General features: G+C 36.3%; 7 protein-coding genes and 1 pseudogene across 7 annotated transcripts in view; all 8 read left to right on the top strand.

The window, feature by feature from the left end:
- The first annotated feature begins 870 nt into the window (after positions 1-870).
- On the top strand, positions 871-2158 carry LOC132803585 (serpin-ZXA-like). The gene is made up of 2 exons (XM_060816822.1): positions 871-1275; positions 1370-2158. The coding sequence occupies exons 1-2, from the start codon at positions 871-873 to the stop codon at positions 2156-2158; spliced, it is 1194 nt and encodes a 397-aa protein (XP_060672805.1).
- Positions 2159-2852: 694 nt separating this feature from the next.
- Positions 2853-4324, top strand: LOC132803475 (serpin-ZX-like). Its single transcript, XM_060816618.1, has 2 exons — positions 2853-3264; positions 3378-4324. The coding sequence occupies exons 1-2, from the start codon at positions 2857-2859 to the stop codon at positions 4164-4166; spliced, it is 1197 nt and encodes a 398-aa protein (XP_060672601.1). The 5' UTR covers positions 2853-2856; the 3' UTR covers positions 4167-4324.
- A 1304-nt stretch (positions 4325-5628) lies between these two features.
- On the top strand, positions 5629-7274 carry LOC125421873 (serpin-Z2B). The gene is made up of 2 exons (XM_060816821.1): positions 5629-6033; positions 6489-7274. The coding sequence occupies exons 1-2, from the start codon at positions 5629-5631 to the stop codon at positions 7272-7274; spliced, it is 1191 nt and encodes a 396-aa protein (XP_060672804.1).
- An 18489-nt stretch (positions 7275-25763) lies between these two features.
- LOC107416674 (serpin-Z10-like) lies at positions 25764-27059 on the top strand. The gene is made up of 2 exons (XM_048472707.2): positions 25764-26168; positions 26271-27059. The coding sequence occupies exons 1-2, from the start codon at positions 25764-25766 to the stop codon at positions 27057-27059; spliced, it is 1194 nt and encodes a 397-aa protein (XP_048328664.2).
- Positions 27060-28966: 1907 nt separating this feature from the next.
- Positions 28967-30672, top strand: LOC125421874 (serpin-Z2B-like; annotated as a pseudogene).
- Positions 30673-47933: 17261 nt separating this feature from the next.
- On the top strand, positions 47934-49293 carry LOC125421871 (serpin-Z10-like). Its single transcript, XM_060816820.1, has 2 exons — positions 47934-48338; positions 48439-49293. The coding sequence occupies exons 1-2, from the start codon at positions 47934-47936 to the stop codon at positions 49225-49227; spliced, it is 1194 nt and encodes a 397-aa protein (XP_060672803.1). The 3' UTR covers positions 49228-49293.
- A 643-nt stretch (positions 49294-49936) lies between these two features.
- On the top strand, positions 49937-51302 carry LOC125421872 (serpin-ZX). The gene is made up of 2 exons (XM_048471713.2): positions 49937-50355; positions 50467-51302. Exons 1-2 carry the CDS (start codon positions 49948-49950, stop codon positions 51250-51252), a joined length of 1194 nt encoding a protein of 397 aa, XP_048327670.2. The 5' UTR covers positions 49937-49947; the 3' UTR covers positions 51253-51302.
- Positions 51303-52701: 1399 nt separating this feature from the next.
- The window catches only part of LOC107416678 (serpin-ZXA), a 7168-nt gene continuing 1231 nt past the window's right edge, over positions 52702-58638 (top strand). The window contains 2 exon segments of the mRNA XM_060816095.1: positions 52702-53106; positions 53543-53849. Of these exon segments, the coding sequence (XP_060672078.1) occupies positions 52702-53106; positions 53543-53849 (712 nt within the window).

Below are 58638 nucleotides of genomic sequence, written 5' to 3'. Positions count from 1 at the left end.
ACAAAATATTTAATTGCCTTGAGGTCATATTTATAGCTAATAAAAATAAAATAAAAAGTTTTTGACGGCATAAGATTTTTCCAGTATTTCTTTGTAGTCTGTGTTAATGTTATATGAAGTTAGAACAAACATAGCCCCTCATGTTGCCTCAACTAGAAAAAATAAGGGTGTATCGCATATTTTAGTAGTCGTAAAAATTATAATAATAACAATATATAGTAGGTGCAAAGATAAAAAGTTATGAATAAAACATCCTTCTCTCTTTTTGGATCAAAAGCAAAATTCCAATGGCAATGGAAAACAAAATATTTAATTGCCTTGAGGTCATATTTGTAGCTAATAAAAATAAAATAAAAAGTTTTTGAGGGCATAAGATTTTTCCAGTACTTCTTTGTAGTCTGTGTTAATGTTATACGAAGTTAGAAACAAACATAGCCCCTATATAGTAGGTAAAAAGATAAAAAGTTTTTGGTGATCAAATGGAGCCGTTTAGACAAATATCAAATACCACCCTTTTTCACGGGGACTTGTGCTTGCTTTTGGCAGGAATAATCTTGCATCACTATTTGTTGGAAGTGAGAGAATGTTTCTTTTGAAATGAAAACGACATGTTTTTATAAAATAAGTGATAGGTTAATAGAAGTTATTTTTATGAATTTAAAATTTGTAAAATACAAAACTTCATTTGTTGTGGCTAGACAACAGGCGGAGTTATCTTGTTGATGAAATAAATGCTATTCACCATTTGACAACCAAAAAAAAAAAAAAAACAACAACAAATTTCTCTCATCAACTCTCCTGGAATTTTTCATTCTTCTACTCATAAATATTATTACAAGACAAAGGTCAAAAAGCTTTTTGATCATCAAAATGGAGAACTCAACTCAATCAAACACTACCACCCTCTTCAACACAGACTTCTGTTTGCAGTTGACAAACCAGATTTTAGAAAATGAAGCTTCAAATGGCTCCAATTTTGTGGCTTCTCCTTTATCATTACATGTTATGTTAAGCTTAATCGCTGCAGGTACAAAAGGCCAAACTCTGCAGCAGCTTCTTCACATTTTGGGATCAACAAGTATTCATGATCTAAATCTGTTAGCTTCAAAGATTATCAATCTTGCATCCCCGGCTGAGAGCCTTGCAGGTGGTCCACTTCTGTCCTTTGTTAATGGAGCTTGGATCGATAGAAGGTTTACTTTGAAGTCATCCTTCCAAGAGATTGCCAAAGCATCTTACAAAGCTGAGCTCAAAAGCGTAGACTTTGTAACCAAGGTATATAGCATAGCATATATATATATATATTACGTACACACATACATATATCTAGCTAGCTTAACTTATAATGATTGTCATTTGATTTGATCAGGCTGAAAAAGTGGTAGAAGAGGTGAATTTGTGGGTTGAAGTAGCAACAAAAAGACTAATCAAACAACTACTCCCCGCTAGATGGCCGGACAGAGAGACTGTCTTTGTTCTTGCAAATGCACTCTACTTTAAAGGAGCGTGGGATTTAAAATTTGACCCATCAATGACTCAACAAAGGGACTTTCACCTTCTCAATGGACAAATTGTTCAAGTTTCTTTCATGTCCACTCAGATACGTAGACGCCGTCTATACAGATCCTTCGATGGATATAAGCTAGTTCAAATTCCATACCAAAGTGGTCAAGATGCCCGGAAGTTTTCCATGTACTTTTTCCTTCCAAATGAGAAAGACGGTCTGCCAAATCTAATCCAAATGGTTAAACTCAATTCCGGTTTCTTGAATCAACAATTCAAGATAGGGTTAGAAAATATGTCTGATTTCTGGATTCCAAAATTTAAATTCTGTTTTCAGTTCGAAGCTTCAGAAACCATGAAGGAAATGGGGCTTAAACTACCATTTGAGCCAGGGGAGATGACAGAAATGGTTGAGAGAGGTAATAGTGATCATGGGCTTTATGTTTCAGATATATTGCATAAGTCTTATATTGAAGTAAATGAGGAAGGAACAGAAGCTGCAGCAAGCACTGCTGTTCGAGGTCTACGTTCCCGTGCTAGCATTCCATCTCAAAGCTTTGTTGCAGACCATCCTTTTTTGTTTATGATAAGAGAAGAAACTCTTGGCATCATTTTCTTTGTTGGAGCCGTGCTCAATCCTCTTCTGGATGCTTAAGACAAATTGTAGATGTTTATGGATAAAACTACTATTGAAAAAATATACTACATGAAGGGAATATACACATTTTGGACCCTCCTTATTATCAATATATGTTAACTTTAATGTTTACTTTTGTTTTGTTCTTTTGTAATGTTATTTTTTGTTCTTTATTCATTTTCAATGGGTGGAGAACTTTTTGTTCTTGTCACTTGTCAGCTTGTATCGCTGGTGATTCTACAAAGAAAACAGAGCCCCCCAATATTGTCCCTTTCGAAAATAGGAAAAGTGAGGTGATCAAATTTCCATCCTTACATATCTTAATAGGAATTTTTTGCAAAGATTCTTCTTTTTGTCTGCAGGGACTTTTGCTAGCAATGGAATGAAAAGCAACGTGTTTTTATAAAATAAGTAACCGGTTAAAACAATTTTCATTTTTATTTAAAATTTGTGAAATACGAAACTTCATTTGTTATGCCTTGGAGAGGAAATATATATATATATATATATATATATTGGGACAAGGTGAGCTATCTTGTTGACGAAGTAAACTTGGCAATGCAATTATGCAACGTGTACGGGCTCACACCTCCCAATAAGACAAAATAAAACGTCCCTAATCAATCAGCTTACCTAGAATTTTTCATTTTTCTGCCCCTATATATAACGATTTAACAATCACAAGACAAAATATCAAAAGCCTTTTGGAAATCAAAATGGAGAACTCACCACAATCAAACACCAGTGCCCTCTTCAACACAGACTTCTGTTTGCGGTTGACAAGCCAAATACTTGAAAACGAAGCTCCAAAGGGCTCCAATTTCGTGGCCTCTCCATCATCCTTACATGTCATGCTAAGCTTGATTGCTGCAGGCTCAAAAGGCCAAACTCTGCAACAGCTTCTTCATTTTTTAGGATCAACTAGTGTTGGTGATCTAAATCTGTTGTCTTCGAAGATTATTAGTACTGTTGCATCCCCGACCGAGAACCTCGAAGGTGGTCCACTTCTGTCCTTTGTCAACGGTGCTTGGCTCGATCAAAGGTTCATTTTGAAGCCATCTTTCCAAGAGATTGCCAAAGACTTTTACGAAGCTGAGATTAAAAACGTGGACTTTGAAGCCAAGGTGCATTACATATTAAAATTTCCTGTAGTAACACACTGATTTATATAATATATATATATATATATATGTAGCTAGCTAAACTTAGAATTATTTTCATGTAATTTGCTCATCAGGCTAAAGAAGTGGTAGAAGAGGTGAACTTGTGGGCTCGAATGGCAACCAATGGACTAATCAAACAACTCTTCCGAGACAAATCGTTGGATAGTGAGACCACACTTGTGCTTGCAAATGCACTCTATTTCAAAGGAGCATGGGATCAACAATTTGACCCCTCAATGACTCAACAAAGAGACTTTCACCTTCTCAATGGGCAAATTGTTCAAGCTCCTTTCATGACCACCAAGATATTTATGCGCCACCTATATGGATCTTTTGATGGTTATAAAGTACTTCAAATTCCCTACCAGAGTGGTCAAGATGCCCGGAAATTTTCCATGTACTTTTTCCTTCCATCTGAGCAAGATGGGCTGCCTAATCTAATCCAAATGGTCAAACTCAATTCTGGTTTCTTGAATCGGCAATTCAAGACAAACTTAGAAAGCCTCCCTCATTTATGGATTCCAAAATTCAAATTCTCTTGTGAGTTTGAAGCTTCAGAGACCATGAAGGATATGGGGCTTAAACTGCCTTTCAAGCCAGGGGAGATGACAGAAATGGTTGATACTGGTAATGGTGATGATGGCATTTATGTTTCAGATATATTCCATAAGTCTTATATTGAAATAAATGAGGAAGGGACAGAAGCTGCAGCAAGCACTGCTGTTCGATTTAAAACTCTCCGTGCCATAATTCCAACTCCAAGCTTTGTAGCGGACCATCCTTTTCTGTTTATGATAAGAGAGGAAACTCATGGCATGGTTTTATTTCTTGGAGCTGTATTCAATCCTCTCCTAGATACTTGAGATCAGCGAATATGCTTTGCAAGAATATTATTGGTCAAATATAATATGTATCAAGACAAATTACCTTTCTTGTTTATTTAAGTGCAATAGCTTCTTTTTTTTCTTTTTTTCTTTTTTTTTCTCTTTTAATTAAATAAAACATCTTACTTCCTATACAATAAAACAACATATTTAATTACGTTGAGGTCATATTTATTAACAAAAGAAAAAAATATATACATATACATCTTGAGGTCATACGAATATTTGTTAATTTCAATGTTTAATTGTAGTGTCGTAGGTGGGCTCTTCTTCAATATTCCTACTTCTTGACCCAAGAAACAAAACAGAACCTTTTATATTACCTCTTGAAATATATAAAAAGTGAGGAGATCCGGAAATTTTATGCAATTATTTTGTTCTTAATTTATTTATTTTTTTTATTATTTTGTATATTGTTGTAGTTATTTAATTGTTAGTAGTTCTTGTGGTTCATTTTTGTTGGTGGAAAATTTCCAAATTTCCCATATGCTCTGGTTCATTTGAATAGAAATGAAAGAATGAATATACAAAGAGATATTTACTTATTTGAACCTCCGGGCTCTAGCTTATCATTAGCTAGGTAGGCAATATTCTGTGGCCTCTCCTTTACGCACATCTTACACATATAATATGCTAAGCTTGATTTCTGCATGTTTAAAAAAGTCACTTTTTTTTGGGGGAAATTTGAATAAAAATCATTGTTGTTACTCCTTTTTAAGGAAAAAAAAAGTCAATAAATATGAATTAGTAACAGCTATGCGTGTGGATTTGCTTGGCACTAAAATTTCCTTTCTCAATTTATTAAAAAAAGGCATTTTAAAAAAATGCTAGATTTCATTTGATAGCTTGTTAGTTTGAGATACTATAAAAATTTTAAACGAATATTAACTAATAAACATTTAAAGTAAGCAATGATAAAAACAAATAAATAAAAAAACTTTTAAAGTAAGTAAATTGCATAAAATTAAATAAAAATAAATAAAAAATAGCGAAAAAGAATAACCAAAGCCTCTTACCAAACAGCACACTTAAGACAGCAGGCATATACTTTTATGAACTTAATTAAGATTATCTTTTAATAGAAAATTTTATTGTCTATGGGATAGGGGAAACATACAACAGAGAAAGCCACCTAAAAATAAAATAAAGCAGCTGGCAGATGAGGCTATCTTGTTGATGAAGTAAATGCCAATTAAATTAATTAATATTTAGTCAAACTCATACGCATATATATGCTACAAAATTATCATCCAAACTCCAATTTAAACAACAATTGATAGTGTTCCACGTCTCCAATACGACAAAATGAAACAGAAAATAATACCTTTCAACTTTCTTCGAAATCTTCATCCGTCTACCCCTATATATGGCCAGTTGATAATCACAAACGATATTATAGGACAAACATCAAAAGGTAGCTGGATTTTCGATCATCACATTAATGGAGCACTCACCAGAATCAAACACAAATACCCTCTTCAACACTGACTTCTGTTTGCTTTTCACAAACCAAATTTTGGAAAATGAAGCTGCAAAGGGCAACAATTTTGTGGCCTCTCCTTTATCCTTACATGTTATGCTAAGCTTGATTGCTGCAGGATCAAAAGGCCAAACTCTGCAACAACTTCTTTACTTTTTGGGATCAACCAGTGTTGGTGATCTTAATCTATTGTCTTCGAAGGTTATCAATCTCGCATCCCTGGCTGAGAACGTTGCAGGTGGTCCGCTTCTATCCTTTGTCAATGGTGCTTGGCTCGATCAAAGGTTCACTTTGAAGTCATCTTTTGAAGAGATTGTCAAAGGTTCTTACAACGCTGAGCTCAAAAGCGTGGACTTTGTAACCAAGGTAATATATGTTGTTACAAAAAATAGAACAAAACAATAGCAATAGAAGAATAAAATCAGAACACACATATTTACATGGAAAATCCTTAACGGAAAAAAATTACAAACAAAGAGAGTCAAACTTTTATCGAAAGATTAGTACAAAAAATGAGCAATAAAGCGGCAAATATTCTATATATCCGAAAACCTTCAAAAAATATATATATATTGTACGGATGGGATAAACTTTAAAATTGTAAAGGTCTGTACCACCACAGAGCCCCAAATTTTTCATGAAAATAATTTTCACCAAACTGGTCTCACCTGCGAGCTTTTCAGATAGAGTCAACAAAAATTCGGATCATCAACTCTAACATATGTATATATATTATCTGTTTCTATGAGACATATCTCTAACCTTTTCATTGGTGCAGCATTTGAATTTATGACTTAGTTTTAATTTTATCATCATTGAAGGCTGAAGAGGTAGTGAAACAAGTGAATTCCTGGGCTGAAGCAGCAACCAAGAGGCTAATCAAAGATCTTCTCCCAACTGGATCCCTCAAAAGTGATACAGCACTTGTGCTTGCAAATGCACTCTATTTTAAAGGCGCATGGGATCAGCAATTCGACCCCTCATCGACTCAACTTCGAAATTTTCACCTTCTAAATGGGCAAACTCTTCAAGTTCCATTCATGACCGCTCATAGATATATGCGCCATCTTTATGGATTATTTGATGGTTATAAAGTGCTTCAAATTCCTTACCAAAGGGGTCAAGATGCCCGTAAATTTTCCATATACTTTTTCCTTCCAGATGAAAGAGATGGCCTGCACAATCTAATCCAAAAGATTAAATTCAATCCCGGTTTCTTAAATCAACAATTTAAGCTGTGGTTAGAGGATCTCCCTGATTTTTGGATTCCAAAATTCAAATTCTCATTTGAGTTGGAAGCTTCGAAAAGCATGAAGGAAATGGGGCTCAAACTACCATTTGAGGCAGGGGAGCTGACAGAAATGGTAGACAGTCCCAACAGTGATAGACTTTATGTTTCAGATATATTCCATAAGTCCCATATTGAAGTGAATGAGGAAGGGACCGAAGCCGCAGCCAGCACTGCTGCCGCTTTTCGTTTCCTCTGTGCCACATTTCCAACCCCAAGCTTTGTAGCTGATCATCCTTTCATGTTTATGATAAGAGAAGAAACTCATGGAATGGTGTTTTTTGTTGGAGCCGTGCTCAACCCTCTACTGGATGCTTAAGGTTGATCAGGAAATGTTATAAAACTGTGTCTTATATATGTTGAATTAGGGTGTTGGGAAGAAATTGTTTTCTTGTTTTGGTATAAATATTTGTATTTTAATAATGTTAAGGTTGAGTCAACTTAGAGAATTTCACCTTCTTAATGGACAAACTGTTAAAGTTCCCTTCATGACCTCTCCAAGATTCTTAAACCATCTCTATGGATCATTTGATGGTTATAAAGTGCTTCAAATTCCCTGCCAAACTGGTCAAGATGCTAAAAAATTTTCCATGTACATTTTTACTTCCAAACAGTTAAACTCAATCCTGGTTTCTTGAATCAACGATTCAAGCTGAGGTTAGCGGACACCCCCGATTTTATATCCCAAAATTTAAGGTCTGTTTCGAGTTTGAACCTTCAAAAACCATGGAGGAAATGGGGCTTAAACTAATTTTAAACTAATTTTCAGCCCAGGTGAGCTCACTGAAATGGTAGTTAAGAGTTAGGAGAGTAAAAAACTGTATGTTTCAGATATATTCCATAAGTCTTTTATTGAAAATAATGAGGAAGGGACGGAAGCAGCAAGTGCTAGTGCTTTATGCTTGGGATGCTGTCATAGTATTGTAACACTAAGCTTTGGGGCAGGCCATCCTTTCCATATATATGATCAGAGAAGACACTCATGGCATGGTTTTCTTTGTTTGAGCTGTGCTCAACCGCTCCTCACCTTCTAAATGGTCAAGATGCCGGGAAGTTTTGCATGTACTTTTTCCTTCCAAATGAGAAAGACGGTGTGCCAAATCTAATCCAAATGGTTAAACTCAATCCCAGCTTTCTAATCAACAATAATTCAAGATAGGGTTAGAAGGTATGTCTTATTTTTGGATTCCAAAATTTAAGTTCCATTTTGAGCTTGAAGCTTCCGAAACCATGAAGGAAATTGGGGGCTTAAATCACCATACGAGCCTGTGGAGATGACAGAAATGGTTGAGAGAGATAATAGTGGTCACGAGCTTTATGATTCAGATATACTGCATAAGTCTTTATATTAAAGTAAATGAGGAAGGGACAGAAGCTGCAGCAAGCACTTCTGTTCGAGGTTTACATTGTCGTTCTACATTTCCAATACGAAGCTTTGTTGCAGACCATCATTTTTTTTGTTTATGATAAGAGAAGAAACTCATGGCATGATTTTCTTTGTTGGAGCCATGCTCAATTCTCTCCTGGATGCTTAAGACATGTTGTAGATATTTATAAATAAGCTACAACTTATATAAAAATTTACTTTTGGATCAACTTTTTATTAGCCTAAGTTTTTGAAATAGATGTTAATTAATTTGGCATTGGTATCAAAACTTTGGTGATTGTGAGGTCTTGAGTTCGAATCTATGGTATGATTTCTTTCTACTCTATTAAGAAGCTTACATGGAAAGGGGATGTCCACTTACTCGAATGAATATTTGTTAATTTCAATGTCTACTTTTTGTTTTGTCCATTTGTAATTTATGTTTTTTGTTCTTTTATCGGATTGTCCAGCTGGTGATTCTACAAGCAAAACATAGCCCCTCAATATTGTCCCTTTCGAAAATAGGAAAAGTGAGGAGATCAAATTTATGAACTTAAAAATTTGCGAAATACAAAACTTAATTTGTTATGCCTTTATTTACTTATCTACTTATTTTTCGGGACAAGGTGAGCTTTCTGTAGATAAAGTAAAATGCTATGTACAAAGGTGTTCAGAGGTCACAGTAGGACAAAACAAAACAAAGCAAAATAAAAAATAAAAAAAGGTCTCTAATCAATAACTTTCCTAGAAGTTTTCATTCTTCTCCCCCTATATATAACAAGTTGATCATCACAAGACAAAGATCAAAAGCTTTTTGGTAATCAAAATGGAGAACTCACCACCATCAACACCAGTGCCCTCTTCAATATAGACTTCTGTTTGATGTTGACAAACCGGATACTAGAAAAGGTAGCTCCAAAGGGCTCCAATTTTGCGGCCTCTCCTTTATCCCTATATGTTATGCTAAGCTTGATTGCTGCAGGCTCAAAAGGCCAAACTCTGCAACAGCTTCTTCACTTTTTAGGATCAAGCAATGTTAGTGATTTAAATCTGTTGTCTTCGAAGATTCTCAGCACTGTTGCATCCCCAGATGAGAACCTCGAAGGTGGTCCACTTCTGTCCTTTGTCAATGGTGCTTGGCTAGATCAAAAAGACTAATCAAACCATCTCCTCCCAATTGGATACTTCAAAACTGTGCTTGTTCTTGCCTATGCACTCTATTTTAAAGGAGCATGGGATCAGAAATTCGATCCCTCATAGCGTCTCAACTTCGAGAATTTCCTCTTCTAAATGGGAAAACTGTAAGATATATATATCCTCCACGGATCATTTGATGGTTACAAAGTTGTTCAAGTTCCTTACCAAAGTGGTCAATATGGCCAAAAAAATTTCCATGTACTTTTTTCCTTCCGGATGAGAATGATGATCTCCTCAATCTAGTCCAAACATTTAGCTCATAGATCCTGATTTCCTATATCAAATATTTACGATGTATCAAAAGAATCTCTCTGATTTTTGGATTCCAAAGTTCAAATTCTCATTCGTGTTCGAAGCTTTGAAAAGCATGCATAAGGAAATGGGGCTAAATACTACCATTTGAGGCAGGGGAGCTGATAGAAATGGTAGACAGTCCCAACAGTGATAGACTTCATGTTTCAGATATATTCCACAAGGTCCCATATTGAAGTGAATGAGGAAGGGACTGAAGCCGTTTCTAGCACTGTTGCTGTTGAACGTCGTGAAAGAAGAGCCAGAATTCCTACTCCAAGCTTTGTGGTTGATCACGCTTTCTTGTTTATGACAAGAAAAGAGAGTCATTGGATGGCGTTTTTTGTTGGAGCCCAGCTTGACCCTCTCCTGGATGCTTAAGCTCTCTTGTACGCACTTTTGTTTCTTGTTTTGATGTCAAATAAATATATTTATGTATATATATACATATATTTTGTTTTTTTTGGAGATATCTCCCAAATTATCTATGTCGACATATGGGCTCTCCATGGATTGATAGAATACCCCAGTAATCTTAAGTGAAAATAAAACATGATATGTGTTTATAATGAACAATAATATGTGTAGATATTGAACTAGTAAATAATAATGGAACTACTTTGTGTTAGATATACATATTCCACAAAAAAATATTTTGTGTTATCAATAATAATAAATGAATTTTTAAATACTCTTTCCCTTCCAAAATAAATTCTTAAACCACCATTGAGCACCATTAACAAAATACAATTAAAAACAAACGAAACCATTCACTTAAAAAAAATTAGGGATTTATACTCTCTCAAAAATAAATAAATAAAAATCAGGATTCACTTGGCGGGTACATTTCATTAATGAGTAAAACCACAGGGACTTTTTTCCCTGGACATACCACTTCTTGCTTCGTGGCCATCTGCATACCCACAGCTAGGAGCTCTTTGATTAGTCCAGGTATTATTGCAAATTAATAAAATATTTTTATCCATTATCAATATAGATATTGAAACAAAGCAAAATGGTAGTGCACACGGCCCATTACAATAGATGCCTAGATTTGAAATGATGTGGAGCAGAGCATGTTTAGAACATGCACATAGTAGGACCTAAATGGAATTGTTGACTAATTTGGATGCTGCTGCTAGCTCTGCCCTGTTGGACATCATATTCTTCTGGTTTGATTTTGGTGATTATTGCTTTACAAAGGACTATAACTTTTACTGGAATAAATGTGTCCCAGATGGATTTGATATATTTTGGTACAAAAAGAAATTTAAGAAAAAAAGTTCTCTTTTCTTGCATTAACAAGTTATTAGTGAGAACTGAAAATGCTGACAAAGATCATAAGGTCACCTGTAGATTATGCAAGAGGATGGTTGTCTAGTTGAGGAGATGTCATAAGTTACGTTATGGTTCCCTAGAAGTTTTAGTAGTTTTACGGTGTGGTTTTGGCTAATAGATTAATAGAAAGCATTATAAGTCGGGAAAAAAGACACAATCAAGCATTTCAAAGCTCAAGGTCAGATAGATACCATGGGAAGAGTAGGAGTATATATATAAATATATATAAGTGCCTGTTCAAACAGTCTTATCCGTTATAGCTGATAATGGTGATACAGAACAGACATCGAGTCAACTTTTAAGACAGCAGAGCTAGCAAGAAGGAAAATAGAAAAGCTACGACAAATAACACACTCTAACGGTAACTGAAAGATAGAAAAACACTGTACCAGTTTTCATCCATAAACTACCATCAAAGCCCGTACCGTATAGGTTCTTCCCGTAATATGTTACGAGTTTAGAGACCGATTATTTATTATATATAGGACGACAGCTTTTTGCATAAGTAATTGGCTGGTCCCTTCAACTGCCTATGCAGAGAATGAATCAGCCGTCTGTCATCCATATGCCTGGCCAATTTTGATGTCCCGCTGGTTGATTTTCCTCATCTGTGCCATTCCGAAGATACTCGCGGTTGTGATTTCGGTACTTCTGAAACCAAATATCAATTTTCTATCAGCTTCATGATTCAATAAACTATCATTTTTAAATGCTTACTTTGAATATCACGAAGAGCATTGGAAATCCACAAGTTCATATTTGACGAGAAAACCAATTGGTTCCATGGTGGTCAATAGGATGATGAAATATGGGTGTCAAAAATTTATTAGGAAGCAAAAAGCATTGTGTTTGCTTTTTGTGGATGTTGGTTAATGTGGGAATGCAAAAATAGAAAGCAATCAGACAATACAAAAGAGAAACAGGCCACACAATATATTGAAATCGAGAAAGCACCAATGGCAAGAGTGCATATTTTGTACAATTAATCAGAAAATTTCTATATGTATTACCTTTCTCTCTATCAAAATCACAATCAGAAGCTTACCTTATCACAGTTGCTTATAAAAACAACATGGATCAGTCAGAAACTTAGTCAAACTTGTCACAACGTTAAGCAAGAGTCAACACAGATCATCAGATGAAATTATGCAATAACCATGCGTTATATCAATTAATCAAATAAAGGAGAACAAATAAAAGTTGGCCATTGAACTAAAAGAGGGGGGGTGGGTGAGAGTCTTCCATTGAATTAATGGAAGGTAAACAAACCTAGTGCGAGGAAAAAGATCAGTTGGGCTAAGTTGTTCATATGAGCAAGTTAACCTTCATAAATAAACTTATTAGTGAAAAAACCTAAGATTAAAAAAAAAAAAAAAATACACTGCTTCCCTTAAGGCCTGAGAAGTACTATTTGGTTTATGCCATAGGAATCTCCCATCCAATCAGTCTATCAAATCGTCCTTTACGTTTTCTCGAGATTAGTCTGCATATCAGTTAATTACCAACATAAGCCTCACCGCAAGTTTATGCTTCAATTATCCGTTCCTAAAATGTATTGCCTGCTCCACTTGCTTATGTAACTAAAGTTTTTATTAGTACAGCTTTCTATAATATTTTAAAAAACATATATATATATATATATATTTAAAAATTAATGAATATTTGATTGTAAATTATAAAAAAAAATTTGCGTTAAATGGTTTTTGGATTACCTGCATAACCTAAAAAGGAACTTTTACAAAGAAGTTTAAAATTTAATTTTTTTTTTTGTTAACTATTTTCAAACGTTTTAATTTTTTTAAAAAGAAGAGCTTTTGGGTTAAAAAAAAAATAATAAAGAAAAAAAGCCAATCAAACATACGCTAATTTACTTTTCCACGATGAGCAATTCAACTAGCAGATAAACTACCAACCAGATATAAACTTTGATAAAAGATTTTGACAACTTTCAAATAGGAACACCATTTTTTTTTAACTAGAAAATTTATTTTTTTCACAAAAAAAAGAAAAAGTAAAAAAAAATAAAAAATACTTGCTATAGGGAAGAGAAATTCAAATTAATCAACCTGGAGATGGCTCTTCCCTTGATCAGTAGTCAAGCCCTCAATTTGCATTGTCTCTTTAATTTGTTTTGGTGTAGCCACTGCCCAAAAACAAAACATAGATATAAATTAAAAAAAAAAAAAAAAAGAAAGGAAAAAAACAAGATAATAATTTAAAATTAAAATAAAACATTATAACGGAATTGATTATAAGGAGAGAGAGAGAGAGAGAGAGAGAGAGAGAGAGAGAGAGAGAGAGAGAGAGAGAGAGAACAAAAAAATAAAAAAATAAAAAAAAAACCAAAAAAACACACATATATGTGATACATTGGAACGTGGCTTCTAATTACACCATCAGAAACATGCAAATTACCAATTTCTTCATGCATCATATACATATACTCCAAGTTGTCAACCCACAAGCTAATTCATGATTAGCACCAAAAAAAAAAAAAATAAAATAAAAAAACTAATTCATGATAAAATTAGGTTTTCAAATTCTAATTTTACCATATGATCACCAAAAAGAAAAAAAAAAATAATAATAATTTTACCTTCAGGACCCCCAAGAATATTCAGAGCGTCCAGGAACCTTGCATGAAGTTCTGGTGTCCAGTATCTCCTAGTAATATTCCTCCAGAGATCAGTAGGCTCTGGCAACATTGGCTCTGCTTGTTGTCTTGGCTCTTGCTGATAATGTGATTCTTCTGCAGATTCATTTCCCACCAAACTTATACCCTCATGATTATCAGAGGATCCGATTCTCGGATACTTGGTTTTCGTAACCACTGCCACCTCTCTCTCTACCTCCTTTCCCTTTCCATTTTCACCGTAGTTGTACTGCTAAAAAGATTTTAAAAAAAGGAAAAAAAAAAAAAGTGATTGTTTTGATGATGTTAGAAAAACCTGATCGGTTCTGTTGAGGTCGGGACGATAAGAGTCCCAAGAATTGGCTGCAGACAAAGGATTGACAAGGTATTATCCATGTCCTTGTTCAACATTAGTTTTAATCATTTGTTCATTCTGATTATAATTCTCATAACTCCTTTTGTTCCTTGCCAAAAGCTCAGAAATACGTTTCTGTTCTTCAGCATGTTCTTTTTCCTTCTCAGCCTTCCGGATTTCCACCTTTAACACTTCAATGGCTATGCATATATATAGGTGAGAATTTCATAGATAGAGTGTGATCTGCCTGGCATTGATTGTACCCATTTGTGACTATTGTTTTGGCAAACCTATCAAACCATGCACGAGGTGATTGCTTTAGGCCATACAATAAATTCTTCTGCTTGCACACTTTATGGCTATTTGAAGAGTTTTATAGGCCTGGAGGTATTCCCATATAAACATCTTCTACAAGATCCCCATTCAAAAAGGCATTTTTGACGTCTAGCTGGTGCAAAGGCCAGTCTTTATTTACTGCTAGTGACAACAGTACTCGAACCGTATTCAACTTGGCAACGGGTGCGAAGCTTTCCTGATAATTGATTCCATATGACTGAGTGAAGCCCTTCACCACCAACCTGGCTTTGAATCTCTTAATACTTCCATCTGCTTCATCCTTCACTGTAAATATCCACTTGCAACCCACGGGCTTCTTCCCTTGAGGTAACTCTATAAGAGTCTAGGTTCCATTGCTTTCTAGAGCCCTGATTTCTTCCTCAATAGCCTGCTTCCATGTTGGATTTTTCAACGCTTCCTGAATGGAATTAGGAATCTGCACACTATCAAGAGCTGAGATAAATGTATTATATGATGGCAGCAATTTCCCATATGCCACATATCTCTCAATAGGGTGGTTTGTACATGTTTGGACACTTTTCTTTCTGTAATAGGCAAAGCAGAATCATCAACAAAAGGAACAAGAGGCTTACGTGTTGAAGAATCCATACGAGTGTGAAATTCTGAAGCAGGAGGGTCCAGTTCAAGTTCTTGACAATCTCTGACTTGAGTGATGTTCTCTACGTTCTCAGTAGGTCATCTCCTCCTAGAATAGACATGAAGTTCCTAATGATTTTTTGCACCAAGTTGAGGTTGGGTGGACTCGGGTAGATCATTTTGAGTGGTGTGATTTGGCAAATTCGGTGACTCATGGAATTGAGACTCGAATGGTGCCTCATTTTGACCTGATGTAGAACTGAGACTCGGATTTGAGGACTCGGAAGAGGGTAAAGAGGCTGGACTAATAGATTGGGTCTTGAAGAATGTCCTAAAGCTAAAATTCCCTCGAACTCTCCCCTTGAATTGCAAGTTTGGAAAAATAAGATTGGTATTCAAAGAATGTGATTTCCATAGAATTGTACATCTTCCTAGTAACAGGTGAGTAACACTTGCACACTTTTTTATGAGAGGAATATCCTAAGAAAATGCATTTCACTTATTTAGGATCAAGTTTGGTCTGATGTTATTGGTGTATGTGAACAAATGATGAACAACCAAAGATTTTAAGTGGGAGATCGGAAGAAAAAGATTTGGCATGAGGAAAGGCTTGTAGGAGAACTTGGCAGGGTCTCTAAAATTGTAGCACTCGGCTCGGCATTCCATTTATGAGATAGGTGGTAGTAAGAATGGCTTCACCAAAGAAATGTTTAGGCACATGATTGGTAAACATAAGTGATCTAGCTACCTCAAGTAAGTGTCTGTTTTTTCTCTCGGCTATCCCATTTTGTTCAGGGGTGTCAACACAAGAGCTCACATGAATAATTCCTTGTTCCAAGAGATAGGAACCCAAAACTGATGTAAAGTACTCCCTACCACTGTCGGTTTTAAGAACCTAAATTTTGCTGGTGAATTGGGTGTGAATCATGGAATAAAAGGATTTGAAGATTTCCGCTGTTTCAGATTTTCCTTTCATAAGAAATGTCCAGGTGGTTCTAGTATGATCATCTATGAAAGATATGAACCAACAAGTTCCATTAATATTTTTCACTCGTGAGGGTCCCCAAATGTCATTGTGAATGATGGAGAATGGATGTGAAGGCTTATATTGAATGCTAGGATAAACACGCCGAGTATGCTTTGCAAGTTGACACATTTCATAATGAAAAAACTTTGAATTTTTATTGATGAATAAATGAGGGAACAATTTTTCAAGGTACACAAAATTTTGATGACCAAGGCGAAAATGCCATAACATGATTTGACTCTCATTTGAAATAGAAACAGAATTGGAAATAGACTCAGAAACACAACTTGAATGAACTTGTCCATGTGGAGGAGGAATCCCTTTAAGCAAGTAGAGACCACCACACATTTCAGCACTGCATAAAATTCACAAATATTTGGATAGAATTTAGTCACACAATTCAAATCATGGGTGAGTTTATTAATAGAAATTAAATTGCAATCTAGTTTTGGAACATAAAGGACAGATGAGAGAAGGAGGTCCTTTGTCAATTTTATGAATCCGATTCCTGCCACTTTTGAGTGTGATCCATCAGCTATTCGTATGGTAGAGAAACTTGAATATGGACTGAACTTCTGAAAGACATTAATATCCCCGGTCATACGATCCGAAGCTCCAGAATTAACTATCCATGGTCTTAATTTCTTGGGTTCAGCAATATGAGTAAAGGAAAATGTACCATGATGTACTAGCATGCTAGTATGCTGTTCAGTAGTGGGCGATGCAGATTGTGAGGGGAATGATATTTGTCCGAGTAGTTTCTGCAGTACCTCAATTTGCTCCCTAGTGAACGGACTGGTTTCAGTAGTGCTGGTGTTGTCTGAAGTGGTGACAGCGTTTGCACAGCTATCCCGATCCTGACATGCTCGATTCGGCTTCCAATCAGCAAGCTCCCCATGTATTTCCTAGCAAGTTTCTCTGGTATGACTAGGTTTCTTGCAATGGTCGCACCATGGCCTTCATTTTCTCTGCTTGTTATCCTGTGACGAGTTGTGTGTATACAATGCTGAGCCTTCAGCAATCGGGGAGCTCATATTTTCTGTCATCATTAAGTTCTTTCTACTTTCTTCTCTTTTGACGTAGCAAACGCCTCTCGGATGGGAGGCCAGGGCCTGCTTCCCATGATTCTCCCCTTTACTTTGTCTAAATCCTTGTTGAGACCGAGGAGAAATTTGATATTCTCTTTTGATCAACGATCTTTTTGTATAAAGCTGCATCATCAGGGCATTTCCAAGAATATATTTCAAACACATCAAGGTGCTGCCATTACCGGGTTATTGTGTTTAAATATTGAGTGATAGTCATCTCCCCTTGTCGCAGATCATGAAGCTGAGTTTCAATCTCAAAAAGTTCAGAGGTATTCTCGGAACTGGAGTAGGTTTCATGAGCCGTATCCCAAATTTCTTTGGCTGTTTTGTAAAGAAAGAAATTCTCTCGAACTTCCGTGGTCATGGAGTTTATTAGCCATGACATGACCATGTGATTTTTAGTCTTCCACGAACAATATTTGGGATCTGTTGCCTCCGGAACAGGAACCTCTCCGGTGAGATATTCATCTTTTCCTCTGCTATATACATACATGAGAATGGATTGCGACCACTGAAGGAAGTTGTGACCATTGAGTTTGTGACCGGTAACAAGAAAAGGTGAGTTGTCAATGATATTGCTGAGGGATTATCGATTTGGGTATTCATGCCGTGTTTGTTCATGATAAGAATGACAATTAAGGCTAGAAAGTGAAAATTTTGCCCAGGAAAGTGAAAGAAAAACTGTTCACACAGAGAGTACTGTTCATGCAGTACTGTTCATGTCTGCTACTGTTCACGCAGGGGTTCTGTTCACGTTGGCTCTGATACCATGAGAATGTTGGTGAAGAAAATTCTCATTAACATAAAGAAATACAACCCTAATATTTATGTTAGTGTAGCCAGTCCACTATTCTAGGAAATAAAAGGAGAATCCTACAAAGATAGGAATCTCAACAAACTAGGAAAGTTACTAATTAATGGTCAGTCAATAACTGATCCTATTTATTAGGACACTAAATAATAAATTCTAATATACCGTATTACAAAATAAATACTTTCCCAATGTATACAAATTATTCAACCCCTTTCTGCATTTCTGAACATAACTTTTCTAATTCAAGAAAAAATGATTCTTCAATCTGTCCCTTTCAATATTCATGCCTAAAATTTTCTTTGTTGGTCCAAGCTCCTTCATGTCAAATTTAGCCTTCAACTCATCCTTAATGACCTTGATATTCACCATACTTTGACCAGTTAATTAATGGTCAGTCAATAACTGATCCTATTTATTAGGACACTAAATAATAAATTCTAATATACCGTATTACAAAATAAATACTTTCCCAATGTATAAAAATTATTCAGCCCCTTTCTGCATTTCTGAACATAACTTTTCTAATTCAAGAAAAAATGATTCTTCAATATGTCCCTTTCAATATTCATGCCTAAAATTTCTTTGTTGGTCCAAGCTCCTTCATGTCAAATTTAGCCTTCAACTCATCCTTAATGACCTTGATATTCACCATACTTTGACCAGTTAATTAATGGTCAGTCAATAACTGATCGTATTTATTAGGACACTAAATAATAAATTCTAATATACCGTATTACAAAATAAATACTTTCCCAATGTATACAAATTATTCAGCCCCTTTCTGCATTTCTGAACATAACTTTTCTAATTCAAGAAAAAATGATTCTTCAATCTGTCCCTTTCAATATTCATGCCTAAAATTTTCTTTGTTGGTCCAAGCTCCTTCATGTCAAATTTAGCCTTCAACTCATCCTTAATGACCTTGATATTCACCATACTTTGACCAGTTAATTAATGGTCAGTCAATAACTGATCCTATTTATTAGGACACTAAGTAATAAATTCTAATATACCGTATTACAAAATAAATACTTTCCCAATGTATAAAAATTATTCAGCCCCTTTCTGCATTTCTGAACATAACTTTTCTAATTCAAGAAAAAATGATTCTTCAATATGTCCCTTTCAATATTCATGCCTAAAATTTCTTTGTTGGTCCAAGCTCCTTCATGTCAAATTTAGCCTTCAACTCATCCTTAATGACCTTGATATTCACCATACTTTGACCAGTTAATTAATGGTCAGTCAATAACTGATCCTATTTATTAGGACACTAAATAATAAATTCTAATATACCGTATTACAAAATAAATACTTTCCCAATGTATACAAATTATTCAGCCCCTTTCTGCATTTCTGAACATAACTTTTCTAATTCAAGAAAAAATGATTCTTCAATCTGTCCCTTTCAATATTCATGCCTAAAATTTTCTTTGTTGGTCCAAGCTCCTTCATGTCAAATTTAGCCTTCAACTCATCCTTAATGACCTTGATATTCACCATACTTTGAATCTCAACAAACTAGGAAAGTTACTAATTAATGGTCAGTCAATAACTGATCCTATTTATTAGGACACTAAATAATAAATTCTAATATACCGTATTACAAAATAAATACTTTCCCAATGTATACAAATTATTCAGCCCCTTTCTGCATTTCTGAACATAACTTTTCTAATTCAAGAAAAAATGATTCTTCAATCTGTCCCTTTCAATATTCATGCCTAAAATTTTCTTTGTTGGTCCAAGCTCCTTCATGTCAAATTTAGCCTTCAACTCATCCTTAATGACCTTGATATTCACCATACTTTGAATCTCAACAAACTAGGAAAGTTACTAATTAATGGTCAGTCAATAACTGATCCTATTTATTAGGACACTAAATAATAAATTCTAATATACCGTATTACAAAATAAATACTTTCCCAATGTATACAAATTATTCAGCCCCTTTCTGCATTTCTGAACATAACTTTTCTAATTCAAGAAAAAATGATTCTTCAATCTGTCCCTTTCAATATTCATGCCTAAAATTTTCTTTGTTGGTCCAAGCTCCTTCATGTCAAATTTAGCCTTCAACTCATCCTTAATGACCTTGATATTCACCATACTTTGACCAGTCAATAACATTTCATCGGCATATAATAGTAAATAGACTGACTCATGATAGTTTTCACCTTTGTAATATAGACAACTATCATAGCTGCTGCTTTTAAACCCAACTTTTAAAGCATAAGTATCAAATCTCCTATACCACTGCCGAGGTGATTGCTTCAAACCATATAATGACCTCTTCAGCAAGCAAACCATCTCCTTACTTGAGTTTGAGACCTCAAAGCCTTCAGGTTTCTTCATATATATAACCTCATCAAGCTCACCATGTAAAAACGCTGTTTTCACACCAAGTTGTTCCAGCTCTCAGTTGAAATGAGCAACTAATGATAAAATCATCCTTATAGTTGTGTACTTCACCACACGTGAGAAAATTTCAGTATAATCTATCCCTTGTACCTGTGTGAATCCCTTGGCAACTAATCTTGCCTTAAATCTGACTGGATTAGCACTTGATATCCCCTTTTTCACTCTAAAAATCCATTTGCAGTCAACTACCTTCTGAGTTGCAGGTTTTGGAACCAACACCCATGTCTTATTCTTGTGTAATGACTCCGATTCTTCTAACATAGCCTTATACCACAATCTGGAATGCTTACTCTTCATAGCTTTAGAATAAGACTTAGGTTCCTCATCAGCAAGTTTCCGAAAACATGCTAGAGCAAACATAGTGGAGTTAGAAGAAATAAAATTGACAGGAGGTTTCACCCTCTCCTTTGCCTATCTCTGGCCAGTTGGTAATGTTGGAGAGGATTAGTGCCTTCAGCAATTCATTCTTTTTCAGTTTCTTGATCTGGTTGCTCATTTGCCAATTCTGGAAGTTGTATTTTAGCTTTAGTTTCCATTTGGGTTATTTGGTCCTCCTTTACCTTCATATATAGCTCCACCTCAAACCGAACTGACTTATCCTTGGTAGAAAATTTTGCCCCTTACACAAGGCATAATATTTTCATTAAAAATAACATCCCTACTTATTATGGTCTTAAAACCTTTCAAGTCTCTCACCCACAGTCTATATCCTTCAATTCCCTCAAGATAACCTTGAAATACACACTTTAATGATCTAGGTTCAAGTTTTCCTTCACTTTGATGAGCATATGCTGCACATCCAAAGATTTTTTAGCCTAGTATAATCTGCTGGTTTGCCTGTCCACATTTCTGCAGGAGTTTTAAACTCTATAACGGTTGATGGACATCTATTAACCAAATAAGTTGCTGTTATGACAGTTTCACCCCAAAATGGTTTTGGTAGACCAGAATTTAGCAACATACATCTAACCTTGTATAGTAAGGTCCTGTTCATCCTCTCAGCAACTCCATTTTGTTGAAGCATATAACTAACTGTCCTATGCCTAAGAATTCCAACATCTTTACAGAAATTGTCAAATTCAAGGTTACAAAATTCCAGCCTATTATCAGTTCTTAACACTTTCAATTTTTTACCTGTTTGGTTTTAAACTAAAGAATGCCTATGTTTAAATTTAACAAAAGCCTCACTTTTATGTTTCAACAGAAAAACCCAAACTCTTTTGGAAAAATCATCAACAATTGAAAGAAAATACTTGTTACCTCCATGTGTAGGTGTGCTGGCTGGTCCCCATAAATCTGCAAGTGCATAGTCCAGTATTGAGGTAGCTTTATGTGTTCCTAGCTTGAAACTCAACCGATATTGCTTCCCCAATATGCAGTGTTCACAAAATTCCATCTTGCTGATCTTGTTCTTGCTAAACAGCCCTTGCTTGTTGAGAATTTGAAGACCTTTCACACTGATATGTCCTAATCTCTTGTGCCAAAGTTGAGTCTCATCCTAATTTGAAGCCATAGCTGCTGCATTAATTCCAGTTACTGTTTTTCGTTGTAAAACATACAACCCATTTCTCTTTATTCCTCTCATGACAGTAAGAGCACCTTTACTGATCTTCATTAATCCATTTTCAGATTTATAGCTAAAACTTGATTCATCCAAGACTCCAAGTGAAATGAGGTTTCTTTGCAGCTTAGGAACAAACCTTACATTGCTCAAGGTTCTTATCACTCCATCACTAATTCGTATAGGAATATCTCCAATTCCAATCACATTGCAAGCTTGATTATTGCCTAACAGCACTTGACCACTATTTAAGTTTTGAAAATTAACAAACCAATCTTGTCTTGGACACCTATGGAAGGTACAACCAGAATCTAGAATCCATTCTTGACTGGTTTGATCCATTGAGACAGCCAAGACATCTCCAATGTCATCCTCATTGCTTACTACAGCAGCATCTCCATTCTCAGAACGTTTCTCTCTATTTTCTTTATTTATCCTCTTGTAGAAATCTTTAATGAGATGACCTTCTTTCTGGCAATAATGACATTTCCTTTCTCTATTTCTTGACTTAGATCTAGACTTATCTCTAGGAATGTCAACGGGACGGGGCAGAGCCGGTTTTTAAAATCTCATCCTCATCCCCGCAAGGAATTTTCTATCTCGTCCCCTTGGTTTTCCCCGTTTCTTTATAGGCGGGGCGGGGATGGGGATTCCCTAATCGAGGACGGGGTGCGACGGTTTTCTCCGCTTTTTTTTTTTTTTTTTAATCATTCATATAATTTTTTTTGAAAATTTTGTATACTCTTTTTTATAAAGAAAATGTAAATAAAGTGACTAAAATGCAATAAAAATACAATAAAATACATCGATATCGATGGCCAAAGTTGAGGGCTTAGTGTTGGAGCTTGTAAGAAAAGAAGAAAATAATGTTTTACATAAATGAAACTAGAAAAAAAAAATTAAAAATATATATATATATACTGGGCTGGGTTCGGGGCGGGGTGGTTATTCCCCGTCCTCGGCTCATCCCCAGTTCGGGTTTTTAACCTTTGCCCCGAGCCCGCTCCGTAATCCCGATTTTTCGAGGAAAAATAGCCCCGTTAGGGTCGGTGCACCGCGGGGATCGAGTCATGCGGGGCAAATTGCCATTCCTACTTATCTCTAGATTTTCCTCTAAAATTGTTATTAAAAGTCTTTCGAGTTTCTAATAGGATTTCTTCCTCTAGTAACCAGACCTTCCCTACTAGTGTCAGGCCTCTCAATTTTCATTTCCAGCTCTTTTGCTCTCAAAGAATTTATAACAATATCTGTAGTTAAGATCTCTTTACTATATTTAATTGCATTCTTAATATCCTTATAACTATTCAGAAGAGAATTCAGTAAAATCATAGCATGGTGTTCACCAATGAACTTTTCATTACAGTTGGCCAGATCCAAACCCAATTTATTAAACTCATCAAGATTCTCCTCTAAGTCCTTTGTTGGATTCAACTTGAAACCAAAGAACTTTTCCAGCAAATATATTTTATTTGGCAATGATTTAACCAAATATAATTACTCAAATCTACTCCAAATTTCAGAGGTAGTCTTAAAATCATTTCCCACTTCGACTCACCAAGGAGAAGGTAAGTACTTTTATATAGTCTCTTCTGAAGTGATATAGATCAATGCCTGGACTGGGGGGGGGGGGGGGGGCGGGGGCGTCGGCCCACGGGAAAACGTTTGCAGATGCGACCATGAATCGAACCAGATCGAAACATTCAGCTGTCGACGGACAAACTTTGCCGAAACGTCGACCGCAAACGAAGGATGGCCAGGCCCCGGTTCCCAGGGTTAGAGTATTCCCTATTATAAGCCTACTCAGATAAGAACTAAACTAGTTGATTCTCTTTCGCCTATCGGCCGGCCGGCTTTAAGCAACCTTCGCATTTCCTGCTGAGATCCCAAGTCTCCACTACCTTCCTTAATACGCTGTCAGAGAGATGTAAAATTATAGTGCTGTAGGCAATTTCATCCATGTCTTTCCTCTGCTCTTCCGTGAGACTCTCTGGAAAAGACCCATCTATGGCTTTGGCAACTTTTTGTTGCACCAGGACTGCTTTCATCTTCTGCCTCCATAAAAGTAAGTCTCCTTTTCCATTGAAGATCTCTAACTCTACCTTTGACCCCATTAAGCCTTCTGGTTCGTCACTCAGGAATTTCTTCAAACAGATGGTAGGCCACGTTTCTTTTTTGTGAATGAGTAGTAGAAACAGCTCTGATACCACTATTGAATATTAACTCAATACAGAAAAACCATTCACAGCATCAAGAAAGACAGAAACACACAGAAAACACACAAGGTTTTTACGAGGTTCGATCTAGAAAAGATCTACATCCTTGGTGAACTCCATCCAAGAAGTTCTTGCACTATGAACAACGAACAATGATCAATACAGCAACTTCTCTTTCTCTGTGATGGTTATCTATACCCAGTAAACCACCCCTGAAACCCCTTTTTACAACCTCTCACTTTCTCACAAAACCACTCACCCAGAATGGCCTAATCAGTCTAGAGAAAGAGATGATAAACTCAGAGAACAAAGAAGTTTACAACCAGAAAAGAAAGAAGAACAAGAAGCTGAAAGTTGCTTTTGATCGAGAGCTTCATCGAATGAATAAATTGGTTCTGTTTCTGCAGCTTTATATCCAAAACAGAAAACTAACTTTTTGACTCATCTTAACCACCTTCTTAAGTGCAACGGCACCGTTTCACAACAAAAGCCACAAGAAACGTTGACGTTTGACCTCCTCTCAATTGAATCACAACTAACACTGTTTTCCTTCCAAATGAGAAAGATGGTCTCGTTAATGTAATCCAAAAAATCGAACTTAATGCTGGTTTGTTCCATCAACGGTATCTCTTGGGGTATGAGGATCTCCCTCTTTTTCAGATTCCAAAACTTAAACTCTGTTTCGAGTTCAGTAAAATCGAACTTAATGCTGGTCATATTTATAGCTAATAAAAATAAAATAAAAAGTTTTTGACGGCATAAGATTTTTCCAGTATTTCTTTGTAGTCTGTGTTAATGTTTTATGAAGTTAGAACAAACATAGCCCCTCATGTTGCCTCAACTAGAAAAAATAAGGGTGTATAGCATATATTAGTAGTCGTAAAAATTATAGTAATAACAATATATAGTAGGTGCAAAGATAAAAAGTTATGAATAAAACATCCTTCTCTCTTTTTGGATCAAAAGCAAAATTCCAATGGCAATGGAAAACAAAATATTTAATTGCCTTGAGGTCATATCTATAGCTAATAAAAATAAAATAAAAAGTTTTTGAGGGCATAAGATTTTTCCAGTATTTCTTTGTAGTCTGTGTTAATGTTATATGAAGTTAGAAACAAACATAGCCCCTATATAGTAGGTGCAAAGATAAAAAGCTTTTGGTGATCAAATGGAGCCGTTTAGACAAATATCAAATACCACCCTTTTTAACAGGGACTTGGGCTTGCTTTTGGCAGTAATAATCTTGCATCACCATTTGTTGGAAGTGAGAGAATGTTTCTTTTGAAATGAAAACGACATGTTTTTATAAAATAAGTGATAGGTTAATAAAAGTTATTTTTATGAATTTAAAATTTGTAAAATACAAAACTTCATTTGTTGTGGCTCGACAACAGGCGGAGTTATCTTGTTGATGAAATAAATGCTATTCACCATTTGACAACCCAAAAAAAAAAAAAAAACAACAACAACAACAACAACAAATTTCTCTCATCAACTTTCCTGGAATTTTTCATTCTTCTACTCATAAATATTATTACAAGACAAAGGTCAAAAAGCTTTTTGATCATCAAAATGGAGAACTCAACTCAATCAAACACTACCACCCTCTTCAACACAGACTTCTGTTTGCAGTTGACAAACCAGATTTTAGAAAATGAAGCTTCAAATGGCTCCAATTTTGTGGCTTCTCCTTTATCATTACATGTTATGTTAAGCTTAATCGCTGCAGGTACAAAAGGCCAAACTCTGCAGCAGCTTCTTCACTTTTTGGGATCAACAAGTATTCATGATCTAAATCTGTTAGCTTCAAAGATTATCAATCTTGCATCCCCGGCTGAGAGCCTTGCAGGTGGTCCACTTCTGTCCTTTGTCAATGGAGCTTGGATCGATAGAAGGTTTACTTTGAAGTCATCCTTCCAAGAGATTGCCAAAACATCTTACAAAGCTGAGCTCAAAAGCGTAGACTTTGTAGCCAAGGTATATAGCATAGCATATATACATATATATATATATATTACGTACACACATACATATATCTAGCTAGCTTAACTTATAATGATTTTCATTTGATTTGATCAGGCTGAAAAAGTGGTAGAAGAGGTGAATTTGTGGGTTGAAGTAGCAACAAAAGGACTAATCAAACAACTACTCCCCGCTAGATGGCCGGACAGAGAGACTGTCTTTGTTCTTGCAAATGCACTCTACTTTAAAGGAGCGTGGGATTTAAAATTTGACCCATCAATGACTCAACAAAGGGACTTTCACCTTCTCAATGGACAAATTGTTCAAGTTTCTTTCATGTCCACTCAGACACATAGACGCCGTCTATACAGATCCTTCGATGGATATAAGCTAGTTCAAATTCCATACCAAAGTGGTCAAGATGCCCGGAAGTTTTCCATGTACTTTTTCCTTCCAAATGAGAAAGACGGTCTGCCAAATCTAATCCAAATGGTTAAACTCAATTCCGGTTTCTTGAATCAACAATTCAAGATAGGGTTAGAAAATATGTCTGATTTCTGGATTCCAAAATTTAAATTCTGTTTTCAGTTCGAAGCTTCAGAAACCATGAAGGAAATGGGGCTTAAACTATCATTTGAGCCGGGGGAGATGACAGAAATGGTTGAGAGAGGTAATAGTGATCATGGGCTTTATGTTTCAGATATATTGCATAAGTCTTATATTGAAGTAAATGAGGAAGGAACAGAAGCTGCAGCAAGCACTGCTGTTCGAGGTCTACGTTCCCGTGCTAGCATTCCATCTCAAAGCTTTGTTGCAGACCATCCTTTTTTGTTTATGATAAGAGAAGAAACTCTTGGCATCATTTTCTTTGTTGGAGCCGTGCTCAATCCTCTTCTGGATGCTTAAGACAAATTGTAGATGTTTATGGATAAAACTACTATTGAAAAAATATACTACATGAAGGGAATATACACATTTTGGACCCTCCTTATTATCAATATATGTTAACTTTAATGTTTACTTTTGTTTTGTTCTTTTGTAATGCTATTTTTTGTTCTTTATTCATTTTCAATGGGTGGAGACCTTTGTGTTCTTGTCACTTGTCAGCTTGTATCGCTGGTGATTCTACAAAGAAAACAGAGCCCCCCAATATTGTCCCTTTCGAAAATAGGAAAAGTGAGGTGATCAAATTTCCATCCTTACATATCTTAATAGGAATTTTTTGCAAAGATTCTTCTTTTTGTCTGCAGGGACTTTTGCTAGCAATGGAATGAAAAGCAACGTGTTTTTATAAAATAAGTAACCGGTTAAAACAATTTTCATTTTTATGGATTTAAAATTTGTGAAATACGAAACTTCATTTGTTATGCCTTGGAGAGGAAATATATATATATATATTGGGACAAGGCGAGCTATCTTGTTGATGAAGTATATATTGGGACAAGGTGAGCTATCTTGTTGACGAAGTAAACTTTCCAATGCAATTATGCAACGTGTACGGGCTCACACCTCCCAATAAGACAAAATAAAACGTCCCTAATCAATCAGCTTACCTAGAATTTTTCATTTTTCTGCCCCTATATATAACGAGTTAACAATCACAAGACAAAATATCAAAAGCCTTTTGGTAATCAAAATGGAGAACTCACCACAATCAAACACCAGTGCCCTCTTCAACACAGACTTCTGTTTGCGGTTGACAAGCCAAATACTTGAAAACGAAGCTCCAAAGGGCTCAAATTTCGTGGCCTCTCCATTATCCTTACATGTCATGCTAAGCTTGATTGCTGCAGGCTCAAAAGGCCAAACTCTGCAACAGCTTCTTCATTTTTTAGGATCAACTAGTGTTGGTGATCTAAATCTGTTGTCTTCGAATATACAAGGAGACATTTACCTATTTGAATATACAAGGAGACATTTACCTATTTGAACCTCCGGGCTCTAGCCTATCATTAGCTAGGTAGGCAATATTCTGTGGCCTCTCCTTTACGCACATCTTACACATATAATATGCTAAGCTTGATTTCTGCATGTTTAAAAAAGTCACTTTTTTTTGGGGGAAATTTGAATAAAAATCATTGTTTTTACTCCTTTTTAAGGAAAAGAAAAAAAGTCAATAAATATGAATTAGTAACAGCTATGCGTGTGGATTTGCTTGGCACTAAAATTTCCTTTCTCAATTTATTAAAAAAAGGCATTTAAAAAAAATGCTAGATTTCATTTGATAGCTTGTTAGTTTGAGATACTTTAAAAATTTTAAACGAATATTAACTAATAAACATTTAAAGTAAGCAATGATAAAAACAAATAAATAAAAAACTTTTAAAGTAAGTAAATTGCATAAAATTAAATAAAAAATAGCGAAAAAGAATAACCAAAGCCTCTTACCAAACAGCACACTTAAGACAGCAGGCATACACTTTTATGAACTTAATTAAGATTATCTTTTAATAGAAAATTTTATTGTCTATGGGATAGGGGAAACATACAACAGAGAAAGCCACCTAAAAATAAAATAAAGCAGCTGGCAGATGAGGCTATCTTGTTGATGAAGTAAATGCCAATTAAATTAATTAATATTTAGTCAAACTCATACGCATATATATGCTACAAAATTATCATCCAAACTCCAATGTAAACAACAATTGATAGTGTTCCACGTCTCCAATACGAAAAAATGAAACAGAAAATAATACCTTTCAACTTTCTTCGAAATCTTCATCCTTCTACCCCTATATATGGCCAGTTGATAATCACAAACGATATTATAGGACAAACATCAAAAGGTAGCTGGATTTTCGATCATCACATTAATGGAGCACTCACCAGAATCAAACACAAATACCCTCTTCAACACTGACTTCTGTTTGCTTTTCACAAACCAAATTTTGGAAAATGAAGCTGCAAAGGGCAACAATTTTGTGGCCTCTCCTTTATCCTTACATATTATGCTAAGCTTGATTGCTGCAGGATCAAAAGGCCAAACTCTGCAACAACTTCTTTACTTTTTGGGATCAACCAGTGTTGGTGATCTTAATCTATTGTCTTCGAAGGTTATCAATCTCGCATCCTTGGCTGAGAACGTTGCAGGTGGTCCGCTTCTATCCTTTGTCAATGGTGCTTGGCTCGATCAAAGGTTCACTTTGAAGTCATCTTTTGAAGAGATTGTCAAAGGTTCTTACAACGCTGAGCTCAAAAGCGTGGACTTTGTAACCAAGGTAATATATGTTGTTATAAAAAATAGAACAAAACAATAGCAATAGAAGAATAAAATCAGAACACACATATTTACATGGAAAATCCTTAACGGAAAAAAATTACAAACAAAGAGAGTCAAACTTTTATCTAAAGATCAGTACAAAAAATGAGCAATAAAGCGGCAAATATTCTATATATCCGAAAACCTTCGAAAAATATATATATATATATATATATTGTACGGATGGGATAACCTTTAAAATTGGAAAGGTTTGTATCACCACAGAGCCCCAAATTTTTCCTCAAAATAATTTTCACCAAACAGGTCGCACCTGCGAGCTTTTCAGATAGAGTCAACAAGAATTCGGATCATCAACTCTAACATATGTATATATATTATCTGTTTCTATGAGACATATCTCTAACCTTTTCATTGGTGCAGCATTTGAATTTATGACTTAGTTTTAATTTTATCATCATTGAAGGCTGAAGAGGTAGTGAAACAAGTGAATTCCTGGGCTGAAGCAGCAACCAAGAGGCTAATCAAAGATCTTCTCCCAACTGGATCCCTCAAAAGTGATACAGCACTTGTGCTTGCAAATGCACTCTATTTTAAAGGCGCATGGGATCAGAAATTCGACCCCTCATCGACTCAACTTCGAGATTTTCACCTTCTAAATGGGCAAACTCTTCAAGTTCCATTCATGACCGCTCATAGATATATGCGCCATCTTTATGGATTATTTGATGGTTATAAAGTGCTTCAAATTCCTTACCAAAGGGGTCAAGATGCCCGTAAATTTTCCATATACTTTTTCCTTCCAGATGAAAGAGATGGCCTGCACAATCTAATCCAAAAGATTAAATTCAATCCCGGTTTCTTAAATCAACAATTTAAGCTGTGGTTAGAGGATCTCCCTGATTTTGGATTCCAAAATTCAAATTCTCATTTGAGTTGGAAGCTTCGAAAAGCATGAAGGAAATGGGGTTCAAACTACCATTTGAGGCAGGGGAGCTGACAGAAATGGTAGATAGTCCCAACAGTGATAGACTTTATGTTTCAGATATATTCCATAAGTCCCATATTGAAGTGAATGAGGAAGGGACCGAAGCCGCAGCCAGCACTGCTGCCGCTTTTCGTTTCCTCTGTGCCACATTTCCAACCCCAAGCTTTGTAGCTGATCATCCTTTCATGTTTATGATAAGAGAAGAAACTCATGGAATGGTGTTTTTTGTTGGAGCCGTGCTCAACCCTCTACTGGATGCTTAAGGTTGATCAGGAAATGTTATAAAACTGTGTCTTATATATGTTGAATTAGGGTGTTGGGAAGAAATTGTTTTCTTGTTTTGGTATAAATATTTGTATTTTAATAATGTTAAGGTTGAGTCAACTTAGAGAATTTCACCTTCTTAATGGACAAACTGTTAAAGTTCCCTTCATGACCTCTCCAAGATTCTTAAACCATCTCTATGGATCATTTGATGGTTATAAAGTGCTTCAAATTCCCTGCCAAACTGGTCAAGATGCTAAAAAATTTTCCATGTACATTTTTACTTCCAAACAGTTAAACTCAATCCTGGATTCTTGAATCAACGATTCAAGCTGAGGTTAGCGGACACCCCCGATTTTATATCCCAAAATTTAAGGTCTGTTTCGAGTTTGATCCTTCAAAAACCATGGAGGAAATGGGGCTTAAACTAATTTTAAACTAATTTTCAGCCCAGGTGAGCTCACTGAAATGGTAGTTAAGAGTTAGGAGAGTAAAAAACTGTATGTTTCAGATATATTCCATAAGTCTTTTATTGAAAATAATGAGGAAGGGACGGAAGCAGCAAGTGCTAGTGCTTTATGCTTGGGATGCTGTCATAGTATTGTAACACTAAGCTTTGGGGCAGGCCATCCTTTCCATATATATGATCAGAGAAGACACTCATGGCATGGTTTTCTTTGTTTGAGCTGTGCTCAACCGCTCCTCACCTTCTAAATGGTCAAGATGCCGGGAAGTTTTGCATGTACTTTTTCCTTCCAAATGAGAAAGACGGTGTGCCAAATCTAATCCAAATGGTTAAACTCAATCCCAGCTTTCTAATCAACAATAATTCAAGATAGGGTTAGAAGGTATGTCTTATTTTTGGATTCCAAAATTTAAGTTCCATTTTGAGCTTGAAGCTTCTGAAACCATGAAGGAAATTGGGGGCTTAAATCACCATACGAGCCTGTGGAGATGACAGAAATGGTTGAGAGAGATAATAGTGGTCACGAGCTTTATGATTCAGATATACTGCATAAGTCTTTATATTAAAGTAAATGAGGAAGGGACAGAAGCTGCAGCAAGCACTTCTGTTCGAGGTTTACATTGTCGTTCTACATTTCCAATACGAAGCTTTGTTGCAGACCATCATTTTTTTTGTTTATGATAAGAGAAGAAACTCATGGCATGATTTTCTTTGTTGGAGCCATGCTCAATTCTCTCCTGGATGCTTAAGACATGTTGTAGATATTTATAAATAAGCTACAACTTATATAAAAATTTACTTTTGGATCAACTTTTTATTAGCCTAAGTTTTTGAAATAGATGTTAATTAATTTGGCATTGGTATCAAAACTTTGGTGATTGTGAGGTCTTGAGTTCGAATCTATGGTATGATTTCTTTCTACTCTATTAAGAAGCTTACACGGAAAGGGGATGTACACTTACTAGAATGAATATTTGTTAATTTCAATGTACACTTACTAGAATGAATATTTGTTAATTTCAATGTCTTCTTTTTGTTTTGTCCATTTGTAATTTTATGTTTTTTGTTCTTTTATCGGATTTTCCAGCTGGTGATTCTACAAGCAAAACATAGCCCCTCAATATTGTCCCTTTCGAAAATAGGAAAAGTGAGGAGATCAAATTTATGAACTTAAAATTTGCGAAATACAAAACTCAATTTGTTATGCCTTTATTTACTTATCTACTTATTTTTTGGGACAAGGTGAGCTATCTGTAGATAAAGTAAAATGCTATGTACAAAGGTGTTCAGAGGTCCCAGTAGGACAAAACAAAACAAAGCAAAATAAAAAATAAAAAGAAGGCTCTAATCAATAACTTTCCTAGAAGTTTTCATTCTTCTCCCCCTATATTCAAGAAGTTGATCATCACAAGACAAAGATCAAAAGCTTTTTGGTAATCAAAATGGAGAACTCACCACCGTCAAACACCAGTGCCCCCTTCAACATAGACTTGTGTTTGATGTTGACAAACCAGATACTAGAAAAGGTAGCTCCAAAGGGCTCCAATTTTGCGGCCTCTCCTTTATCCCTATATGTTATGCTAAGCTTGATTGCTGCAGGCTCAAAAGGCCAAACTCTGCAACAGCTTCTTCACTTTTTAGGATCAACCAATGTTAATGATTTAAATCGGTTGTCTTCGAAGATTCTCAGCACTGTTGCATCCCCAGATGAGAACCTCGTAGGAGGTCCACTTCTGTCCTTTGTCAATGGTGCTTGGCTAGATCAAAAAGACTAATCAAACATCTCCTCCCAATTGGATACTTCAAAACTGTGCTTGTTCTTGCCTATGCACTCTATTTTAAAGGAGCATGGGATCAGAAATTCGATCCCTCATAGCGTCTCAACTTCGAGACTTTCCTCTTCTAAATGGGAAAACTGTAAGATATATATATCCTCCACGGATCATTTGATGGTTACAAAGTTGTTCAAGTTCCTTACCAAAGTGGTCAATATGGCCAAAAAAATTTCCATGTACTTTTTTCCTTCCGGATGAGAATGATGATCTCCTCAACCTAGTCCAGACATTTAGCTCATAGATCCTAATTTTCTAAATCAAATATTTAAGATGTATCAAAAGAATCTATCTGATTTTTGGATTCCAAAGTTCAAATTCTCATTCGTGTTCGAAGCTTTGAAAAGCATGCAGAAGGAAATGGGGCTAAATACTACCATTTGAGGCAGGGGAGCTTACAGAAATAGTAGACAGTCCCAACAGTGATAGACTTCATGTTTCAGATATATTCCACAAAGTCCCATATTGAAGTGAATGAGAAAGGGACTGCAGCCGTTTCTAGCACTATTGCTGTTGAACGTCGTGAAAGAAGAGCCAGAATTCCTACTCCAAGCTTTGTGGTTGATCACGCTTTCTTGTTTATGACAAGAAAAGAGAGTCATTGGATGGCGTTTTTTGTTGGAGCCCAGCTTGACCCTCTCCTGGATGCTTAAGCTCTTTTGTACGCACTTTTGTTTCTTGTTTTGATGTCAAATAAATATATTTATGTATATATATACATATATTTTGTTTTTTTTGGAGATATCTCCCAAATTATCTATGTCGACATATGGGCTCTCCATGGATTGATAGAATAGTGCAGTAATCTTAAGTGAAAATAAAACATGATATGTGTTTATAATGAACAATAATATGTGTAGATATTGAACTAGTAAATAATAATGGAACTACTTTGTGTTAGATATACATATTCCACAAAAAAATATTTTGTGTTATCAATAATAATAAATGAATTTTTAAATACTCTTTCCCTTCCAAAACAAATTCTTAAACCACCATTGAGCACCATTAACAAAATACAATTAAAAGCAAACGAAACCATTCACTTAAAAAAAATTAGGGATTTATACTCTCTCAAAAATAAATAAATAAAAATCAGGATTCACTTGGCGGGTACATTTCATTAATGAGTAAAACCACGGGGACTTGTTGGCAAAGTTGAACTTTGGAGATTGTAGTTTTTAACGAATTTTTTCCTGGACAGACCACTTCTTGCTTCGTGGCCATCTACATACCCACAGCTAGGAGCTCTTTGATTAGTCCAGGTATTATTGCAAATTAATAAAATATTTTTATCCATTATCAATATAGATATTGAAATAAAGCAAAATGGTAGTGCACACGGCCCATTACAATAGATGCCTAGATTTGCAATGATGTGGAGCAGAGCATGTTTAGAACATGCACATGGTAGGACCTAAATGGAATTGTTGACTAATTTGGATGCTGCTGCTAGCTCTGCCCTGTTGGACATCATATTCTTCTGGTTTGATTTTGGTGATTATTGCTTTACAAAGGACTATAACTTTTACTGGAATAAATGTGTCCCAGATGGATTTGATATATTTTGGTACAAAAAGAAATTTAAGAAAAAAGGTTCTCTTTTCTTGCATTAACAAGCTATTATTGAGAACTGAAAATGCTGACAAAGATCATAAGGTCACCAGTAGATTATGCAAGAGGGTGGTTGTCTAGTTGAGGAGATGTCATAAGTTACGTTATGGTTCCCTAGAAGTTTTAGTAGTTTTACGGTGTGGTTTTGGCTAATAGATTAATAGAAAGCATTATAAGTCGGGAAAAAAGACACAATCAAGCATTTCAAAGCTCAAGGCAGATAGATACCATGGGAAGAGTAGGAGTATATATATAAGTGCCTGTTCAAACAGTCTTATCCGTTATAGCTGATAATGGTGATACAAAACAGACATCGAGTCAACTTTTAAGACAGCAGAGCTAGCAACAAGGAAAATAGAAAAGCTACGACAAACAACACACTCTAACAGTAACTGAAAGATAGAAAAAAGAGGACACTGCACCAGTTTTCATCCATAAACTACCATCAAAGCCCGTACCGTATAGGTTCTTCCCGTAATATGTTACGAGTTTACAGACCGATTATTTATTATATATAGGACGACAGCTTTTTGCATAAGTAATTGGCTGGTCCCTTCAACTGCCTATGCAGAGAATGAATCAGCCGTCTGTCATCCATATGCCTGGCCAATTTTGATGTCCCGCTGGTTGATTTTCCTCATCTGTGCCATTCCGAAGATACTCGCGGTTGTGATTTCGGTACTTCTGAAACCAAATATCAATTTTCTATCAGCTTCATGATTCAATAAACTATCATTTTTAAATGCTTACTTTGAATATCACGAAGAGCATTGGAAATCCACAAGTTCATATTTGACGAGAAAACCAATTGGTTCCATGGTGGTCAATAGGATGATGAAATATGGGTGTCAAAAATTTATTAGGAAGCAAAAAGCATTGTGTTTGCTTTTTGTGGATGTTGGTTAATGTGGGAATGCAAAAATAGAAAGCAATCAGACAATACAAAAGAGAAACAGGCCACACAATATATTGAAATCGAGAAAGCACCAATGGCAAGAGTGCATATTTTGTACAATTAATCAGAAAATTTCTATATGTATTACCTTTCTCTCTATCAAAATCACAATCAGAAGCTTACCTTATCACAGTTGCTTATAAAAACAACATGGATCAGTCAGAAACTTAGTCAAACTTGTCACAACGTTAAGCAAGAGTCAACACAGATCATCAGATGAAATTATGCAATAACCATGCGTTATATCAATTAATCAAATAAAGGAGAACAAATAAAAGTTGGCCATTGAACTAAAAGAGGGGGGGTGGGTGAGAGTCTTCCATTGAATTAATGGAAGGTAAACAAACCTTGTGCGAGGAAAAAGATCAGTTGGGCTAAGTTGTTCATATGAGCAAGTTAACCTTCATAAATAAACTTATTAGTGAAAAAACCTAAGATTAAAAAAAAAAAAAAAATACACTGCTTCCCTTAAGGCCTGAGAAGTACTATTTGGTTTATGCCATAGGAATCTCCCATCCAATCAGTCTATCAAATCGTCCTTTACGTTTTCTCGAGATTAGTCTGCATATCAGTTAATTACCAACATAAGCCTCACCGCAAGTTTATGCTTCAATTATCCGTTCCTAAAATGTATTGCCTGCTCCACTTGCTTATGTAACTAAAGTTTTTATTAGTACAGCTTTCTATAATATTTTAAAAACATATCTATATATATATATATATATTTAAAAATTAATGAATATTTGATTGTAAATTATAAAAAAAAAATTTGCGTTAAATGGTTTTTGGATTACCTGCATAACCTAAAAAGGAACTTTTACAAAGAAGTTTAAAATTTAATTTAATTTTTTTTTTTTTTTGGTTAACAAATACTTGTTAACTATTTTCAAACATTTTAATTTTTTTAAAAAGAAGAGCTTTTGGGTTAAAAAAAAATAATAAAGAAAAAAAGCCAATCAAACATACGCTAATTTACTTTTCCACGATGAGCAATTCAACTAGCAGATAAAACACCAACCAGATATAAACTTTGATAAAAGATTTTGACAACTTTCAAATAGGAACACCATTTTTTTTTAAGTAGAAAATTTATTTTTCTAACAAAAAAAAGAAAAAGTAGAAAAAAAAAAAAATACTTGCTATAGGGAAGAGAAATTCAAATTAATCAACCTGGAGATGGCTTTTCACTTGGTCAGTAGTCAAGCCCTCAATTTGCATTGTCTCTTTAATTTGTTTTGGTGTAGCCACTGCCCAACAACAAAACATAGATATAAATTAAAAAAAAAAAAAAAAGAAAGGAAAAAAACAATATAATAATGTAAAATTAAAATAAAACATTATAACGGAATTGATTATAAGGAGAGAGAGAGAGAGAGAGAACAAAAAAAAAACAAAAAAACAAAAAAACAAGATAATAATTTAAAATTAAAATAAAACATTATAACGGAATTGATTATAAGGAGAGAGAGAGAGAGAGAGAGAGAGAGAGAGAGAGAGAGAGAGAGAGAGAGAGAGAGAGAGAGAGAGAGAGAGAGAGAGAGAGAGAGAGAACAAAAAAAACATTAAAAAAAAAAAACAAAAAAACAAAAAAACACACATATGTGTGATACATTGGAACGTGGCTTCTAATTACACCATCAGAAACATGCAAATTACCAATTTCTTCATGCATCATATACATATACTCCAAGTTGTCAACCCAAAAGCTAATTCATGATTACCACCAAAAAAAATAAAATAAAATAAAAAAACTAATTCATGATAAAATTAGGTTTTCAAATTGTAATTTTACCATATGATCACCAAAAAGAAAAAAAAAATAATAATAATAATAATTTTATCTTCAGGACCCCCAAGAATATTCAGAGTGTCCAGGAACCTTGCATGAAGTTCTGGTGTCCAGTATCTCCTAGTAATATTCCTCCAGAGATCAGTAGGCTCTGGCAACATTGGCTCTGCTTGTTGTCTTGGCTCTTGCTGATAATGTGGTTCTTCTGCAGATTCATTTCCCACCAAACTTATACCTTCATGATTATCTGAGGATCCATTCTCGGATACTTGGTTTTCGTAACCACTGCCACCTCTCTCTCTACCTCCTTTCCCTTTCCATTTTCACCGTAGTTGTACGGCTAAAAAGATTTTGTAACAAAAAAAATTTCAATGTTCTTTTTTTAGTTTTCATAGAAATCAAAAAAAAAAAAGGAAAAAAAAAGTGATTGTTTTGATGATGTTAGAAAAACCTGATCGGTTCTGTTGAGGTCGGGACGATAAGAGTCCCAAGAATTGGCTGCAGACAAAGGATTGACAAGGTATTGTCCATGTCCTTGTTCAACATTAGTATTAATCATTTGTTCATTCTGATTATAATTCTCATAACTCCTTTTGTTCCTTGCCAAAAGCTCAGAAATACGTTTCTGTTCTTCAGCATGTTCTTTTTCCTTCTCAGCCTTTTGGATTTCCACCTTTAACACTTCAATGGCTATACATATATATAGGTGAGAATTTCACAGATAGAGTGTGATCTGCCTGGCATTGATTGTACCCGTTTGTGACTATTGTTTTGGCAAACCTATCAAACCAGGCACGAGGTGATTGCTTTAGGCCATACAATAAATTCTTCTGCTTGCACACTTTACCGCTATTTGAAGAGTTTTCTAGGCCTGGAGGTATTTCCATATAAACATCTTCTACAAGATCCCCATTCAAAAAGGCATTTTTGACGTCTAGCTAGTGCAAAGGCCAGTCTTTATTTACTGCTAGTGACAACAGTATTCGAACCGTATTCAACTTGGCAAAGGGTGCGAAGGTTTCCTGATAATTGATTCCATATGACTGAGTGAAGCCCTTCGCCACCAACCTGGCTTTGAATCTCTTAATACTTCCATCTGCTATATCCTTCACTGTAAATATCCATTTGCAACCCACGAGCTTCTTCCCTTGAGGTAACTCTGTAAGAGTCTAGGTTCCATTGCTTTCTAGAGCCCTGATTTCTTCCTCAAGAGCCTGCTTCCATGTTGGATTTTTCAACGCTTCCTGAATGGAATTAGGAATCTGCACACTATCAAGAGCTGAGATAAATGTATTATATGATGGCAGCAATTTCCCATATGCCACATATCTCTCAATAGGGTGGTTTGTACATGTTTGGACACTTTTCTTTCTGCAATAGGCAAAGCAGAATCATTAACAAAAGGAACAAGAGGCTTACGGGTTGAAGAATCCATACGAGTGTGAAATTCTGAAGCAAGAGGGTCCAGTTCAAGTTCTTGACAATCTCTGACTTGAGTGATGTTCTCTAGTTCTCAGTAGGTCATCTCCTCCTAGAATAAACATGAAGTTCCTAATGATTTGCACCAAGTTGAGGTTGGGTGGACTTGGGTAGATCATTTTGAGTGGTGTGATTTGGCAAATTGGGTGACTCATGGAATTGAGACTCGAATGGTGCGTCATTTTGACCTAATGTAGAACTGAGACTCGGATTTGAGGACTCGTGTAACAGCCCAGTACCACCCGCATCAAGATATTGTCCTCTTTGGCCCAGGGTTCACTCCCTCTCTCCCCCCTGGCCTCAAGGTTTTGTCAAAACGCGTCTTGAAGGGAGAGGTATCCACAGCCTTATAAAGACCGCTTCGTGCCCCTCTCCAACCGATGTGGGATGTTACAATCCTCCCCCCTTGGGACCCAGCGTCCTCGCTGGCACACCGATCCGGGTCTGGCTCTGATACCACTGTAACAGTCCACATCGGTTGGAGAGGGCCACAAAGCGGTCTTTATAAGGCTGTGGATACCTCTCCCTTCAAGACGCGTTTTGACAAAACCTTAAGGCCAGAGGGGAGAGAGGGAGTGAACCCTGGGCCAAAGAGGACAATATCTTGATGCGGGTGGTACTGGGCTGTTACAACTCGGAAGAGGGTAAAGAGGCTCGACTAATAGATTGGGTCTTGAAGAATGTCCTAAAGCTGAAATTCCCTCGAACTCTCCCCTTGAATTGAAAGTTTGGAAAAATAAAATTGGTATTCAAAGAATGAGACTTCCATAGAATTGTACATCTTCCTAGTAACAGGTGAGTAACACTTGCACACTTTTTTATGAGAGGAATATCCTAAGAAAATGCATTTCACTTATTTAGGATCAAGTTTGATCTGATGTTATTGGTGTATGTGAACAAATGACGAACAACCAAAGATTTTAAGTGGGAGATCGGAAGAAAAAGATTTGGCATGAGGAAAGGCTTGTAGGAGAACTTGGTAGGGTCTCTGAAATTGTAGCACTCGGCTCGGCATTCCATTTATGAGATAGGTGGTAGTAAGAATGGCTTCACCAAAGAAGTGTTTAGGCACATGATTGGTAAACATAAGTGATCTAGCTACCTCAAGTAAGTGTCTGTTTTTTCTCTTGGCTATCCCATTTTGTTCAGGGGTGTCAACACAAGAACTCACATGAATAATTCCTTGTTCCAAGAGATAGGAACCCAAAACTGATGTAAAGTACTCCCTACCACTGTCGGTTTTAAGAACCTAAATTTTGCTGGTGAATTGGGTGTGAATCATGGAATAAAAGGATTTAAAGATTTCCGCTGTTTCAGATTTTCCTTTCATAAGAAATGTCCAGGTGGTTCTAGTATGATCATCTATGAAAGATATGAACCAACAAGTTCCATTAATATTTTTCACTCATGAGGGTCCCCAAATGTCATTGTGAATAATGGAGAATGGATGTGAAGGCTTATATTGAATGCTAGGATAAACACGCCGAGTATGCTTTGCAAGTTGACACATTTCACAATGAAAAAACTTTGAATTTTTATTGATGAATAAATGAGGGAACAATTTTTCAAGGTACACAAAATTTTGATGACCCAGGCGAAAATGCCATAACATGATTTGACTCTCATTTGAAACAGAAACAGAATTGGAAATAGACTTAGAAACACAACTTGAATGAACTTGTCCATGTGGAGGAGGATTCCCTTTAAGCAAGTAGAGACCACCACACATTTCAGCACTGCATAAAATTCACAAATAGTTGGATAGAATTTAGTCACACAATTCAAATCATGGGTGAGTTTACTAATAGAAATCAAATTGCAATCTAGTTTTGGAACATAAAGGACAGATGAGAGAAGGAGGTCCTTTGTCAATTTTATGGATCCAATTCCTGCCACTTTTGAGTGTGATCCATCAGCTATTCGTATGGTAGAGAAACTTGAATATGGACTGAACTTCTGAAAGACATTAATATCCCCGGTCATACGATCCGAAGCTCCAGAATTAACTATCCATGGTCTTAATTTCTTGGGTTTAGCAATATGAGCAAAGGAAAATGTACCATGATGCACTAGCATGCTAGTATGCTGTTCAGTAGCGGGCGATGCAGATTGTGAGGGGAGTGATATTTGTCCGAGTAGTTTCTGCAGTACCTCAATTTGCTCCCTAGTGAACGGACTGGTTTCAATAGTGCTGGTGTTGTCTGAAGTGGTGACAGCGTTTGCACAGCTATCCCGATCCTGACGTGCTCGATTCGGCTTCCAATCAGCAAGCTTCCCATGTATTTCCTAGCAAGTTTCTCTAGTGTGACTAGGTTTCTTGCAATGGTCGCACCATGGCCTTCATTTTCTATGCTTGTTATCCTGAGATGAGTTGTGTGTATACAGTGCTGAGCCTTCAGCAATCGGGGAGCTCATATTTTCTGTCATCATTAGGTTCTTCCTACTTTCTTCTCTTTTGACTTAGCAAACGCCTCTCGGATGGGAGGCAAGGGCCTGCTTCCCATGATTCTCCCCCTTACTTCGTCTAAATCCTTGTTGAGACCGAGGAGAAATTTGATGTTCTCTTTTGATCAACGATCTTTTTGTATAAAGCTGCATCATCAGGGCATTTTCAAGAATATATTTCAAACATATCAAGGTGCTGCCAGTACCAGGTTATTGTGTTGAAATATTAAGTGATAGTCATCTCCCCTTATCACAGATCATGAAGCTGAGTTTCAATCTCAAAAAGCTCAGAGGTATTCTCGGAACTGGAGTAGGTTTCATGAGCTGTATCCCAAATTTCTTTGGCTGTTTTGTAAAGAAATAAATTCTCTCGAACTTCTGTGGTCATGGAGTTTATTAGCCATGACATGACCATGTGATATTTAGTCTTCCACAAATGATATTTGGGATCTGTTGCCACCGAAACAAGAACCTCTCCGGTGAGATATTCATCTTTTCCTCTGCTAGATACATACATGAGAATGGATTGTGACCACTGAAGGAAGTTGTGACCATTGAGTTTGTGACCGGTAACAAGAAAAGGTGAGTTGTCGATGATATTGCTGAGGGATTATCGATTTCGGTATTCATGCCGTGTTTGTTCATGATAAGAATGACAATTAAGGCTAGAAAGTGAAAATTTTGCCCAGGAAAGTGAAAGAAAAACTGTTCACACAGAGAGTACTGTTCATGCAGTACTGTTCACGCGAAGATTATTGTTCACGCAGGGGTTCTGTTCACGTTGGCTCTGATACCATGAGAATGTTGGTGAAGAAAATTCTCATTAACATAAAGAAATACAACCCTAATATTTATGCTAGTGTAGCCAGCCCACTATTCTAGGAAATAAGAGGAGAATCCCGTAAAGATAGGAATCTCAACAAACTAGGAAAGTTACTAATTAGTGGTCAGTCAATAACTGATCCTATTTATTAGGACACTAAATAATAAATTCTAATATACCGTATTACAAAATAAATACTTTCCTAATGTATACAAATTATTCAGCCCCTTTCTGCATTTCTGAACATAACTTTTCTAATTCAAGAAAAAATGATTCTTTAATCTGTCCCTTTCAATATTCATGCCTAAAATTTTCTTTGTTAGTCCAAGCTCCTTCATGTCAAATTTAGCCTTCAACTCATCCTTAATGACCTTGATATTCACCATACTTTGACCAGTCAATAACATGTCATCGACATATAATAGTAAGTAGACTGACTCATGATAGTTTTCACCTTTGTAATATAGACAACTATCATAGCTGCTGCTTTTAAACCCAACTTTTAAAACATAAGTATCAAATCTCCTATACCACTGCCGAGGTGATTGCTTCAAACCATATAATGACCTCTTCAGCAAGCAAACCATCTCCTTACTTGAGTTTGAGACCTCAAAGCCTTCAGGTTTCTTCATATATATAACCTCATCAAGCTCACCATGTAAAAATGCTGTTTTCACACCAAGTTGTTCCAGCTCCCAGTTGAAATGAGCAACTAATGATAAAATCATCCTTATAGTTGTGTACTTCACCACACGTGAGAAACTTTCAGTATAATCTATCCCTTGTACCTATGTGAATCCCTTGGCAACTAATCTTGCCTTAAATCTGACTAGATTAGCATTTGATATCCCTTTTTTCACTCTAAAAATCCATTTGCAGTCAACTACCTTCTGAGTTGCAGGTTTTGGAACCAACACCCATGTCTTATTCTTGTGTAATGACTCCGATTCTTCTAACATAGCCTTATACCACAATCTAGAATGCTTACTCTTTATAGCTTTAGAATAGGACTTAGGTTCCTCATCAGCAAGTTTCCGAAAACATGCTAGAGCAAACATAGTGGAGTTAGAAGAAATAAAATTTACAGGAGGTTTCACCCTCTCCTTTGCCTATCTCTGGCCAGTTGGTAATGTTGGAGAGGATTAGTGCCTTCAGCAATTGATTCTTTTTTAGTTTCTTGATCTGGTTGCTCATCTGCTAATTCTGGAATTGTATTTTAGCTTTAGTTTCCATTTGGGTTATTTGGTCCTCCTTTACCTTCATATGTAGCTCCACCTCAAACTGAACTGACTTATCCTTGGTAGAAAATTTTGTCCCTCACACAAGGCATAATATTTTCATTAAAAATAACATCCCTACTTATTATGGTCTTAAAACCTTTCAAGTCTCTCACCCACAGTCTATATCCTTCAATTCTCTCAAGATAACCTAGAAATACACACTTTAATGATCTAGGTTCAAGTTTTCCTTCACTTTGATGAGCATATGCTGCACATCCAAAGATTTTTTAGCCTAGTATAATCTGCTGGTTTGCCTGTCCACATTTCTGCAGGAGTTTTAAACTCTATAACGGTTGATGGACATCTATTAACCAAATAAGTTGCTGTTATGACAGTTTCACCCCAAAATTGTTTTGGTAGACCAGAATTTAGCAACATACATCTAACCTTGTCTAGTAAGGTCCTGTTCATCCTCTTAGCAACTCCATTTTGTTGAAGCATATAACTAACTGTCCTATGCCTAAGAATTCCAACATCTTTACAGAAATTGTCAAATTCAAGGTTACAAAATTCCAGCCTATTATAAGTTCTTAACACTTTCAATTTTTTACCTGTTTGGTTTTAAACTAAAGAATTGAAAAAAAATACTTGTTACCTCCATGTGTAGGTATGCTGGCTGGTCCCCATAAATCTGCAAGTGCATAGTCCAGTATTGAGGTAGCTTTATGTGTTCCTAGCTTGAAACTCAACCGATATTGCTTCCCCACTATGCAATGTTCACAAAATTCCATCTTGCTGATCTTGTTCTTGTTAAACAGCCCTTGCTTGTTGAGAATTTGAAGACCTTTCACACTGATATGTCCTAATCTCTTGTGCCAAAGTTGAGTCTCATCCTGATTTGAAGCCATAACTGCTGCATTAATTCCAGTTACTGTTTTTCCTTGTAAAACATACAACCCATTTCTCTTGATTCCTCTCATGACAGTAAGAGCACCTTTACTGATCTTCATTAACCCATTTTCATATTTATAGCTAAAACCTGATTCATCCAAGACTCCAAGTGAAATGAGGTTTCTTTGCAGCTTAGGAACAAACCTTACATTGCTCAAGGTTCTTATCACTCCATCACTCATTCGTATAGGAATATCTCCAATTCCAGTCACATTGCAAGCTTGATTATTGCCTAACAGCACTTGACCACCATTTAAGTTTTGAAAATTAACAAACCAATCTTGTCTTGGACACCTATGGAAGGTACAACCAGAATCTAGAATCCATTCTTGACTGGTTTGATCCATTGAGACAGCCAAGACATCTCCAATGTCATCCTCATTGCTTACTACAGCAGCATCTCCATTCTCAGAACGTTTCTCTCTATTTTCTTTATTTATCCTCTTGTAGCAATCTTTAATGAGATGACCTTCTTTCTGGCAATAATGACATTTCCTTTCTCTATTTCTTGACTTAGATCTAGACTTATCTCTAGGAATGTCAACGAGACGGGGCAGGGCCGGTTTTTCAAATCTCATCCTCATCCCCGCAGGGAATTTTCTATCTCATCCCCTCGGTTTTCCCCGTTTCTTTATAGGCGGGGCGGGGATGGGGATTCCCTAATCGGGGACGGGGTGGGACGGTTTTCTCCGCTTTTTTTTTTTTTTTTTAATCATTCATATAATTTTTTTTGAAAATTTTGTATAATTTTTTTTATAAATAAAATGTAAATAAAGTGACTAAAATGCAACAAAAATACAATAAAATACATCGATATCGATGGCCAAAGTTGAGGGCTTAGTGTTGGAGCTTGTAAGAAAAGAAGAAAATGATATTTTACACAAATGAAACTAGAAAAAAAATTTTTTAAAAAAATTAAATATATATACTGGGCTGGGTTCGGGGCGGGGTGTTTATTCCCCGTCCTCGGCTCATCCCCAGTTCGGGTTTTTAACCTTTGCCCCGAGCCCGCCCAGTAATCCCGATTTTTCAAGGAAAAATCGCCCCGTTAGGTCGGTGCACCGCGGGGATCGAGTCGTGCGGGGCAAATTGCCATTCCTCCTTATCTCTAGATTTTCCTCTAAAATTGTTATTAAAGCCTTTTGAGTTTCTAACAGGATTTCTTCCTCTAGTAACCAGACCTTCCTTACTAGTGTCAGGCCTCTCAATTTTCATTTCCAGCTCTTTTGCTCTCAAAGAATTTATAACAATATCTGTAGTTAAGATCTCTTTACTATATTTAATTGCATTCTTAATATCCTTATAACTATTCAAAAGAGGATTCAGTAAAATCATAGCATGGTGTTCAGCAATGAACTTTTCATTACAGTTGGCCAGATCCAAACCCAATTTATTAAACTCATCAAGATTCTCCTCTAAGTCCTTTGTTGGATTCAACTTGAAACCAAAGAACTTTTCCAGCAAATATATTTTATTTGGCAATGATTTAACCAAATATAATTACTCTAATCTACTCCAAATTTCAGAGGTAGTCTTAAAATCATTTACCTCCCTTTATATGCTGTAAGAGAGATGTAAAATTATAGTGTTGTAGGCAATTTCATCCATGTCTTTCCTCTGCTCTTCCGTGAGACTCTCTGGAAAAGACCCATCTATGGCTTTGGCAACTTTTTGTTGCACCAGGACTGCTTTCATCTTCTGCCTCCATAAAAGTAAGTCTCCTTTTCCATTGAAGATCTCTAACTCTACCTTTGACCCCATTAAGCCTTCTGGTTCGTCACTCAGGAATTTCTTCAAACAGATGGTAGGCCACGTTTCTTTCTTGTGAATGAGTAGTAGAAACAGCTTTGATACCACTATTGAATATTAACTCAATACAGAAAAACCATTCACAGCATCAAGAAAGACAGAAACACACAGAAAACACACAAGGTTTTTACGAGGTTCGATCTAGAAAAGATCTACATCCTTGGTGAACTCCATCCAAGAAGTTCTTGCACTATGAACAACGAACAATGATCAATACAGCAACTTCTCTTTCTCTGTGATGGTTATCTATACCCTGTAAACCACCCCTGAAACCCCTTTTTACAACCTCTCACTTTCTCACAAAACCACTCACCCAGAATGGCCTAATCAGTCTAGAGAAAGAGATGATAAACTCAGAGAACAAAGAAGTTTACAACCAGAAAAGAAAGAAGAACAAGAAGCTGAAAGTTGCTTTTGATCGAGAGCTTCATCGAATGAATAAATTGGTTCTGTTTCTGCAGCTTTATATCCAAAACAGAAAACTAACTTTTTGACTCATCATAACCACCTTCTTAAGTGCAACGGCACCGTTTCACAACTAAAGCCATAAGAAACGTTGACTTTTGACCTCCTCTCAATTGAATCACAACTAACACTCTTTCCTTCCAAATGAGAAAGAGGGTCTCGTTAATGTAATCCAAAAAATCGAACTTAATGCTGGTTTGTTCAATCAACGGTATCTCTTGGGGTATGAGGAACTCCCTCTTTTTCGGATTCCAAAATTTAAACTCTGTTTTGAGTTCAAAGCTTCGAAAACCATGAAGGAAATGGGGCTTAATCTACCTTTCAAGCCTAGGAAGCTCACAGATATGGTTGACAGTCCTGATGGTAATAGGCTATTTGTTTCACATATATTCCACAAGTCTTCTATTGAAGTAAATGAGGAAGGAGTAGAAGCTGCAGCAAGCACTGCTGTTAGGATGCAATTGCAGTGCTAGAATTTGTAACTCCAAGCTTTGTGGCAGACCATCCTTTCCTGTTTATGATTTAGGAAAGAGATTCATGGTATAATTTTCTTTATTGGAGCTGTGCTCAACCCTCTCCTTGATGCTTAAAATGGGGAATATATATATACATATATATATATTTTAATTTTCTTGTTTTGATGTCAAATATGTATTAAATAATCTTCAGATTAAGACAGATTACCTATCTTGTTTGTTTATATGCTATAGAATTTTTCCTTTTGGTTTCTTACCTTGATATCCAAATAATAGATGTTTATGAATAAAACATCCTTCTCTCTTTTTGGATCAAAAGAAAAATTCCAATGGCAATGGAAAACAAAATATTTAATTGCCTTGAAGTCATATTTGTAGCTAATAAAAATAAAATAAAAAGTTTTTGAGGGCATAAGATTTTTCCAGTATTTCTTTGTAGTCTGTGTTAGTGTTATATGAAGTTAGAAACAAACATAGCCCCTCATGTTGCCTCAACTAGAAAAAATAAGGGTGTATAGCATATTTTAGTAGTAGTAAAAATTATAATAATAACAATATATAGTAGGTGCAAAGATAAAAAGCTTTTGGTGATCAAATGGAGCCGTTTAGACATATATCAAATACCACCCTTTTTAACAGGGACTTGTGCTTGCTTTTGGCAGTAATAATCTTGCATCACCATTTGTTGGAAGTGAGAGAATGTTTCTTTTGAAATGAAAACGACATGTTTTTATAAAATAAGTGATAGGTTAATAAAAGTTATTTTTATGAATTTAAAAGTTGTAAAATACAAAACTTCATTTGTTGTGGCTCGAAAACAGGCGGAGTTATCTTGTTGATGAAATAAATGCTATTCACCATTTGACAACCAAAAAAAAAAAAAACAACAACAACAAATTTCTCTCATCAACTTTCCTGGAATTTTTCATTCTTCTACTCCTAAATATTATTACAAGACAAAGGTCAAAAAGCTTTTTGATCATCAAAATGGAGAACTCAACTCAATCAAACACTACCACCCTCTTCAACACAGACTTCTGTTTGCAGTTGACAAACCAGATTTTAGAAAATGAAGCTTCAAATGGCTCCAATTTTGTGGCTTCTCCTTTATCACTACATGTTATGTTAAGCTTAATCGCTGCAGGTACAAAAGGCCAAACTCTGCAGCAGCTTCTTCACTTTTTGGGATCAACAAGTATTCATGATCTAAATCTGTTAGCTTCAAAGATTATCAATCTTGCATCCCCGGCTGAGAACCTTGCAGGTGGTCCACTTCTGTCCTTTGTCAATGGAGCTTGGATCGATAGAAGGTTTACTTTGAAGTCATCCTTCCAAGAGATTGCCAAAACATCTTACAAAGCTGAGCTCAAAAGCGTAGACTTTGTAGCCAAGGTATATAGCATAGCATATATACATATATATATATATTACGTACACACATACATATATCTAGCTAGCTTAACTTATAATGATTTTCATTTGATTTGATCAGGCTGAAAAAGTGGTAGAAGAGGTGAATTTGTGGGTTGAAGTAGCAACAAAAGGACTAATCAAACAACTACTCCCCGCTAGATGGCCGGACAGAGAGACTGTCTTTGTTCTTGCAAATGCACTCTACTTTAAAGGAGCATGGGATTTAAAATTTGACCCATCAATGACTCAACAAAGGGACTTTCACCTTCTCAATGGACAAATTGTTCAAGTTTCTTTCATGTCCACTCAGAGATGTAGACGCCGTCTCTACAGATCCTTCGATGGATATAAGCTAGTTCAAATTCCATACCAAAGTGGTCAAGATGCCCGGAAGTTTTCCATGTACTTTTTCCTTCCAAATAAGAAAGACGGACTGCCAAATCTAATCCAAATGGTTAAACTCAATTCCGGTTTCTTGAATCAACAATTCAAGATAGGGTTAGAAAATATGTCTGATTTCTGGATTCCAAAATTTAAATTCTGTTTTCAGTTCGAAGCTTCAGAAACCATGAAGGAAATGGGGCTCAAACTACCATTTGAGCCAGGGGAGATGACAGAAATGGTTGAGAGAGGTAATAGTGATCACGGGCTTTATGTTTCAGATATATTGCATAAGTCTTATATTGAAGTAAATGAGGAAGGAACAGAAGCTGCAGCAAGCACTGCTGTTCGAGGTCCACGTTCCCGTGCTAGCATTCCATCTCAAAGCTTTGTTGCAGACCATCCTTTTTTGTTTATGATAAGAGAAGAAACTCTTGGCATCATTTTCTTTGTTGGAGCCGTGCTCAATCCTCTACTGGATGCTTAAGACAAATTGTAGATGTTTATGGATAAAACTACTATTGAAAAATATACCACATGAATGCAATATACACATTTTGGACCCACCTTTTTTATTATGAACATTTGTTAATTTCAATGTTTACTTTTGTTTTGTTCTTTTGTAGTGTTATATTTTGTTCGTCATTCATTTTCAATAGGTGGAGAACTTTTTGTTCTTCTCACTTGTCAGCTTGTACCACTGGTGATTCTACGGATAAAACAGAGCCCCCCAATATTGTTCCTTTCAAAAATAGGAAAAGTGAGATGATCAAATTTCCATCCTTACATATTTTACTAGAAATTTTTTGAAATGATTTTTTTCCCCTAGTCAAACACCACACTTTTTGTCTATAGGGACTTTTGTTAGCATTTTAATGAAAAGCAACATGTTTTTATAAAATAAGTGACCGGTTAAAACAATTTTTTATTTTTATGAATTTAAAATTTGTGAAATACGAAATTTGTTATGCCTTGGAGAGGAAATATATATATAAATATATATATGTTGGGACAAGGTGAGCTATCTTGTTGATGAAGTAAACTTTCTAATGCAATTAAGCAACGTATACGGGTTCACACCTCACAATAAGACAAAATAAAATGTCCCTAATCAATCAACTTATCTAGATTTTTTCATTCTTCTACCCCTATATATAACGAGTTGACAATCACATGACAAAAGATCAAAAGCCTTTTGGAAATCAAAATGGAGAACTCACCACAATCAAACACCAGTGCCCTCTTCAACACAGACTTCTGTTTGCGGTTGACAAGCCAAATACTTGAAAACGAAGCTCCAAAGGGCTCCAATTTCGTGGCCTCTCCATTATCCTTACATGTCATGCTAAGCTTGATTGCTGCAGGCTCAAAAGGCCAAACTCTGCAACAGCTTCTTCATTTTTTAGGATCAACGAGTGTTGGTGATCTAAATCTGTTGTCTTCGAAGATTATTAGTACTGTTGCATCCCCGACTGAGAACCTCGAAGGTGGTCCACTTCTGTCCTTTGTCAACGGTGCTTGGCTCGATCAAAGGTTCATTTTGAAGCCATCTTTCCAAGAGATTGCCAAAGACTTTTACGAAGCTGAGATTAAAAACGTGGACTTTGAAGCCAAGGTGCATTACATATTAAAATTTCCTGTAGTAACACACAGATTTATAATATATATATATATATATATGTAGCTAGCTAAACTTAGAATTATTTTCATGTAATTTGCTCATCAGGCTAAAGAAGTGGTAGAAGAGGTGAACTTGTGGGCTCGAATGGCAACCAATGGACTAGTCAAACAACTCCTCCCAGACAAATCGTTGGATTGTGAGACCACACTTGTGCTTGCAAATGCACTCTATTTCAAAGGAGCATGGGATCAACAATTTGACCCCTCAATGACTCAACAAAGAGACTTTCACCTTCTCAATGGGCAAATTGTTCAAGCTCCTTTCATGACCACCAAGATATCTATGCGCCACCTATATGGATCTTTTGATGGTTATAAAGTACTTCAAATTCCCTACCAAAGTGGTCAAGATGCCCGGAAATTTTCCATGTACTTTTTCCTTCCATCTGAGCAAGATGGGCTGCCTAATCTAATCCAAATGGTCAAACTCAATTCTGGTTTCTTGAATCAGCAATTCAAGACAAACTTAGAAAGACTTCCTCAGCTATGGATTCCAAAATTCAAATTCTCTTATGAGTTTGAAGCTTCAGAAACCATGAAGGATATGGGGCTTAGACTACCTTTCAAGCCAGGGGAGATGACAGAAATGGTTGATACTGGTAATGGTGATGATGGCATTTATGTTTCAGATATATTCCATAAGTCTTATATTGAAATAAATGAGGAAGGGACAGAAGCTGCAGCAAGCACTGCTGTTCGATTTAAATGCTGTGCCATAATTCCAACTCCAAGCTTTGTAGCGGACCATCCTTTTCTGTTTATGATAAGAGAGGAAACTCGTGGCATGGTTTTATTTCTTGGAGCTGTATTCAATCCTCTCCTAGATACTTGAGATCAGCGAATATGCTTTGCAAGAATATTATTGGTCAAATATAATATGTATCAAGACAAATTACCTTTCTTGTTTATTTAAGTGCAATAGCTTCTTTTTTTCTTTTTTCTTTTTTTCTCTTTTAATTAAATAAAACATCTTACTTCCTATACAAGAAAACAACATATTTAATTACGTTGAGATCATATTTATTAACAAAAGAAAAATATATATATATCTTGAGGTCACACGATATTTGTTAATTTCAATGTTTAATTGTAGTGTCGTAGGTGGGCTCTACTTCAATATTCCTACTTCTTGACCCAAGAAACAAAACAGAACCTTTTATATTGTCCCTTGAAATATATAAAAAGTGAGGAGATCTGGGAATTTTATGCAATTATTTTGTTCTTAATTTATTTATTTATTTTATTATTTTGTATATTGTTGTAGTTATTTAATTGTTAGTAGTTCTTGTGGTTCATTTTTGTGGGTGGAAAATTTCCAAATTTCCCATATGCTCCGGTTCATTTAAATAGAAATGAAAGAATGAATATACAAGGAGACATTTACCTATTTGAACCTCCGGGATCTAGCCTATCATTAGCTAGGTAGGCAATATTCTGTGGCCTCTCCTTTACTTACATATTACACATATAATATGCTAAGCTTGATTTCTGCATGTTTAAAAAAGTCACACTTTTTTGGGGGAAATTTGAATAAAAATCATTGTTGTTACTCCTTTTTAAGGAAAACAAAAGTCAATAAATATGAATTAGTAACAGCTATGCGTGTGGATTTGCTTGGCACTAAAATTTCCTTTCTCAATTTATTAAAAAAAGGCATTTAAAAAAAATGCTAGATTTCATTTGATAGCTTGTTAGTTTGAGATACTTTAAAAATTTTAAACGAATATTAACTAATAAACATTTAAAGTAAGCAATGATAAAAGCAAATAAATAAAAAACTTTTAAAGTAAGTAAATTGCATAAAATTAAATAAAAATAAATAAAAAATAGCGAAAAAGAATAACCAAAGCCTCTTACCAAACAGCACACTTAAGACAGCAGGCATATACTTTTATGAACTTAATTAAGATTATCTTTTAATAGAAAATTTTATTGTCTATGGGATAGGGGAAACATACAACAGAGAAAGCCACCTAAAAATAAAATAAAGCAGCTGGCAGATGAGGCTATCTTGTTGATGAAGTAAATGCCAATTAAATTAATTAATATTTAGTCAAACTCATACGCATATATATGCTACAAAATTATCATTCAAACTCCAATGTAACAACAATTGATTGTGTTCCACGTCTCCAATACGACAAAATGAAACAGAAAATAATACCTTTCAACTTTCTTCGAAATCTTCATCCTTCTATCCCTATATATGGCCAGTTGATAATCACAAACGATATTATAGGACAAACATCAAAAGGTAGCTGGATTTTCGATCATCACATTAATGGAGCACTCACCAGAATCAAACACAAATACCCTCTTCAACACTGACTTCTGTTTGCTTTTCACAAACCAAATTTTGGAAAATGAAGCTGCAAAGGGCAACAATTTTGTGGCCTCTCCTTTATCCTTACATGTTATGCTAAGCTTGATTGCTGCAGGATCAAAAGGCCAAACTCTGCAACAACTTCTTTACTTTTTGGGATCAACCAGTGTTGGTGATCTTAATCTATTGTCTTCGAAGGTTATCAATCTCGCATCCCCGGCTGAGAACGTTGCAGGTGGTCCACTTCTATCCTTTGTCAATGGTGCTTGGCTCGATCAAAGGTTCACTTTGAAGTCATCTTTTGAAGAGATTGTCAAAGGTTCTTACAATGCTGAGCTCAAAAGCATGGACTTTGTAACCAAGGTATTATATGTTGTAACAAAAAATAGAATAAAATCAGAACACACATATTTACATGGAAAACCCTTAACGGGAAAAAACTACGAGCAAAGAGAGACAAACCTTTATCGATAAAGATTAGTACAAAAAGTGAGCAAATAAAGCAGCAAAAATTCTATATATCCGAAAACCTTCTAAAAATATATATATAGTGTACGGACGGGATAAACCTTAAAATAGGAAAGGTCCGTACCACCACATAGCCCCAAATTTTTCCTCAAAATAATTTTCACCAAACAGGTCTCACCTGCGAGCTTTTCAGATGGGGTCAACAAGAATTCGGATCATCAACTCTAACATATGTATATATATTATCTGTTTCTATGAGACATATCTCTGACCTTTTCATTGCTGCAGCAATTGAATTTATGACTTAGTTTTAATTTTATCATCATTGAAGGCTGAAGAAGTAGTGAAACAAGTGAATTCTTGGGCTGAAGCAGCAACCAAGAGGCTAATCAAAGATCTTCTACCAACTGGATCCCTCAAAAGTGATACAGCACTTGTGCTTGCAAATGCACTCTATTTTAAAGGCGCATGGGATCAAAAATTCGATCCCTCGTCGACTCAACTTCGAGACTTTCACCTTCTAAATGGGCAAACTCTTCAAGTTCCATTCATGACCACTAATAGATATATGCGCCATCTCTATGGATTATTTGATGGTTATAAAGTGCTTCAAATTCCTTACCAAAGGGGTCAAGATTGTTGTGGTTCTCTGACCACTTTAGAGAAGAAATATGAGAAGAAAAATAAAAAAAATTCTATTACTCTCTTGGAAATAGAATACAAAAATACAAAAACTTCTCTCTTGGATTCTCACGTGGAATCTCTCCCCTTACTGTCAAACTCTCTCTGAAATTTGCTCACTCTTCTCTCAAGCTCTCTCTGGAACTTAAACACTCTCTCTCTCTCGGAGTTTTCTCTCAATATTCCTTACTTGGGATAATATTGAGCTTGCTCTCTTGGCTTGGCTTGCATGCAACGGGATGGAGCCTATTTATAGGCTTACAAGGTCGGTTGCATGGCCACAATCTTCAATAGCTTCTGACAGTAGCCCACAATTGTTGAGCAATCCATTTTCGGTGTTAAATGCAGCAATGGCTATTGTCAAAGATGGTGGCTGTGCAGTCTTCACACTGTCGGTGCAGTGGCGGTGCAGCTGGACTTCACAATTCTCCCCCTCCAGCCGCATTTAAACTGATGGTCATCTGCCATCCATTCCGGCTATGTCTCTGCATAGCTTCAGCTTCTCTTGAGCAACAACTTTTGTTAGCATATCTGCTGGATTCTCTTTTGTGTGGATCTTCATCAGTTTCAGCAACTGTTGATCTATTACTTCGCGTATCCAATGATAGCGGATGTCAATGTGCTTTGTACGGGAATGATACATTGAGTTTTTGCTCAAATCCATGGCACTTTGGTTATCACAATGTATCTTGTAGTCTTCTTGCTTGATGCCCAATTCTGTGAGAAAACGTTTTAACCACAACATTTCCTTACCCGCTTCCGTTGCGGCAATGTACTTTGCTTCAGTAGTGGATAAAGCAACACACTTCTGCAATCTTGACTGCCATGACACAGCTCCCCCTGCAAAAATGTAGAGATAACCTGATGTAGACTTTCTATTATCAGGGTCTCCGGCCATATCTGCATCTGTATAGCCTTTTAAGATTGGAGCACCTCCCCCGTAGCACAAGCACAGCTTCGATGTACCTTTAAGATACCTGAGAATCCATTTGACTGCTTCCCAGTGTTTCTTTCCAGGATTTGAAAGAAATCTGCTCACAACACCTACTGCGTGAGCAATGTCTGGTCTGGTACACACCATTGCATACATCAGATTTCCTACCGCTGAAGAATATGGTACTGAAGCCATCTCCTCTATCTCTTCTTTGGATGAGGGGCACAATCTCTTACTCAACTTAAAATGATTTGCAAGTGGAATGCTGACCGGTTTGGCTTTATCCATGTTGAATCTCTTTATCACCCGTTCAACATACTTCTCTTGAGATAGCCATAACCTTTTATTCTTCCTGTCTCGGATTATTTGCATTCCCAAAATTTGTTGAGCTGGTCCTAAGTCTTTCATATCAAAAGACTTAGACAATTCTTTCTTCAGCTGACTAATCTTCATTGCATCTTGTCCAACGATCAACATGTCGTCCACATATAGCAAAAGTGCAATGAAGTTTCCACCTAAAAATTTTTGAATATAAACACACTGGTCTGCTGCAGTCCTTTTATAACCTTGACTCACCATAAACGAGTCAAACTTCTTGTACCATTGTCTTGGTGCTTGCTTGAGGCCATACAAGCTCTTCTTTAGCTTGCATACGAGGTTTTCTTTCCCTGAAACCTCAAATCCTTCTGGCTGCTCCATGTAGATTTCTTCATGTAAATCACCGTGAAGAAATGCTGTCTTCACATCCATCTGTTCAAGCTCTAGGTTTAGACTTGCTACTAAACCAAAAATAACTCGAATTGAAGTCATTTTTACCACTGGTGAAAACATCTCATCAAAGTCAATTCCTTTCTTCTGAAGAAATCCTTTGACCACCAATCGGGCTTTGTGTTTCACCACCTTTCCGCTGCCATCTTTCTTGAGCTTGAACACCCATTTATTCTTTAGTGCCTTCTTTCCTGTTGGAAGCTCAACCAACTCATAAGTATGATTTTTCTGCAAGGATTCCATCTCATCTTGCATTGCTTGCAGCCACTTTTCCTTCTCTTGATGAGAAACAGCTTCCTGGAAACTCTCTGGCTCCCCCTCTTCAGTAAGCAGAATATACTCAGATTCTGGAAATCTCTTTGATGGAATTCGGCCTCGCTCAGATCTCCGAACTTGTAAATCACTGGTTTCAGGAGGTGTACCATCATCTGACCGCTGTGATGGTCCTGCAGCTGCTTGAGAGGATTGAGTCTCCCCCTGCTCAATATCCCTTTCTTCCTCCTGGTATATCTTCATGCACCTCATTATCTTCTGTGGCTATTTGTGCTGGTGCTGGATTAGGACAAAAATTCTCGGCACTAGAACTACAATTAGGAGACATTCTGGGCTTTTCAATGTCTTCCATTTTCTGGTTTTCATGGAATACTACATCCCTGCTTCTAATAACCTTCTTTGTTTTCGGGTCCCATAACCTGTATCTGAATTCTTCATCTCCATATCCTATAAAGATGCATGGAGTAGATCTTGCATCGAGCTTCTGTCTGAGCTCCTTGGATACATGTACATAAGCTAAACAACCAAACACTCTTAAATGAGAGTAGGAGGGAATCTTACCCGACCACACTTTCTCCGGAATTTCAAAATTCAACGGTACTGACGGTGATCTGTTGATTAAATAGCAGGCGGCACGAACAGCTTCTCCCCAGAATGGCTTTGGCAGCTTAGCCATACTTATCATACTTCTGACCTTTTCCATAATGGTTCGGTTCATTCTTTCGGCTATTCCATTATGTTGTGGGGTGCGAGGGACCGTCTTCTCATGTCGAATGCCATGTCTTCTGCAGTAGGCATCGAACTCCTTGGAAGTATACTCGCCTCCATTATCTGAGCGGAGACATTTCAGCTTCTTTCCTGTTTCACGCTCTACCATGGTATGAAACAGTTTGAAGTAATCCAATACCTGGTCCTTTGTCTTCAAGAAATATACCCACACCTTCCGTGAAGCATCATCAATGAAGGTCAGGAAATACTTGTTGCCACCTAATGATTCCACCTCCATGGGACCACAAACATCAGAGTGCACCAGACTAAGCAACTCTGATCTTCTCGATGCAGAGGAACTGAAGGAGACTCTATGTTGCTTACCAAACAAGCAGTGATTACAAGGATCTAGCGCAGCATCCTTGCAAACAGTGATAAGCTTCTTCCTTGCCAAAGTGGACAATCCTTTTTCACTCATGTGACCAAGTCTCTGGTGCCACAGATTTTGAGACGCCTCTCCTTCTGCAATATTAAGGCTTTCTGCACATATCTTCATATGAGTTTTGTACAGCGTTCCACAAATATGTCCTCGGGCGACAACTATGGCACCTTTCGTCATTTTCCATGTGCCTTTGCTAAAGTAGTTGTCATAGCCTTGCTTGTCTAAGGCTGCTCCCGAAAGTAGATTAAGCCGAATATCTGGAACATGACGGACATCCTTCAAAGTGATTGTACAACCAACATTCGTTTTTACCTGAATATCACCAGTTCCCATAATCTTTGCAAAACTGGAATTTCCCATCTTTACCGTACCAAAGTCTCCTGCTTTGTACGTTTTGAAGAAATCTCTGTGTGGAGTGACATGGTAGGATGCTGCAGCATCGACTACCCACTCAACATCTTGGCTTGATATATGAAGGCATGTCTCTTCTTTGGTGGAGCAGAGCGCCACTTCGCCTGTAACAGTGACTAGTGTCTCTCCATCCTTCTTCGGCTGATTACCTTGGAGCCTCTGCTCTCTCAACAACTTTCTGCAGTTCTTCTTCATGTGACCCTCCAGGCCACAATGATAGCACTTATATGATGATTTTCTGTCGTCTGTAGATCTGCCTCTGCTCTTGCTCCTGCCTTTCCCCCTATCTCGACCACCTCTTTGCTGTCTTCCTCTCTCTATGACGAGGGCATGTGACTGATCCATGCCAATGTCCTTTCTCCTGGCCTCTTCATTAAATAGGGCATCCTTAACCATAGACATAGTAAGTTTGCCATTCATGGCCGAATTGCTGAGAGAGACTACCAATGTCTCCCAACTGTCTGGAAGAGAGCTTAGAAGTAGGAGGGCCTGATCCTCATCCCCTAATTGATAATCCACAGCAGATAGTTGATTTACCAAGCTCTGGAACTCACTGGTATGCTCGGCTACAGAAGTTCCACTCTGTAATTTTAAATTTACCAATCGCTTAAGCAACAGGGCTTTGTTCCGAGCAGTCTTGGCCTGGTACATGTCCTCCAATTTTGTCCAGAGGGCATATGCATCCGTTTCCTTCGCTACATGATGGAAGACACTGTGATCGATCCATTGCCTGATCTGACAGATCATTTTCTTGTTTAATTTCTTCCATTCTGCTTCTTTGCTGGGATCGGGGTTTTCTCCTTTAGCTTCTATAGGATCAAACAAATCCTTACAATTGAGGAGATCTTCCATCCGAGGTCTCCAAAGTGTATAATTTGTGGCAGTGAGCTTAACCATAGCTCCCGAAGATGATTCTTCCATTGACATTATGGCTTGACTAAAAATGGAGCTGAATTTGGCAAAACGGAGTTAACCGTTGCGTCCAGAACGGCCGAAAATGGTGGACTTGACTCTTCCGGGGTCAAAATATAATTACCAGAAATTTTGGGGCAAATATGTAATTTCATAAAACTTCTGGGTCAACCTGTAAATACAAAAACTACAGGGGTCAATCTGTAATTTCAAACAATTCAGGGGCTATTCCGTAATTTCAAAAACTTCTGATGACGTGGCAGATTGTGTTGACGTGTCAACACGTGGCAGATGACGT

This window comes from Ziziphus jujuba, chromosome 4 (genome assembly GCF_031755915.1).
Source record: "Ziziphus jujuba cultivar Dongzao chromosome 4, ASM3175591v1".
NCBI classification, from domain to species: domain Eukaryota; kingdom Viridiplantae; phylum Streptophyta; class Magnoliopsida; order Rosales; family Rhamnaceae; genus Ziziphus; species Ziziphus jujuba.
Note: the sequence above shows the minus strand (reverse complement) of the source record. Positions and strands in the feature narration are given on the sequence as shown.

What these genes read in the sequence shown, in the direction of transcription:
- LOC132803585 (XM_060816822.1), top strand. Translation starts at nt 871, where the DNA reads ATGGAGAACTCAACTCAATCAAACACTACCACCCTCTTCAACACAGAC. An exon ending in GCGTAGACTTTGTAACCAAG is followed by an intron (nt 1,276 to 1,369) that starts GTATATAGCATA and finishes TGATTTGATCAG; the next exon opens with GCTGAAAAAGTGGTAGAAGA.
- LOC132803475 (XM_060816618.1), top strand. Translation starts at nt 2,857, where the DNA reads ATGGAGAACTCACCACAATCAAACACCAGTGCCCTCTTCAACACAGAC. An exon ending in ACGTGGACTTTGAAGCCAAG is followed by an intron (nt 3,265 to 3,377) that starts GTGCATTACATA and finishes TTTGCTCATCAG; the next exon opens with GCTAAAGAAGTGGTAGAAGA.
- LOC125421873 (XM_060816821.1), top strand. Translation starts at nt 5,629, where the DNA reads ATGGAGCACTCACCAGAATCAAACACAAATACCCTCTTCAACACTGAC. An exon ending in GCGTGGACTTTGTAACCAAG is followed by an intron (nt 6,034 to 6,488) that starts GTAATATATGTT and finishes TCATCATTGAAG; the next exon opens with GCTGAAGAGGTAGTGAAACA.
- LOC107416674 (XM_048472707.2), top strand. Translation starts at nt 25,764, where the DNA reads ATGGAGAACTCAACTCAATCAAACACTACCACCCTCTTCAACACAGAC. An exon ending in GCGTAGACTTTGTAGCCAAG is followed by an intron (nt 26,169 to 26,270) that starts GTATATAGCATA and finishes TGATTTGATCAG; the next exon opens with GCTGAAAAAGTGGTAGAAGA.
- LOC125421871 (XM_060816820.1), top strand. Translation starts at nt 47,934, where the DNA reads ATGGAGAACTCAACTCAATCAAACACTACCACCCTCTTCAACACAGAC. An exon ending in GCGTAGACTTTGTAGCCAAG is followed by an intron (nt 48,339 to 48,438) that starts GTATATAGCATA and finishes TGATTTGATCAG; the next exon opens with GCTGAAAAAGTGGTAGAAGA.
- LOC125421872 (XM_048471713.2), top strand. Translation starts at nt 49,948, where the DNA reads ATGGAGAACTCACCACAATCAAACACCAGTGCCCTCTTCAACACAGAC. An exon ending in ACGTGGACTTTGAAGCCAAG is followed by an intron (nt 50,356 to 50,466) that starts GTGCATTACATA and finishes TTTGCTCATCAG; the next exon opens with GCTAAAGAAGTGGTAGAAGA.